Source organism: Canis lupus, chromosome 12, assembly GCF_011100685.1.
Source record: "Canis lupus familiaris isolate Mischka breed German Shepherd chromosome 12, alternate assembly UU_Cfam_GSD_1.0, whole genome shotgun sequence".
Classification (NCBI taxonomy): domain Eukaryota; kingdom Metazoa; phylum Chordata; class Mammalia; order Carnivora; family Canidae; genus Canis; species Canis lupus.
This window is the reverse complement of record NC_049233.1, coordinates 38,269,632-38,341,720: the sequence shown is the minus strand read 5'-3', so window position 1 is coordinate 38,341,720 and position 72,089 is coordinate 38,269,632. Positions and strand designations below refer to the sequence as shown.

The 72,089-nt window shown below is 36.3% G+C and overlaps 1 pseudogene; it reads right to left on the bottom strand.

The window, feature by feature from the left end:
- Positions 1-46,600: 46,600 nt before the first annotated feature.
- On the bottom strand, positions 46,601-47,680 carry LOC100685005 (annotated as a pseudogene).
- Between the last annotated feature and the right edge of the window lie 24,409 nt (positions 47,681-72,089).

Genomic DNA, 72,089 nt, shown 5'->3' with positions numbered 1-72,089 from the left:
CATGGAGCCTGCTTCTCCCTCTGCCTGTGTCTCTGCCTCTCTCTCTCTCTGTGACTATCATAAATAAATACAAATTAAAAAAAAAAAAAGAGCTCCCTAAAAAAGAAAAGCAGGCATAAAAACACTCATACACCTAGTTCCTGTCAGCTTGATGAAGTCCCAGTTACATGTTTTCTTAGATTAAGCAACCACTTTTTGCATAAAAGGTTTCTTCTCTCCCAACAATATTTTAGAAGCAGGACTCAGGCTAATATTTGACACATCCGATCAAAATATTCTAACCCATGCCTACGTTAGGATTATGCCTTGAATGGCATTCTGAAAAATGAGAAGTGAAAAGTTTCCCTGACTCTATTATCCTATATAAGCAGTGTGGAAAGTCTAAAATAGTTTACCAATTCGTAGATGTGGAATACAACCCAATTAATACTGAATTTATAGGCATACCCATTATGCTTATCAAGAAGCCACAAAATTCACACCTGAAAATTCCCTTCTAACATCCATTTGCAAAGCCTCCCTCACAATGTTGATCAGAAATAATAATGGCTGAAATACTCAGAGCTGCCTTTTGAGTAAATGTTACCACCCCTCATGTGTATAGTGTTTGCTGTTAGGAAAACTAACTGCCTCTCAATGACATTGAACTAATACATACTGTGTTTTAGTATGAACTATGGTGAAAGGTTTTAAAGCATACCTCCAGTGTTATAACCCTTGCCAAAGTTTATCTCCAACCAGCATCTATAAACTCTAGACTCATAGCATCAGTGGCCTACTAAACATAAGCATTAGCCTCCTAATTGGTTCCTGCCACTGCCTGCTGCTCCCTGTAATCTAGTACAAATTTGACAGAGTGATCCTGGTTTCTTTTGGTAATTGAGAACTGTTCAAAGAAAGGAACAGACCTTATTTTCTCTGTTCTCGAAATCCTTCAGGGACTTCTCATCTCCTAGGGAGAGGGAATGAACATCACCAAATCCTCAAGTCATCTGACCTCTCTGGTCTCATCTCCCACTACTCTTGCCCTGCTCACTGCTCTTGAGCCTCAGAGGTTGCCATAATATTTCTTCGATCATAGCAGGCATGCTACTCTCTCAAGGCTGGTGGACATGAAGTTTCTCTCTGCCAGGAGTTCTCAGTACCCAGATACATGCATGGCTTGTTCTATTACCTCCTTTAGCAATGTGTGCTAATGTCATTGTAGTAGTGTCCTATGGCTGCTATAACAAATTGCCACAAGCTTTGTGCTTCTAACAACAGAAATTGATTCTCTTCCAGTTCTGGAGGACAGAAGTCCAAACTCATGAGGCCCAAATCAAGGTGTCAACAAGGCCATACTTCTTTAAAAGGCTCTGAGGAGAATCCTTTCCTTACACCTTCCAGCTTGTCATGGAAGCTGGGTTTGTGACTGTGTCAAATCTTGGCTTCTGTGGTCACATTGTACTCTCTTCTGTCTATATGAAATCTTCTCTGTCTCCCTCATACAAAGACATCTGTTATAACATTTAGGGCCCACCAGGATAATCCAGTATAACCTCTCCTGCTCTAGATCCTTAACTTAATCACATCAGGAAAGACTTTGCCATACAACACAACATTTACAAGTCCTAGGGATTCAAACATGAGATTTTTTTGGAGAAGCCATTTGTCAGCTTTCTCAAAGAGGCCTGCTCAAACTACCATACTTAAAATTTCCACCCTCCTTTCCCACAGTATGTCCTCTACCCTTTCCTTCTTTATTCTTTTTCCTATAGTATTTATCACCTAATGGCACTCTATGTATTTACTCACGCATTCTATATATATATTTGGCTCCTTCAGCTAAAATGTAAGCACCATGAAGACAGAGTTATCTGTTCTATTCATTGTTCTTTCCTCAGCACATTGACCAACTTCTGCCACATGGCAGACCTTTCATAAATATTTAGAGTAAAGGGATAGATGAAGGAAGGAAGAAAGGAAAAAAGAGGTTCAAGGTATTTCAGGTGAATGGAAAATGTGCTTAGTGGCTTAAAAGTTGCCCCCTTTCAAAAGATTTGTATATGTTCTAATACTCAGGGCCTATGAATATTACCTTATACAGAAAAAGAATGAATAGTACATTATACTACCAATGATGTGATTAAGTTAAAGATCTGAAGAGGAGGAGCTTATTATGGACAATCTAGGTGAATCCTAAATCAATCACAAGTAACCTTTCAAAAGAGAGACAGAGGGAGAACAAAAGAGAACACAGAGGGGAAGACATACAGAAGAGCAAGCAACCTCACTATGAAGGTACACATGGAGTAATGTAGCTATGAGTTGAGACATGCTGGGAGCCACACTGGAAGTGGCAAGGAATGTATTCATCTTCAGAGGGAGTATGGCCCTACCAACACTGTGATCAATACTTGTGGTCTCCAGAACAATGAGAGAATGTATTTCTGTTGTTTTAGGTCACCAGTTTATGCAAATGTGTTACAACAGCCACAGCAAATTAATACAATGTGGGTGTCCTAATGGCTTGTAATAATACACTCAGTTGTTAAAGGAAGAAAGAATGTAAATAGTTATATATATATATATACCATTTTTATCATAAAGAAAGTAATTCTTATCTTGAAATATACCTAGAATTGTTATCTGGATTCCTGCTACCCAATGAAGAACACAAACTCTGAAGTCATATTTCCTGTTTCAATTGTGCTCTCACTTCTGAGGAACTTGGGGAAAATCTGATCTTTTTGTCTGTTTTCTCATATTAAAATAAGAATAAACCAATGCTTACATTAAAGGTAGGCCTGAGAATTAAGAGTTAAGAATTATAAAGAGCCGAAACACACTTATGCCTACTACACAGTAACCATTGTGTCATTTTTTGCTATTACTTTATTATATAATAAAAAATAGAGTTTATTAGGAGTATCCTTGCTCTGAGATAACATCTTTATACATAAGATTGACAAAGGTCAATGTTAAAGGGGTCAATGTTAAAGGTGTTCAGATAGGCATTGACACAAACTGATGAAAGGAGTACAACTGCTACAATCTCAATGGAAGGCAATTTGATGCTATAAAAAATATAAATTAAAAAAATTAAAAAAATTTAAAAATATATATATATAAATTCACTTATGTTTGTGAAGTAACTTGGGTAGATATAGCAGCACTGTTTTAATATCAGAAGACTAGAAACCTAAATTTCATCAACATAGTATTGGTCAACTTAAGGAACATCATTCAACTGACTATTGTGAAGCAGTTAAACAAATAAGGCATATTTTAAATAGCCACACTACCCAAAGTGATCTACAGATTCAGTGCAATCCCCATCAAAATCTCAATGACAATTTTTATAGAAATAGAAAAGAAAAATCTAAAACTGGTATGGAATGGGGCATGTGGGTAGCTCAGTAGGTTAACCATCCAACCTTGATTCTGGTTCAGGTTATAATCTCAGAGTTGTGAGATTGAGCCCCACCTTAAGCTCCACACTGGGTGTGAAGCCTGGTTGAGGTTCTCTCTCCCTTGCCCTCTGCTCCTCTGTTCCTGCTCATGATCTCTCCCTCTCTCTCTCTTTCTTATTCTCTCTCTCATTCTCTCTCTTTCTCTCTCTCTCTCAAAAATAATAAAATAAAATAATAAAATAAAATAAAATAAAATAAAATAAAATAAAATAAAATACAACCTGATATGGAACCATTAAGGATTCTGTATAGCCAAAACAATCTTGAGGAAAAAAGAACAAAGCTAGAGGTTGCATACTGTCTATTTTAGAAACATATTATAAAGCTATAGGAATTAAAACAGTTCAATAGTAACATAAATACAGACAAATAGACTAATATAAGAGAATACAAAGCCCAGAAATAAATTCACCATATATGGTCAAAGTCAACTGATCTTTGACAAGTGTACCAAGAATACACATTGGGAAAGGATAGTTTCTTCAACAAATGATGCTGGAAAAACTGAATTGCCACATGCAAACCTGAACTATTATCTTAAGCCATACACAAAAATCAACTCAAAATTTATTAAAGATTTGTAGACTCGAAACTTTAAGTTTCCTAAAAGAAAACATTGTGGAAAAGCTTCATCACATTGGTGGGGTTTAACATCCAGAATTCCTATAACTTAACAAGTAATCCAATGAAAGAATACTATACCTGAATTTAAGAACTAAGTTTATAAAATTTAAGAATTAAGTTGATGGAGGATTAGAGATATTAGAAGATAGAATTAGCAAATCAAAAGATGGGTAACAAGAGCTCAGATACAGAGAACAGATGGGTGGACTTATTCTATCACAAGAAAAAAATTGCAATAATGTATGGTGATAGATATTAACTAGACTTATTCTGATGAACAGAGAACAGATTCATGGTTGCCAGAGGCTGGGAGGTGGGATGCAAAATGGGTGAGAGTGGTCAAAAGATACAACTTCCAGTTCTAAAGTCAGTCCTGAGGATATACAGCATGATGATTATAGTTAATAAATACTGTATTGTGTTTTTAAAAGTAGCTAAGAAAATAAATCTTAAAAGTTCTCATCACAAGAAAAAAATTTGCAACAATGTATGGTGATAGATATTAACTAGGCTTATTCTGGTGATCATTTCATAATATACACAAATACTGAATCATTAGATTGTGCACCTGAAACTAATATAATGTTATATGACGATTATACTTCAATTTTTTTTAAAAAAAATTGGGTAACAAGGGGTGTCTCGGTGGCTGAGTTAAGTATCCAACTCTTGATTTTGGCTCAGGTCATGATCTCAGAGTCATAGATCAAGCCCTATGTCCTGCTCGCTCTGCTAAGTGTGGAGCCTGCTTAAGATTCTCTCTCTCTCCATCTCCCTCTGTCCCTCCCTCCCCACTCCTGCTCTCTCTCTCTCTCTCTCTCTCAAAAAAAAAAAGAAAAAAAGAAAAAGAAAAAGAAAAAGAAAAAGAAAAAATACAGAGTAAACTATAAGAATGAATGGGACATAGGAACATTCTAACATATGTGCTACTGAAGAGCTAGGAAAAAGGAGAGAATGGCAACTTTAGAAGAGATACTAGCTCAAAATATTCCAAAACTAATGTAAAGCATCAAAATCACAGATTTAAGATGTTCTAAAAAATTTTATGCAACACAAACACATAGAAAATCAAACCAGAAACATCTGCTAAAAACCAAAGGAAAAAAGAATACTCTAAAAATTTTTAGAGAAAGCTCCTCTAAAGGAAACAAAATATTGACAACTGTCTTTTTAACAGAAATGATGGAAGCCAGACACATAGGAATAAATTTCTTAAAGTTCAAAAAGAAAGTAACTGCCAACCTAGAACTCTGTAACTATTGAAAGTTTCCTTCTAAAAATAGTTAAAATTAATGTAATCTGTTAAAATCAAGAACTAGAAATGAAAAAATGTAGGCAAATATCACAGTTTTAGTAAAACGGAAATTGAGAGACTATTTCACCAGAAGAATCACACTAAAAATAATGATAAAAGTAGAAAAAATAATAAAGGTAGAAATTCTCCAACAGAAGAAAATTCATTCCAGTTGAAATCATGGTAATGCAGACAGGTATGAAGAATACCATAAGGGTTAAATATATCTAGCCTAAATCTAATTTTGTACTGATTGTGTAAAGCAATAATAAGAATGTCCTAGGGGCATCTGAGTGGCTCAGTTGGTTGACCATATGTCTTTGGCTCAGGTCAAGATCCCAGAATCCCAGGACTGAGCCCAGCAACATCAGCTTTGTTGGGTTGTTGGGCTTCTTTCTCCCTCTGCTTTCCCCACCCCCACCTCTCATGCTCTCTCTCTCTCTTGCTCTCTCTCTCTCTCTCTCAAATAAATGAGTAAAATCTTAAAAAAAAATGTTTTCTGAAGTTTAAAATATGTAGAGAATAAAACTTAGAACAATCATAAAGTGAATGTAGTCAAAGAGTTCTCAAATACTTGCATTTTCTGGAATTAGCAGAATGTCAACATAAAAAGAACTATAATAGGTTAAGGATGTATATTGTGTATCATAAGTTCTAGGATAGAGGTAAAATAAGAAATAAGAGACACAACTAACAAATTGTAACGTGGGAGAAAGAAATATTGTAATGGTTTTAAAAATCTTAATTTTAAAATATTGTAATGGTTTTAAAAATCTTAATTCGGGCAGCCCAGGGGGCTCAGCGGTTTAGCGCTGCCTTCAGTCCAGGGCCTGATTCTGGAGTCACCGGATCGAATCCCACGTCAGGCTCCCTACATGGAGCCTGCTTCTCCCTCTGCCTGTGTCTCTGGCTCTCTCTCTCTCTCTGTCTCTCATGAATAAATGAATAAAATCTTTAAAAAAATTTTTTAAATAATTCAAGAGAATGTCAGTAAGGGGAGAAAAAGCAACATGGAACAAAAAAAATAAATTATAAGACAATTTATTATATATTTCAATTTAAAGATTAAATAAGTCATTAAATAGGAAAGAAATAAAATATTTATTAAAAGGAAAAGGTTTTTTAAACCTAACTATATGTTGCTTACATTAAATATATTAAATATAAGTAGAAAAGGGACAAAAAAAAAGAAAAGAAAAAAATATGCCATGCAGTTACTATTAAAAAAAAAAAAAAGTTAGCATCAGACAAAGTCAACTTTAAGGCAAAAATTGGGTCTTCTTCCTAATTGGGTTGCTTGTTTTCTTTCTGTTGCCTTTAAAAGCTTATTATATATTCCTAATATAAGTTTTTCTTCAAATATGTGACCTGGAAACACTTTCTCCCAATTGGAGCTTGCATTTTCATTCTGTTTTTTGCAGACATAGACCAAAAGTCCAATTTATTATTATTTTTTAAAATATATAGGTAGTTTTGCTATTGTCATGTCTAAGAACTTTTGGCCTGATTTCAGGTCACAAAGATTTTTTTCCTATATTTGTTTCTTAAAATTTTATAGTTTTATATTTTACACTTAGATCTATGAGCTCTTTTGAGTTTGGATAGGGAATTTTTAGTGAGAGTATAGCTTGGCACTTGGTATCTTGATACCATACATATGGAGATTAGCTGTTACAACTGGGTTTAAAATAATATAATCTAGTTACACAAGAAAAATACTCTTCATTTCAGCCATGCATTATTATCATTGGGGAAGGCTGTCTTCATCTTGGTTTTAGAACTGTCAATCAACAAAGCCTGTCCTTTCTCTTAAAATTTGAGAGATTCCAATTGAGAGCCTTGATGATATACACTCACTTCCTCAGCTAATGGTAAATGAGTTTGTCTCCATCACCTTCCTTAGTTTTTCTGTAATACTGGAGAACAAGTCCATGTCTTCAATTAGACTAAGCCATCCTTTCAGGAGGGAACCATGAGTTTATACTACTGTCCCCAGATTTCAACACAATGCATTACACTCAACAAAATGCACTAAGTAAACGTTTGATATCCATCCCTCTCCCACTATCCTTCCCTTCCTGGCCCACTAGACTTTCTTTCTCTTGATATCTTTTAGTTAAAAAAGTTGGGGGGGGGGTTGCTGTTCCTGGCATAGAGCAAAAATATTCTAAGGAAATTTCTACTTCACATTTAAATAAGCAGTTCATTGTAGAACATGCAGAAATTAAACAGAAATATTGTTGGGGAAATATAATTAAAAACAAAATCCCCCAACTGCAAAATCCTCTTCAGGAAGGTAGTAGAGAATGAGAAGCAGTTTGATTATTGAATAAGAAATAAACCTGAATGTAATGCACATCACAGACTGTAACGATAGAAAAAAAATCTCACTCTTTCTGTCCTTGGCTAAAAAAAAAATAAGTCAGTTTTCAAGATAAATGATCGCTAGTCCTCAAGTAAGACTTGACAATTCTATTTGTCCCACATAGTTAATCTTAACATTACCTGTTAACTGGAGTAACCCAAGTTGAAAAACATACTCTATCTCTATGACATAAGGTAATTTCGTGTCTTGGAGCATGCACCTATCAAAGTTAGGCTCCTCTCTTCCCAGAGACACTGGAAGATGAGGGTGCTCTCTTTTGATGCTTGCCTTTCAAAGAGATGGCTCCACATTCTTGACAAAGGCCTTTCTGGGTCATAAAGCTGACAAAGGGCCTTTCTAGTCTTCAAAAACTTTGTATACTTCTCAAAGAGATGAGAAAGTACTTAGAATTACATGTTTTCTAAGGAAAATATTTTAAGAAAAGAGAGGAGAGGGAAATATCTTCTTCCCATTTCAACAGGGATAAGGAAGCCTTTTATTTTCAATTTATATTGCCCTTACAATATGTAAAGTACATATTATTTGTGACTCATGGATTGCCTTACATATTTGAAACTTTCTATGAATCTTAATGTTAATGGTGACTTCCATTTTGGGAAAAAGAATTAAAAAGTGATTTTTCAATGACTGACTTTACTCTTAGGATTTTTTTTTTTCAGCTAGAAGCTCTAACCTCCAAGATTTCAGTATGATGATTGAAATGACTGATACACCTAGTTTGGTGCAGACTCTATTCTTTGCATTGATTTTTTTAAAAAGTAGTATCTATTCCTTAAGGAGTCCACAATCTATCCAGGAAATGAATGTAGCTCACCAAATTGCTATGCATTATTATATTTGCTTTAATAATAGGAGTGTAAGTTGCTATAGGAACCCAGAGGTGGGAGTGGTTAAGAAGACCTGGTAAGTACAGGATAGACACCACAAAGGAGTTTAAAAGCAAGGTCTAGGCAAAGGAAGAATCATGAGCTAAGGAGAGGTTTTACAAAAAGGTCTGAAGTATTTGAGCAATAGATTACAAATTCTAGTGGAGTTGTATCAGAATTACCCAGGGAGTTTCTTAAGGATATGGATCCTTAGGTCTACACCTTCAGAATATCTGCAAAGTGGCCCCAGGAATCTTTACATTAATGTGCATTTGCAATATTGTGATTTTGTTTTAATATTTTATTTATTTGACAGAGAGAGAGGGAGAGAGAGAGAGAGCACAAGCTGGGGCAGTGGCAGGCAGAGGGAGAGGGAAAATCAGACATTCTGATGAGTAGGGAGCCAGATGCTGGATTAATCCCAGGACTCTGGGATCATGCCCTGAGTTGAAGGCAGATGCTTAACCAACTGAGCCTGGAGTCCCTGCAATATTGTGATTTATAGGAAGTACATTTTTGGTCATTCAGATGACCAAGACATTTCTCATATATATTTAGTCTTTGTCCACAGTTCCTGGCTTACAGCTCCCAAATCTCCTGGAATTTCCTAAGCAGTAAGAGCAATGGGTACATCTTTTGTTATAATATATTTGGTATCTTGTCCTCAGTTCCAGAAATTGTGTCAGAGCCATTAAGATGAAATGAGTCTTGTTATTCACAAGTCCCTCTCTACCACACCTGGGTATATGCTATTGAAGTGACTTTGGAAAGCACCTAAAGATGGGGGAACCTACCATCAATAGAGAGTTGGATCTTTCAGTCCCACCCCCTGACTTTTGGGGAGGAGAGAGGGACTAGAGGTTGAACCAATCAACAATGGCCAACGATTTAATAAATCCTGCCTATGTAATAAAGCCTCCATAAAAACTTAAAGGATGAGATTCAGAGAGCTTCCAGATTATAGAACTAGAACACTTCCATGTGTCACCATCCTGGGCTTCAAACTTCACAAGGACAGAAGGTCCTTTGCTCAGGACCTCACCCTATGTATCTCTTCATCTGGCTGTTGATTCATGTCCTTTATAATAAACAAGTAATCTAGTGAATAAATGGGTCTCCCAAATTCTGTGAGCTCCTCTAGCAAATTAATCAAATCCAAGAAGGTCATGAGAACCCCCAATTTATAGCTAGTCTGCCATAAGTACAGGTAACAACCTGGGCTTGGGTTGGCATTTGAAAGTGGAAAGCAGACTTGTAGGATAAACTTTTAACCTGTAGAATCTGATGCTATCTCTGGGAAGATACTGTAAAGACAGTTGAACTGCAGGACACCCAGTTGACATCTGAGAATTGCTTGGTTGTATGGAGAAACCCCACTCCCTCCCCAATCATGTTGGAATTGGGTGCATAAGCATCACCATCCATTTTGATTTTAATGCCCACTCAGGTTAGGAAATCACTGTTTTAGGGATTGTGTTTGGAGCTCAGTGCAGATGAGATGTAAGGGAGACAAGAAGAGGCCAGATAATGGAAAGCTTTGTCTATAAAGAGGCTGAATTTTATCCTGATAGTTTCTAACCAGGACTTGAAATTAATTTCCAGCCAAACAGAACATTAGAAGCTGGGAGAGATGGGAGGCAGAAAGAAAATAAGAGGAGGAAAGAGTTGGGATTGAGAAGGAGTATTAATTTATGCTCTCTTCCCCCCACCAGCCACGACCAAGCTGTTTCTGCTACTTTAACTGTTTTCTGCCCTGTTGAGAATGTAGCAAAATTTATTAGGAAAGATTTCTGAGGGATGCCTGGGTGGCTCAGCAGTTGAGCATCTCCCTTTGGCTCAGAGCGTGATCCCAGAATCGCGGGATTGAGTCCCACATTGTGCTCCTTGTGTGGAGCTTGCTTCTCCCTCTGCCTGTGTCTCTCCCTCTCTGTCTCTGTCTGTCATGAATAAATAAATAAAATCTTAAAAAAAAAAAAAGACTTCTGCAAGTAGAGCATTTGCTTCCAGCTATAAATCTGACTGCTGTTTGCCATTAGGGAAATACAAATCAAAACCACAATGAGATACCACCTCACACCAGTGAGAATGGGGAAAATTAACAAGGCAGGAAACAACAAATGTTGGAGAGGGTGTGGAGAAAGGGAACCCTCTTACACTGTTGGTGGGAATGTGAACTGGTGCAGCCACTCTGGAAAACTGTGTGGAGGTTCCTCAAAGAGTTAAAAATAGATCTGCCCTATGACCCAGCAATTGCACTGTTGGGGATTTACCCCAAAGATACAGATGCAATGAAACGCCGGGACACCTGCACCCCGATGTTTCTAGCAGCAATGGCCACGATAGCCAAACTGTGGAAGGAGCCTCGGTGTCCAACGAAAGATGAATGGATAAAGAAGATGTGGTCTATGTATACAATGGAATATTACTCAGCTATTAGAAATGACAAATATCCACCATTTGCTTCAACGTGGATGGAACTGGAGGGTATTATGCTGAGTGAAGTAAGTCAATCGGAGAAGGACAAACATTATATGTTCTCATTCATTTGGGGAATATAAATAATAGTGAAAGGGAATATAAGGGAAGGGAGAAGAAATGTGTGGGAAATATCAGAAAGGGAGACAGAACGTAAAGACTCCTAACTCTGGGAAACGAACTAGGGGTGGTAGAAGGGGAGGAGGGCGGGGGGTGGGAGTGAATGGGTGACGGGCACTGGGGGTTATTCTGTATGTTGGTAAATTGAACACCAATAAAAAATAAATTAAAAAAAATCTGACTGCTGTTCTTTGAGTCACACAGAAGCCTCTGCAAGTAGAGATGGTTGCTATTCCAAGAAAGAAAATAAGAGTCTATGTTTTGTAAATTATAGGGGAAGAACATCTTCCAGGACACCTGAGTGGCTCAGTAGTTGAGCGTCTGCCTTTGGCTCAGGGCGTGATCCTGGAGTCCCGGGATTGAGTCCCGCGTTGGGCTCCTTGCATGGAGCCTGCTTCTCCTGTCTCTGCCTCCCTCTCTGCCTCTCTCTGTGTCTGTCATGAATAAATAAATAAAATCTAAAAAAAAAAAAAAAAAGAACATCTTTCTTCTCTCAACCTGTGGAACAAATTATGTAAGTAGGAAAATATTATGTGTAAATGGGTTGTTTAATAGAGGCAAATTCACATCTTACTTTTCCCCATATCGGTTATGACAGAAAGTAAAGAAATCATTATGTATAAGCACAATGTATGTTTAATAATGTGCAAAATATTTGAGGAAGACAGCAACATTCCAACAGCTATTGAGAATATTTAAGATTATCTAAAATACGTCTTGAAATAAAATGATATTAGAACCTGCTAAAGCACTAATGCTTACACAGGACTGCTTATATTATGATTTCTCAACATCAACATTACTGACATTTGGCGATGGAGAACTTGTGGTGACTGTCTTGTGTATTATAGGATGTTCATTAGCATCCCTATCCTCTACTTATTAGATGTCAGTAGCACCCTCCCCCAGTTGTGACAACTAAAAATGTCTCCAGACATTGCCAAATGTTCCTTGGGAAGAAGGGGGACAAAATCATCCCTAGTTGGTAATCAATAGCTTATTGGTAACATGTGAAGATGAAATACTTCCTGCAATTTCAGTAATTAAACCCCCACAAGTAGTGTGTCCAAGCCTAATCCAGATCCAATTAGATGATTGATGTTCATGGGGCTCCTGGGTGGCTCAGTGGGTTAAGCATCTGACTCTTGATTTCAGCTCAGATCATGATCTTGGGGTTGTTAGATTGAGTCCCTCATCAGGGACTGCACGTAGCAGGGAGTCTGCTTAAGATTCTTTCCTTCTCTCTGTGCCCCTCCCCTTGATCTCGTTCTCCCCCTCTCTCTCTCAAATAAATAAATAAATATTTTTAAAAATTTGACATTCACTAAACCCCACCAAATCCAATCATATGAAGGCACAGATAAATAATCCTGACAATAAATAGCCTGGAGTCAAGATCAGGGAGTTGAGGCTTGAAGATAGACTTTCATAAAAAGATTAATAACACACATACTACTGATTCTTTCCCCAAGCATTAAGTTGTGTTTCAGTATTGTTAAGAGTTAACTTTTCAAAAACCATCAGTGATGCATTCCTTTCTAGGCCCAATGACCTGACTCACAGTAAAAGCTTGTGACCTCCAGAGATAGGATGGAGGAATATAAGGCAACATCCTTCATATATAATCTCTATGCATTCCGCAGACTCACACAAAACTTAGCGGTCAGGATCTCTGAACTCCAAATGTTGCTGATTCACAGTGTCTCCTCTAACTATGACCCTGCCTTATCTTTGCAAAATTTGAAATTCATTTTCTCTAAAATGAACACCCTTGAAATTTGGTTCCATAAAAAAAAAAAAAAAAAAGTCAGGGAATTGACTAACCTCTAACCATTCTGAGTTTGACTTCTATAGATCTCATTTCAATTTTTTGCCTCTAAAGAGCCTTAAATCTAACATACTTATTTAAATCTGACAGTAAATACTGGCACCTTCCCCAGTGTTCATAACTCCATTTCTAAATGTATTTTCAGTGACATATTGCTTGGGTAAAATTTATATATCCTATATTTATGGAAACAACTTAATTCTCTAACAATAAGGAGATGGTTAAATAAATTACTTTATGTCCATATATAGCCATTTAAAAACCATAGGTGAGAAGAATAATTAATGACACATGTGGATATAAAGCGGGAGTTACAAAAGCAAAATAGGAAACTATATTCATTTGATCTTGATTTTATAATTAAGTACATATATGGCTGAGAAACATTTTTACCTATCAAAGTGACAAATATTCCAATTCACCTTCCCTCTGCTATCCTCAAGGTCTTCATGCTAGGAATGAAGAAGGAAGCTGCATGTCCAGAGCAAGACAGGCCTCCTGCTCCCTCTACACCAACTGCAGCATCCCAGTTCATGGGGTATCTCTAAAATCTTCTTGTTTTCAGTCCCAAGAAGTGCTGGACATCTTTTACCTTCAGTAGATTCTAATCTCCATCTGGCTCTATCTTCTTTTATGGCTAATGCCTGAACTCTTTCATAACTCACTTGAGGACTCAAGCTCCTTCATAAGTAAAAGCCTACTTATTCTCAGCCCCTTCTGTAGACATTTCCTTTTGCTCTGATGAGAATCTGGCTCTCTTGCCTGTGATGTCATTCCTTGAAATCCAGTCAAGTAGAAATTGAGTTGATCTCTCTATCCCTTGCACTTTTCAGTTTTGAGCTGGGCTAAGTGTCCTGTTTATCCTACATTGTCACACACAAACCACTGTGCTCTCCTTCCCCCTAAAACTTGCTGTTCCCTTAAAGCATGTGCCTTCCAAATATTCCACCCACTTACAATCCCAACTGAATGCCTTCCAATGATAACATTCCTCAGTTCCTAGATTTGATGCTTGTGTCAGCCATTTTGATCATTCTTAACAAATCCATTCCTTTCTACCATTACTAGTCTCAACCACAACTTTAGTCAAATCCAACTCTCTCACATACAATTGGAATATTGGCTCAAGGTGTGAATCCACTGTATTGAAAGAAGGAAATACATTTTCAGTCGGGATTGCAAGTGTTGTGTCAAGGAATTTAGGGTCAGTATTGTTTAGAGTAGCTAAAAGTAGAAACCCCAAATTTCCCTCAACAAAGGAATTATAAGCAATCCAAAACAAATAAGGAAACAACGTCAGACTTTCTAGTTGTCTGACCCAAATTGAGGTGATACAAGAACACAGCAGTGCACAAACAAATGGTGCAGAGGACATGCATGGACCAGAAGGCAAGAGCAGCTCTCCTCACAGTCCTAAAACAAACCCCCTCTTCCTGTCAGTGCTTTTACAGTGAGAAGAGCCACATACAGTGGTGTGAGCAGTAAGTAAGGGTGGGGCTAGTCATAATCTACTGAGGTCCATCTTGGGAGACAGTCTGAATAGGAGTTCAAAAATGGTTGGAGTAGATAGAAAATGATAACTTTTCAAGGGGATGATCTGAGGCAGTAAGTAAAAATTGATTTTGTTGACAATATGAGTGCAGATATTTATCTGGTCGGCTGACCTACTGAGTCATCCACTGATGTGATCATGGCCAGTGAAAACACACCAAATGCTTACGAATCCACTGTCAGCTGTGTTTCACTTGGTGACAATGCTTACTCAAAGGAGGTTCTATGCTGGAAGACTGTTGAGGTCATTCTCCTCTTGACCTAGCTATGGCTAATTCAGTATCCCAAGCAACTATATTGCTATTCCTGATCCTTTCTGTCACTGATAAACTATTAATTATCATGAACTTCACTGATCTTTTAGTAAGTTTCAGGTACTGTCCTCAGTGTTTCATATGCACCATCTCCTTAATTCTCACAACTCAGGTAGAAACTACTATCACCTTTGCAGATGAGAAAACACATACAGATGTTAAATAATTTGTCTTGTCACACAATTAGCAGGTAGAGATGAGATTTCATCCAGGCAGAAGGGCTCTAGAGCCCAGGCTTTTACTCATTATGTGACACACTAAGAAAGATTAAGACTACTCAGGGGGAGAAAAAAAATGGAATTATCTCAAATGCCACCTTTTTCTCAGTATTTTAAATTTTTCTCTGTTCATGTAGAATACATATTCAGGAAAAAATTCCATTATTCTATAATTTTATTTCTACTAATCATAGATTTTTTTTTCACAGATCGTGTGAAATGGATTTCGAGAGTCAGAACTATAAGTGATAGAAGTAACATTTAAGCAGATGTTCAGATTAAGGTTAAAAGAGAGACAACATAGTATCACTGGGTAATTCAGCCCCAGGTACAAGTGGGAAGATGAGTACAGGTGAGAAGGGAATGAAGCTCTTTGGGGGTGTCATGTACCCCAACTGGCTTTAAAAGTCCTATGTAGTACACCACAGGGGACCTCTCCATTCTTAATAATTGCTCCCACAGTACTACAATCTTATCTTGACCTCACCATTCTCGGGTCTATTAATTACATCTAATATGGGTACACTCTTGCCCACCATAGTTGCTTCTATGGAAAAAAAAAAGGGATTCTATGAGGTTTTGTTTTGGCTGGTAAGTACCTCCAGTTGTCCAGTTTGATCTTTCCCATAAACACAAAGAACCAGATACATTAGAGTAGGCATGTCTCACTTTTCTCCTTAGCTAATCTATGATCTCCAATCACAATTAATGCATACTCAAACTACCATTTGCTTATGGTTTTTGCTAACCTAAAAAAAAATCTAGTCTCTTCTCTACTATTATTTTGGTGTATTCTCCTACCAAATAGACTCTAAAGTATTCTAAAGTTAACTATGTCTTGCACTATGTTTATATCCAAAACCTAGGATAGTTTTAAACTAAGATTGACTTATTATTCTGTTAAATAATTATTTGTATTTAACTCTTTTCTCCATTAACACTTCAAAGAAGGGAGGAAATCCCTCCACCTTTTTATAATGTAGAATGCTCAGCAGTCACAAGTTCATAGTTGACTTTTAACCAAGGAGTCTAACACTGAGTGCTAGTTATAGCCCAAGCACTAACAAACTGGGTAACGTTGGGGCAGCTCCTTAGTTTCTCTCACTCTCAGTTTCTTCCTCTTAATGGTCTGAACAAAATAAGAAATGATTACTGAATAACTGTATCTCATATTCAACAAGCAATTGTTGAATATCAAATTTGTGCCAGGGACTATGCAAAGAGTATCAACACTCTATAGTGACTTATTGATTCATTCCTTGGAAAATGTCCCTGTGTTTCATAAGGTTTATTCTCATTATATTTAACACCAATAAAAAATAAATTTATTTTAAAAAGAGAGAGAGAGAGAAAAAAAAGAAATAACACCATCAATAAATGTTTCCTCACTATTCTGATCACATATCCACATTTTATTTTCCAAAGGAAGTTATGTGAGTATACCTAATCTACAGATAAATGTAATCCACCCGCATATTCAGAAATATGGAAGGATCAGATATTAGTGAAGAGAAGCAACTACTACAGTATGACATGATGATTAACTATCACCAGAAATTAAAAGCAATAAGCATAATGAGTAGGTTTAAACATGTCTTTCTATATAAGAATGCAAATAAATACAAAACACAGTAAAAGGACCCCCAAAATCCCAGTGTAAAATCCATATGAGCCTTCAGAATCATCTAATCACTCATTTAGCGTTCATTTAACATTTATTTTTTTGAGTGCCCACAGTATGCCACAGTTCCAGGAATAAAGATAACCTTCACTTAACAGATTTGATTCATTCTTGAAAACCCTACTGCCAAGTAAAATATCATTAAATAAAAAATATATTTCCATTAATTTTAGTGGAAACAATTAAGGTGCATTCCATCCCAGCTCAAAGTATCCAAACAATTTTCACAAATAGAAAAATATGTCAACTTAACAATAAAAAGTTTAAACGGGTAATACACAATTTGAAAGCAAAAAATTACAGTTTGCACATAAATGGAGAGGAGAGCGCTTGTCATGATTATGAAACCAAAATAAGAGATAACTAGGAAGGGAGGCAGGAACCATTTTATATATAGTATATATGTGAGATGATCATTTAATTTATCATCTGAACTAGGACAGTTTTGAGAAGTGAAGTCAATGCTATCTATAAATATACTCGGGCAATAACACAAACCAGACCATCCTGGGAAAACTGGGAAATATGCCCATCTTACTCAAATGCAATTTTGTTTATGAGCAATCATGGGTGAATGTTAAAGCTGGTCTTTCAGAATGCACCCCCCTGACACACATGTATTACAAATGAAGTTTACACAGCTTAGCACACATTAAATCTGACAAGAGTGAGATAGCACAGAAGGAATAGTCAGCAGCCATTATTAGTTTCACCAACTGATGTTCCTCTATTCCTCAGAAACATGCTAGCAGACCAAGGAAACTACCTGAGGCTGATTTCATTGCAACTCTGAGTAGCACTCATCCCCAGCCACAGGATCTTTTTTTCAGGTAGGCCACTCTTAGCTATAAGAAGTCCAGCTGATACTTATCTCAAACCTACCTAAGACGCAACTTAAATATAACTTGCTAATGTCTTTTGAAGACTACTTTAATAGAAACTATATTCTTGAATCTCACCTGAATCTCACCCGCTACATAGAATGATGCAAGGAGGTGAAATGATTCTACCTGACATGAATCCCTATTTTGTCACTGACAATTTGCTTGGATGTGAACAAATTAGTTAGTCTACCTAAGCCTCAGTTTTTTTCATCTGTATAGTGAAATTAACAATGCCTATATTTCAAAGTTATTGAAAGAATTAAATGAATCAAGATGTGTAAAGTGCCTGGTATATTATTCATCATTTTTATCCCTTCTAAAAGTATAAAAACACCGGAGCATCTGGGTGGCTCAGTGGTTGAGTGTCTGTCTTTGGCTCAAGTCATGATCCCGGGGTCCTGGGATCAAGTCTAGCACCAGCCTTCTTATGCTTATGTCTCTGCCTTTCTGTGTCTCTCATGAATAAATAAATAAAATCTTAAAAGAATAAAAGTATAAAAACACCAATGCAGGAACCAATATGATGACAAGGGAGGTTCTTGAGTTTCTCTCCTTCTGCGGACATCAAAAATATAGCAACATATGAAACAATTCCCTCTGAGAGAAATCCATAAATTAGCCAAGTGATTCCAACACACAGTTTCATCAGACAACTAAGAAAATTAGTTAAACCCTTAGCAAGACTAAGAAAACAAATACTCAAATAAATAAAATCAGAAATTAAAGAGACTACAACTAATAACATAGAAATACTAAGAATTGTAAGACACTACCATGAACAATTATATGCCAACAAATTAGATAAACTAGAAGAAATTGTGGCATTTGTAGAGTCATATTATCTACCAAGACTGAATCATAAAGAAATAGTAAGTCTGAACACCAATTGCCAGTAGGGATATTGAGTCAGTAATAAAAAATCTCCCAATAAAGAAAAGTCCAGGTTGTATCACTGGCGAATTCTACCAAACATTTTTTTTTTATTTTTTTTTAATTTTATTTATTTATGATAGTCACATAGAGAGAGAGAGAGAGGCAGAGACATAGGCAGAGGGAGAAGCAGGCTCCATGCACCGGGAGCCTGACGTGGGATTCGATCCCGGGTCTCCAGGATCGCGCCCTGGGCCAAAGGCAGGTGCCAAACCGCTGTGCCACCCAGGGATCCCTCTACCAAACATTTAAAGAAGAATTAGTAACAATCTTTCTCAAACTCTTCCAAAAAATAGAAGAGGAGGAAACACTTCCAAATTCATTTACAAGGTAAGCACTATTTTGATACCAAAGCCAGACAAGGACATAACAAGAAAAGAAAATTACAGGCCAATAATTCTAATAAGCATGGATACAGAAATACTTAACAAAATATTAGCAAGCTGAATTTTTAAGAATATTTTATTTATTTATTCATGAGGGACACAGAAAGAGAAGAGAGAGAGAAGCAGGCTCCATGCAGGGAGCCCAACGTGGGACTGGATCCCTGGTCTCCAGGATCACACCCTGGGCTGAAGGCGGCACTAAACCGCTGAGCCACCCAGGCTGCCCAAGAAGCTGAATTTAATGGCACACTAAAAGGATCATACATCATGATCAAGTGGAATATATTCCTGGGATTGAAGGATGGTTCAACATATGCAAATCCATAAATGTGATGTACCACATCAACAAATGAAGAGGAAAAATCATATGATCATCTTAATATATGCAGAAAAATTATTTGACAAAATTGAACATTCTTTCATGATAGAATCCCTCACAAATTGGATATAGAAGTGTACCTAACCATAATAAGAAACCCACAGCTAATATATAATGATAAAAAGCTGAAAGCTTTCCCTCTAAAATCAGGAACAAGATTGTCCATTCTTGTCAGTTTTATCCAACGTAGTACTAGAAATCCTAGACAAAGCAAATAGGGGGTGGGAAGGAAGGCATTCAAATCAGAAAGAAGCAAAATGGACCCTTTTTGTAGATGATATGATATTACTTCTAGAAAACCTAAAGACCCCATCAAAAATCTGTTAGAATCAGTAAACAAATTCAATGGTTTCAGGATTCAAATCAATATATAAAGTCTGAGTTTCTATACACTAACAATGAACTATTGGAAAGAGAAATTAAGAAAATAACCCCATCCATTTACAATAGCATCAAAAACAATAAAATAATTTGGAATAAAATGAATCAAGAAAATGAAAGATCTGCACACTGAAAACTATAAAACATTAACTTAAAAAGTCAAGGATGACCCAAATAAATGGAATTATATTCCATATTCATGGATTGTAAGAATTAGTACTGTTAAAATAGTACACAAAGCAAGCTACAGATTCAGTGAAATACCTATCAAAATTCCAATGACATTCTATGGAAACACAAAAGACCCCAAATAGCTAAAGCAATCCTGAGAAAGAAAAAATACCAAGGCATTACACAGCTTGATTTCAAACTATATCACAAGGTTATAGTCATCAAAACAGTATGGTATTGGCATAAAGTCAGACGCATACATCAATGGAATAAAATACAGAGCCCAAAAGTAATCCATACATGTATGGTCAATTAAATTTCAACAATGGAGACAAAAATATACAATATGGAAAGGATAGTCTCTTCAGTAAATGATGTTAGGCAAACTGGATAGCCACATGCAAAAGACCACTATCTTACACCATATACTAACTGAAAACGAGTTAAAGGTTTGAATGTAAGACTTGAAACCATAAAACTCCTAGGAGAAAATATAGAGGGTAAGCTCTTGGATTGGCCTTGGCAATGATTTCTTGCATTTGACACCAATAGCAATGACAAGAAAAGCAAAAATAAATAAGTGGGATGATATTAAACTAGAGGCTTCTGCACAGCAAAGGAAACTATCAATAAAATGAAAAGACAACATATGGAATGGGAAAAGATATTTGCATACTGCATATTCAATAAGGAATTAATATCCAAAATATGTAAAGAATGCATACAACTCAATAGCAAAAAAAAAAAAAAAAGCCCAGTTATAAAATGGCCAAAGAACCTGCTGAACAGAAACTTTCCCAAAGGCCTACAAATGGACAAAAGGTACTATGAAAAGATGCTCAACATCATTAACCATCAGAAATATATAAATCAAATATATAGTATATATCATAAATATATCAAATTTATAAATCAAAGCCATAATGAAATATCATCTCTCATCTGTTAGGCTGTCTATTACCAAAAAGACAAGTGATAACAAATGCTGATAAGGGTATTAGGAAAGGGGATCCCTTTGTATGCTGTTGGTGGGAACATAAACCGGTACAGCCACTGTGAAAAAGCTGTAAGGACATTCCTTAAGAAATTAAAAACAGAACTAGCATATGATCCAACAATCATACTTTTGGGTATATATACCCAAGGAAATTAAACCATTACTTCAAAGAGATATCTGTACTCTATGTTCATTGCAACATTATCCACAATAGTCAAAGTATGAAAGCTACATATATGTCCATGAACAGACGAATGGATAAAGAAAATATGAGATATATACATACATAAAATGTGAATATTATTCAGCAGAAAAAAAATAGGAAAACCTACAATTTGCAACAACTTGGGTGAACTGGAAGGTTAAATGATATAAGCCAGACAAAAAGACAAATACCACATGGCATCATTTATATGTCAAATTAAAAAAAAGTTGAACTAATAGAAACAGAGTAGAATGGTGATTGTAAGCAACTGGGAGAATGAGGAAAACAGAGAGGCTTATAAAAGGTTATAAACTCTCCAGTTTATAAGACAGGAGAGTCCAGTTATAAGACAAATAAGGTCTGAAGATCTAATGTATAACATGGTGACTATAGTTGATTACACAGTATTATATATTAAAATCTGTTAAGAGAGCAAAATTTAAGTGTTCTAGGAAAGAAGACAGACAGAAAGAAAGAACAAAAGAAAGAAAGAAAGAGAGAGAAAGAAAGAAAGAGAAAGAAAGAAAGAAAGAAAGAAAGAAAGAAAGAGGAAAGAAAGAAAGAAAGAAAGAAAGAAAGAAAGAAGAAAGAAAGAAGAAAGAAAGAAAGAAAGAAAGAGAAAGAAAAAGAAAGAAAGAGAAAGAAAGAAAGAAAGAAAGAAAGAAAGAAAGAAAGAAAGAAAGAAGAAAGAAAGAAAGAAAGAAGAAAGAAAGAAAGAAGAAAGAAGAAAGAAAGAAAAAGAAAGAAAGAAAGAAGAAAAGAAAGAAAGAAAGAAAGAAAGAAAGAAAGAAAGAAAGAAAGAAAGAAAGAAAGAAAGAAAGAAAGAAAGAAAGGAAGGGAGGTTAGGGAAGAGAGGGAGGAAAGAGGGAAGGAAGTAGTAAACATGTGAAGTGATGCATGTGTTAATTAACTGGGTGATGGGAATCTTTTCACAATGTATATGTTATCAAGTCATTACATTTGACCCTTTTTACAATTTTATTTGTCAATTATACCTCAATACAAGGAAAACCAAAGACAAAACCAAGAAAACACCAAAACTAATTATATGCCGCATGTTATTCTATGTACTTTATTCATGTTAATCCATTTAACATTCCTAATAATCCATGAAATAAATATCATCATTGTTTATACATAATAAAACTAAGACTTGATGGAGGAGAAAGCCATAACTAACCCAACGCCTCCATCATCACAAAGAGGTAGAATTTGAATCCAGGCAACCAGACTCCAGAGTCTGTACCTATAGCCAGCACACTGTAATACCTCCTTTTGTGGTCCTTGACACTGTATTTCATTTTTTACCCCTAATTATATGAACTCCATTGCTTGCTTTATTGCCTTTTTTATTCTCTCTGACATCAGAGGACAGGTTATCTCTAAGCTCTCAGGGTCAGGCAAATTTTCATGAAAGTTATAATACTTAAGCCATAAATCATTCTCAGGTCCAATTTTTGAGCCATCTCAGACTGTCACCTATTACCTGGTGTGTGCTTCAAAATCTCAATGATTTTTCAACATCAAATTTATTTCTTATGAGTCAACCAATATATTATACTCTGGTTGTGATTAGTATTAAAACAACTATCACCACCATAACAAACTTGTATCTCAACTGCAAAATGATTAGATATACCTGAATTAGATATTGAATAAAGGCTTTAGCCTGAATGAAGACTAATATTTGATTATTACAAACATTTGTGTCATGGTCCTTTCTCAAAACAAGAGATTAAACAACTGGCAAAGACAGAAGTCAGTGGTAAAATAGATTTGGTGAAAATCTCCTCAAAATGACAAATTTTGGTAAATATTCCACACATCAAGTTACAAAATATACATTTACTGAGAAGATATTTAGGAGATCTCATGTTGTCCATTTTTTATAATGAAGATCATAAACTAATATCTTAAATTTATAGCACTTTCCAGAAAAACACTCCGAGGAAAACTAAGGAAACATCAAAATTCAAACTCAATTCAAGAAAATTTTCTTTCCTTTTTTTTTCTTTCCTTGTCAACTAAGCACACTTTTTTCCAGCTGCCCAGCTTTAAATTGAGTTTAAATTTTCTTCTTTCTTTCTTTCTTTCTTTCTTTCTTTCTTTCTTTCTTTCTTTCTTTCTTTCTTTCTTTCTTCTTTCTTTCTCTTTCTTCTTTCTTTCTTTCTTCTTTCTTTCTTTCTTTTTTCTTTCTTCTTTCTTTCTTTCTTCTTTCTTTCTTTCTTTTTCTTTCTTTCTTTCTTTCTTTCTTTCTTTCTTTCTTTCTTTCTTTCTTTCTTTCTTTCTTTCTTTTTTTTCTTTCTTTTTTGTCTACTCTTCTCATATTGAACAATCCCCAGCAAATGGACTACCTAGAAAAAAGAAATGCCAAGGGCAGCCCGGGTGGCTCAGCAGTTTAGTGCCACCCTCAGCCCGGGGCGTGATCCTGGAGACCCAGGATCAAGTCCCACATCAGGCTCTCTGCATGGAGCCTGCTTCTCCCTCTGCCTGGGTCTCTGCCTCTTTCTGTGTCTTTCATGAATAAATAAGTAAAATCTTTAAAGAAAAAAAAAAGGAAATGCCTGCTTTTCTCCTCCAGTGTCTGCTTTCTCACTGTGCTGATCTTAAGCCAATCAATTGACTGGCAGTAGGCCACAGTCTCTAACAGAAACTTCAGGATGTATAGAATGCATATTTGTTGTTGTTGTTGTTTACTTAAGTTTTAAGCTTTACATGGTAAATCAAATAGACACATAATAACTTAAAATCTCAGATCTTTTTCAGGAAGCCAGAGAATGACATAGAACTTAATTTATAGGAAAGAAATTGAACCTTTTCTAATGAGTTTAATTATCCTATTTGTTTAAAATATTCAATTTTTTTATTAGAAATGGTCCTCTCTATTCCCATATTAGAAGCTAGTGGTGCTGTGATATGCTACACAAATCCCCCTTCAGAGTAGACTTACTATCTCAGCTACACTAAGAGTGCTACCAACAGACAGCTCCAAGCTAGGACCAAATATATAATTTGTAGGATCCAGCGCAAAATGAAAATGTGGGGCCTGGCCTCTTGTTCAAATAAATTACTAAGAATTTGAAGCTGGTGGCAGTAGAAAATTAAACCAAATATAGGGCTTTTCTGTGCATGGGGTCTGCACAGGTTGTACACCCATGAAGCCCACCCACCCTTACCTTCCAGGCAACTGTAATCATAGTCTCAGTAGAAGACAGCTGCCTCAACCAAAGATGTATCCTTCCCAGAGTGGACAAAATTCAGTAGTTGGATTGACACAGGGATGCAAAGTCCTGGCCACCTTCACCTCAACTTGCAACAAATCTGTAGGGGTATCTCAGCTTCAAAGCTGCCAGTAGCATCAGCTAAAGACAGGTGTGAGACTGCCTCACACCTCAACTTCTCCAAATACATGATGTGGTTTCACTCCCTTCCCTTTTCTTCCCTCCTGCTCCCCTCCCTTTCCTTCTCTTATTTTCCTTTCCCTTCCTTTCCTTTCCACAAATATTGATAGAAAGAGCATTCTCTAATAAAACTCTTAAATGCTATTGTCTCCAAGAGTCTGCTTTTCAGGGAACCCAACCTGAAGTGAAACCACACTTTCAGAAACCCCTTGCACTTACAAATACAATAAACATCAGCATAGCAGGCTTTCCCATGCCTGTTATCTTGCTGTATATCAATATTCAGATGGCAGTGAGCTGTAGCATGGTGGAGTCTACTGCATAAGAGCACAGAGCCTATAGGAGGATAAGGGTCTGTAGTGTTTCTATTCAGCATCCATGTTTGATTTGGCCATGGGTAAGATTCATTGAGTACTTAATGTGGTAAGTATTTTATATAAATTAGATTATTTGATCCTCACAATAAATCTTTGAGGTAAATATTCCAGTTTATCCCCATTCTACATATAAGAAATAAAAGTAGTGATAGAGAAGTTAAATAACTTCCACTGTCAAAGATGAAAGTGACACAGTCAAGCAGTTAAATCAAACCTAAAGCCCTTGACACCTACCCTATAATGCCTGTCTAATGCTATTTTTTCTTCTTTGGCTTGTCTTGCTGAACAGAGACACCTTCAAGTCAGAAGTCCCAGTGTGAATACCCAGTGGGCAGGAAAGGATTAACTGAGCAAAGCTGAGTTTCTCAAATCCTTATATTTCTAAGAAAGTCTTGTTTTCAAGACTAGCCCTTGACCAACTCCAGGGAACTGCACTCTGAGCTTTGAAACGTTCTGCCTAATAAGTATGCTTATATGCCTGAGGCTTGGGCCACACTACACAGGTTTGACCAAATAGTATATGTTAATTGGATGACTTATGGTGATACCTGTCTTGCACTGGAGGTTAGAGTCTGAAAAACTGAGTGTTGCAGCCCATGTGACTGACCTCTTATAAAAACCCTGAACATCAAGATTTGGGTGAGCTATCCTGGTTGGCAACACTTTGCATTTGCTGTCCCACATGATCAGTGGGAGAATTAAGTACATTCTGTACAACTCCACTGAGATGGAATATCTGACAGCTTTGTTTCTTTGAACTTTACCCCGTGAGACTTTCCCTTTGCTGATTATAATCTGTATTCTCTCACTGTAACAAATGATAACCATGAATATAATAGTGCCTGATTCTGGTAAGTCCTCCTAGTGAATCATCCAGTCTGAGAGTGGTCTTGGAGACTCTGACCCACATGGCAATGGTTCTTTCTAAACAGAGCAAGATGGACAAATAGTTCCTTCTTGTTGTCTTTGTTGTTTTCCAGCTCAGAACCTCTATGAGGGCTATGCAGCAGCTGAATGTATCAACTTTCCAGAAAAAGAATCATAAGTAGGACATTAAAGCCATTATTCTCTCACTTGCATATGCATCTAAATTGGAGAAATTTGCAATTCCTTAATAGACATTATTGCTGTATAGGGAGAGCTAGGCTCCATTTGAGAAAGTATTTTAACCATGGTAGAAAAAAAGTCTAGAGCCTGGGAATCAGATGACACTGAGGTTTTATCAAAAAGAAAGAAGTTACAGTATAGGGTTCAGAGGAAAGAAAAGAAGGGACGGAAGTTGAGAGGAATTGGGATGGAAAAAAAGCTAGCAGGAAAGAGAGGTCAGATGGCTGGGGATCAAACTATTAATCACTGATCATAAATTATTGTATGTATTATTGTAACTGGCAAGCTTTTCCTCAAGGACAAAGAAGCACCAGATGCAATGTCTAAAGGTATGGGAAATGAGAGGATTTTCCCTCACCACAGCACTTGGCAGCCACTTTAGGGTGGGGTTGTAGTGCTGCTACTGTTCCGTTTCTGCTGGTGCCAGCATATTGTACAGAATTATCTCCTTCTTCAGTCAGCTGTCAAAGGGTACACTCCATGAAGCCATAAGTGCAGAATAAGAGGGAAGAGTGCTGGGAGGAACTTTATGTCCCACAAATTATTTGAGCCCATTGGATCTGTTAATTCATGGCTCAAGTGGCAGAGAAGCTTGTATAGCAGCCTGGACCCCTTGCATGACCTTTTACTTTTTCTGGGCCCCATTCACAACTGGCAGTTTTTTTTTTTTGTTTGTTTTTTTTGTTTTTACTAGGTAACTAGTCAGAGTAATATGCTCAAATGTGATACACGTTTCCTAAAAAAGCACACCAAGTTTTATGCCTCTTTCTTAGTGGTAGGAGGAATCAGATGCAGCAACTGTCCTCCACCTTGGCAGAGATAAGTTGGCATGGCTGAGTTCACTGAGCAAGGGTTGGTACACTATGGCCTATGAGTTAATGTGGCCTTCGGCCTCCTTCTTTGCAGTCCACAAGCTAAGAATATGTACATATTTTTACATTTTCAAAGGATTAGGGAGGAGGAGGAGAAGAAGAAAAAGAGGAGGGAGGAAGAGGAAGGAAGAGGAGGAGGAAGAGGAAGAAGGAGGAGGGGAGAGGGAAGGGTGAGGGAAGGGTGAGGGAAGGAGAAAGAAAAAGGAAGGACAAGAGCAGGAGGAAGCAGAGAGGGGGAGGAGAAGGAAGAAGAGAAGGAGGAACAGAGAGGGGAGGAGAGGAGGGGGATTAGGGGAGAAGGACAGAAGAAAAAGAAGAAGGAGAAGAAGGGAAAGAGGAAGAAAAAAAGAGGAGAAGAGGAAGGAGGAGGAGCAGTGGGAAGTCGAGGAGGAGGTGGGGAAGGACAAAAGAAAAATAGGAAGAGGAGGAGAAGAAGAAGGGAAAGAGGAAGAAGAAGGAGAAGGGGAGGAGGAGCAAGAAAGAGAAAGAGGAGAAAAGAACCAGAGTCTATGTGTGACCCACAAAGCCTAACATATTTGCTAATTTATGGACCCTTTACAAAAAAAGTTTGCCAACTAGAGAATTGTCATGGTTTGTACATGTCTTTCCTTGTACATATTGGCTTTCATCCACAGACCAGAAAAACAATATGAAGATTCAGACCCCTGACAGCATGTTCAATTCTAATAACAAATTCCAAATTGGGGTAATACCACCAAGGTTAATTCAAAACCATTAAGCCCACAAAAGTCCACTGATCTCCTGACATCCATAAGCCCCTATTTTGACTGATGGACACAGTAGCATTTTGGGTGATTAGGAATTAATTCCAATTCAGAGCCATTGTCCAATAATTCCTAAAATGTCTGATTATCTCCCTTCTGCAATACATATTCATCCTGGAAAATGGATTCAGGTTTTTTTTTGTTTTTTTGTTTGTTTGTTTGTTTGTTTGTTTGTTTTAGGGAAGGTGAGGAGGAAGATTTATAGTGCAATTTTTGTCTGAGAGCAGGGTACTATTTCAAGGAGACCTAGCCTCCCCCTCATTCGGGGGTCTCTGGATGCTATTGGCTCAAGTTTGGAAATTTGTCAAGAGGCTGTTACTTCTCACCAGTTCTTGAGCTTTTTGGCTTACAGAAATAATGTAAGACTTTAGTAGGCTGTCCATCTATTCTACTTCTAGAAGCATCACAACTAACCAAAGCCAAAGATCTTTATTAGTCAGGTCATTCAGATTACTGCTGCAGACCTCTTAACTATTATAGTTACCATGTTGACATTGTCTTTCAATATTAGGTGATACCACTTGGCTTCTGCAACTCTAGAATGTTATCATATCCACTGAATTCTGAGAGTCCATCCTTCTATCATCCTGGCCTACAGAGAATACCTACTCCAGAGCTCTTCAAGAATTCTAGGACTCTTTTCTTCAATGTATTTCTCACACATTTAGTGAAGAAAATGTACTCTTCTAGAGAATTTTTAAGGCCAGGGAGAGGACAAGCATATCCTACATGATAAATCCACACTAGCATCCCAATGATTCCTTTGGATTCTTTCCTATTCAGTAATAGCAAGGAATTCTGGCCTTTCAACCTCTTTTAGTGTAGGCCACCCATAAGTCCAGATTTGAAACAAGCAACTATTTAAGCTGTTAGATCCATACATAGCCACTTAAGCTAATACAAGCATTGAAAAATTCTGCTTAGTAAATAAATTTCAATACATTTGGCTGGACCAAATTTTATATTCCTTCAACCCTGGTCTCATACCACTAGGATCCATTCCCACATTGTCCTTCAGGCTTCTGTGGAAATAAATTGGCAAATTGTGTGAAGTGTTGTTTTGTTTTGTTTTGTTTTTAGTGTATATCATACCTTCTTACTAATCACACTCTGTGCCTCATTAATTCTCCTGGGATTTGAGTCTGGTTAATAGGTTTCAAGCAATGAAACTTAATGAAGGTAGGTCATGAGGAAGATTAGTACTGTCTTATGAGGCAGCTACCTAAGGAAAATCCATTTGAGTGTTTTTAGATAAAGGGAAACAAATATCCTCATATAGGAGAGGAAGAGTTGCTTCTACTGAAAAAGAAGACTCAAAATACGTGAATTCAAGGATTGCAGCTTCATCAAATGCAACGATATGATCCCTTTACAGTAGCAAGATCCTACTCCTTTTCAATCATCTAACTTTAGCATGAGACATATATATGCATTTGATTACAAATGCCTAAAGATGATAATTTAAATAAGTATTTTTTTCCATTGCATGCCATGGAACACTAGTGTCACCAGTGTTACCTTTACCCCAGAAAAGGTCATTAATGCATTTAAGAGAGAACAAATTCTAGCTATCTCAGAATCCATCCAGAGAATTCATACTTAAGATTAGATTCCTCTGGAATCTCTTCTAATACCTACTCATGTATCAGTCAAGTTTTGATTTAAGAGGGAAGACTGGTATAAATGATATAAAAAATAATGGATCTGTTATAGAAATTGACCTTACAGTATTATACGAACTTACTCATATTTTATACATGCTTGTTGCTTCTGAATCTGAGCTAGAGCCTAGGGTCACTAGGACAGACCATTGAGAAACACAGATGGGTGTAAGGACAGATGGATGTAAAGTGTATGGTGGGGCAGGGATGAAGAAGGTGGGAGTGTAGTGAGAACAAAAAGGAATCTGTGAGAATGAGCTGGGAACCTCAAGAACAGGCTGGAACCTGCCTCGGTCTCTCACCTCTTCCAAGTCTTGGATATGTGGGTGACATGCAGAGGAATGTGATGCCCTTTATGGTGGAACTAAATGAGGAGATCTGGAGAATGCTGCAGGAGCTGTGGGCTTGGCTGTTGTCTTGCAGGAACAAGATGAGCCAGCAGATCCACACAATGGATAAGCTGCAATAGCACCTGGCTGAAGGCTGACCTTCCATGCACAATCATAGCTCTGGCTTCATTCCCAACTTCCCAACCTCACTGAGACTAAACTAGCTCAGAACAACCTAGGGAAGAAAGTTTCAGCTTAGGTAAGCTGACACAGGACAAAGTTGCCAAAGATGAAATGCTAAGTAAGAATAAGTAACTAAGGGGATCCCTGGATGGCTCAGCGGTTTAGTGCCTGCCTTCCACACAGGGAGTGATCCTGGAGTCCCTGGATCAAGTCCCACATCGGGCTGCTTCTCTCTCTGCCTGTGTCTCTGTCTCTGTCTCTCTCTCTTTCGGTGTGTGTGTCTCTCATGAATAAATAAATAAAATCTTAAAAAAAAGAGTAAGTAACTGAACTGATATATTAAGTGCACTTGGATTTCCTGTGAAGTAGAATAAATATTTTACATTCAAGTTGGTGTGGAGCAGCAATAACGAGCCCATGGTGTATGGAGTGGTTGGGCAATGGCAGGCAGGCAGACCTCAATTAGATGCCTGGGGACTGTAAAGGAACTAAAGAATAGGACCTTCATAAAAATGGGGAATTGGGTGTTGGCATTCAGGTGCAAGTTCCTAAGGAGAGGAGTCCTGAGCCTGTCCAGGTGCATTGTTATCATCCCAACAGATGATGAATTAGGGAGGCAAAATCATAGAAATACATTTGGCTAAAACCTACTTAAGAAATGTTTTTTTTCCCCCAAGTCTCTACATAGAGCATTGACCTATGAATGGTAGCTCTCACACTGAAGACTATGACTTCGTGAAGAGCCAGCCGTTGACTCAGAATCTGAGGGAGAGAAAGAACAAGAGACTTTCTCATGAACTTTGGCAGCTCCCTAAATAGAGAGTGAGAAACAGCACAGGGAGGGGAGATGAAGGAAGTAGAAGCCCTGTGTCAGCTGAAGTGGAGGCAGCAGGAACAGGAGCCACCCATCTGTTGATGGTACACATAACAGCAGCCACCACAGTGATGAGGTAAGCACCAACAGTAGAGCACAGCCTGAGACATGTGCAGGGAGCACACAGCTCTTGAAAGCCCAGAAGTTCCCAGGCGACCGCGTTCAACAGACACGGCAGGACCACTCCTGCAGCCCAAAGCTGATATTCCCTGTCCAGCACAAAGCATAAGAGAGAGGGAGAGTACTTGCCTGCATTATGATCTATAGAGTAATCATAAGCCCAGGACCAAAATAAGTCATTTGGGGAAATGGGGAGCCAAGAGACAGGCCTCTATAGAGGTAGGGCACATGCCTCTGATAAAAGAAGTAAGGAGTGATTAACTGCATTTTTGGCGATTGTCATTCAGGAGCAATTCTAATGAGCATTCAGGGAAACCAGCTTTCTCAAACTTCGATTATATGTCATTTTTAACGATGTCAATGTGCTTTGATTTTTAGCTCAATTTATATCACATAAACGTTAAGATGAAATCCTGTAGCTGATTTATAATTCAGAGATTTAGCTTTTTGTTTATGTAATTCCTAAAAAACTATCCACATTTTCAAATGATTCTCAGTTGTCTTTTTTAATAGAAAAGAATATGTTTATTTTTTTTGCTCCTTGGACTTAATTAGAATATAGCTATAAATTCTTTGAAAGGGTAAATATTTTGCTACTTTATTCTATGAAATACACATTACACTCAGTAATAGGTATTGTTTCCACATCACAGAAATCACTATCCAAAACAAGTTAAGTAGTAACTGAATATACTGAAGGTTAAATAGTAACTGAATATATTGATTATAAAATTATTGCATTTGAAAAGAGCAGAGAAGTTCTAGGCTGCTAAAGTATTGCTGATTAAACATAAATATGGGAAGTATGAGGAATTTGAAATTTTTGAGTTTGTCTTCTATGACTGCATGAACATCTGCATACATGAACATTTTGCATATATTTGTGGTTGAGATAGTCTAAATTTACACTTGCAAAGTGTTAAATTTCTTTCTTTTTTTTAGACACACAAAAACAAAAAATGTTCCTTTTTCTGAAACAGGGTGAGAACATACATGTGAAACTGAAGGATAAAAAAACAATACTTAATGCTATTTCTCTAAACAGTGGTTTATTTAGCCTGAGAAAATAAAAGGGAAATTTCTCTACTACTGCCACCTTGTGGTTTAATATGTCTGAACAGACTGGAAATGATCCTTAGCCACGATATTTTGAGTATTTTCATCTGCGTTTTTGTTTTGTTTTAATAAAGAAGAGCTGTCTAGGAACTGTATGACTGGTAATTTGGAAATAAATAATTCGCTATAACATAGATACATTACCTCATTTCTTAACTATGTACACTAAGTAGAATGTGTTACATAGCATAGATGCATAGAAATTTTACCTTGAAGAAATCTTAGGTATATAATTTAATAAATCATTAAATTTTACAAGTGTGAAAAATCAAATAGTTTGCTTTCTACTATATCATGATTGAGTGTATAGAAAAAAACAAGTAATATGAGGTTCTTTAAACTACATAGGACAAATAATTTTGGGAAAGAAACTTTTGTTTTAGAATACTTAGAAGTTATATTATAATAAATAAAATTTAAAGGTGGTTAAATTAAATTTTAGTGCCTGCCATGTATAAAGCAATTTTTGAGATAATTTTTCTTCTCTCTGATAGCAGAATCCCTACTTTTTAGTTGGTCTCTTTCCCCAGCTTCTCTCAAAGTCAGCTAGCTCTGTAACTAAGTACTGACCAATGGTGTATAAGACCAAGTGATGTGGGCAGTTTTTAGGTTACTTCCCTACAGGGTAGGCTGCTTTCTTTGTCTTGAATGCTGACACAGAGCTATTGTGGACCATGTTGATGGGGAAAAACCCCAAAGATGGCAGAGCAAAATGCTAGAAAGAATTTGGGGCCCTGACATGATAGAGTAACCATACCAGCTCTGAACTTAGACATTTTAAAAAATGTATTTATTTGAGACAGAGCGTGAGAAAGAGAGGATAGGAATGAGGGGAGGGGCAGAAGGAGAGGGAGAAGCAGATTCCCTGTTGAGCAGGAAGCCCCACATGGAGCTCCATCCTGGGACTCCAGGATCATGACCTGAGCCGAAGGCAGACACTTAACTAAGCCACCCATGCACCCCTGAACTTAGACTTTTGAGTGTAAAAAAAGTAAACTTCTATCTCATCTCTATAATTTTGGGAACTCTTTTATTCTAGCTAAATTTATGTCTAATAAAATGTGACAGTTTTTTAAATGGGTAGTTGACAATTTCAGATGCTGCAGAAAAACAAAGTAAGACAAGAGGTATGTATTAGTTTGCTAGAGCTGCCAACACAAAATTTCAGGGAATGGATTGCTTAAATAATAAAAGTGTTTTGTTTTCATAGTTTTGGAGGCTAGAAGTCTAAGATCAAGATGTCAGCAGAGTAGGTATCTTCAGAGTCTTTGCCCCTTGGCTTTCAGATGGCTGCCTTCTCACTGTGCCCTCACATGATCTTTCCTTGTGTGTGCCCTAATCTCTTCTTCCTATATAGGCACCAGTCATACTGGATTAGAGTCTTCCCTAATGATCTAATATTAATGTAATTACCTCTTTAAAGATCTTATCTCCAAATGCAGTCACACTTTGAGGCACTAGGGATTAGGACCTCAACATATGGACTTTGAGGATACACAATTCATCTCCATGAAACACCACAATCTGACATGGGACCCTTGCACTAGCTCCTACCTTCTACTCCTGCCTCCTACAGTTCATTTTCAAATCAGCACCCTAGTCATTTTTTTTTTAATTTTGGTAAGAGTTTATTTACTTATTTGATAGAGAGAAAGAATGAAAGCACAAGCAGGGAAAGTGGCAGGCAGAGGGAGAGGGAGAAGCAGGTTCCCCACTGAGCAGAAAGCCCCAACCCAAGGCAGGGCTTGATCTCAGGACCCTAAGATCATGACCTGAGCCTAAGGCAGGCACTTAACTGACTGAGCCACCCAGGTGCCCCAAGTCAACTTTTTAAAACATAAATCAAATCTTGTCACTGTCTTACCTTAAACTCATGAATGGCTTTCCACTGCACAAGAAGTAACATCTAAATCTCTCACTATAGCCGTGTGGTGCCCAACTCTGATCACTCTCTGCAACTGCCTCTCATGATGAGACTTCATCTCATGCCATTCTCTCCCTTGCTCAAGTACTTCTCCATGGTGATCTCCCTCCTCTCTTCTGAATGCCTAAGTTTATTGACTATTTGAAGTCTTTTGACCTATTTTCTCTACTTGGAATTCTCTTCTTCTGAAATGTCATTCAGGTTTCTGCTCCAGTGTTACCTTTCAGCAAGGCCTTTCCTGACTACCCAGTGTAAATATCAATCCCAGCACTCTTATAACATCACTCTATTTAATTTTTTGAATACTTCCCACTACCTGAATTTGCTATCCTGAATTTCCCACTTGCTGAATTCAACTTATTTGTTACTTTAGGAATAGTTTATCTTCTCCACTGTAACATCAAGTATCTGAACATAGGGACCTTATCTGCTTTGTTTATGACATTACCCATAACACCTAAAACAGGGTCTGGTAATAAATATTTTTGAATAAATGACAAATTAATGTCATGAGCTGATTTGTGGAATGTATATTATAATCTATGATGATAAGCCAGAAGCTGGGTGACAGGAACTTGGGAGAAGACAATGCAATGTTCATGTTCAAGGCAAAACTCACATTTCCTCTTTAAGTGAGATTTAAGATATCTAAGTGTTCTCTTGAGGGGCAGGAGTATTCTTCACATTCATCTCTATCTTAAAGTACTGAAATTCTTATCTCTTGAACTAACCATTTCCCTGAAGTCCAGACATAATTAATGAACTATTTCTTAAACATCATCTGTAAATCTCACTCAAGTACTTCAAACTCATCATGTCCAAAACAATAGTGCTTTGTTTCTTCCTTTTCCTTTCTGTAAATAAAAAAGATCTGCAAATTTTTGTTTGGTTCTAATTCCACTAGTAGATGTATGATGTTGAGCTATTTTGCCTCTCTGAGTCTGCTTCACCATTAAAATGAAGGGTACATCTAGGTGACCTCAATTGTTTCTTATAATTTCATCTTTCTATGATGTAATAACTGAGTAATATTAAGCCATTTTCCCTCCAAATCATTGTATCTGAGTAGCCACAAAAATCATCAAGCAACTAATTGTCCCAATGGACCCAGAGTGGACATAGTCAAATGAACACTGAATGTAAAATCATTTGCTGAGAGGCCCATCATTCCAAGTAAACTCTCTGTAACTCAAGAACATTCTTAAAAATAGGCATACCTTGCAGTGCCTGGGTGGCTCAGTCAGTTAAGTGTCTGATTCTTGATTTCAGTTCAGGTCATGATTCCCAGGGTACTGGGATGGAGCCTCATGATCATTTAAGTCTCTCTCTCTCTCTCTCTCTCTCTCTCTCTGCCCTGCCTCCCACTTGTGTGCTCTCTCACTCTCTCTCAAATAAATAAATAAATCTTCAAAAAATAATAGACTTACCTCTGAGGATCACACTCTCCATTTGTTATTTATGTACCAGGTAATTTGTAATTTAGACCCAAAATAGACCCACACCTTACTCTATAGTACTTCATTTATGAGTTCTGTTTATGTTTAAAATTTTGTCTAAGATTTTTCTCTTCTTTGAAAAGATTCTAGAATACTTGTACCTCTCTCTTACGACCTTTAACATTCACTTGTCAATTAATGTCTTTTTCTAAGTCACTATATGTGGTCTCTCACAGAGTTTATTTTTCCTCTTGTATCTAGTATTATACCTTGCATATGATGAGTGATTGATAAATATCTGGGAATAGGGATTGTGATCATCCTGAAACTGACCCCTAGCTCTACAGGAAAACATTGTTACAGTGTTGGTGGGAATGCAAACTTTTGCAGCCACTCTGGAAAATAGTATGAAGGTTACTCAAAAAGTTAAAAATAGAACTACCCTACAACTCAGCAATTGCACTACTAGATATTTATCCAAAGTATACAAACATAATGATTCGAAGGGGCACCTGCACCCCAATGTTTATAGCAGCAATGTCCACAACAGCCAAACCATGGAAAGAACCCAGATGCCCATTGATGAATGAATCAATAAAGATGTAGTGTAAACAGACAAACACACACACACACACACACACACACACAGAGACACAGGAATATTACTCAACCATCAAAAAGAATTAAATTTTGCCATTTGCAACCATGTGGATGAATCTAGAGGATATTATGCTAAGCAAAATAAGTCAGTCAGAGAAAGACAAATGCCATATGATTTTACTCATATGCAGAATTTAAGAAACAAAACAGATGAACATACAGGAAGAGAAGGAAAAATAAAAGAGGATAAAAACAGAGAAGGAGACAAATCATAAGAGACTCTTAACTATAGAGAACAAACAGGGTTGCTGGAGGGGAGGGGAGTAGGGGGATGGGCTTTAAGGAGGGCACTAGAGGTACTGAGAACTGGGTGTTAAATATGCACTGATAAATCACTAAATTCTACTCCAAAATTAATAATATGCTATATGTTAACTAACTTGAATTTAAATAAAACAAAAAAAAAAAGACCAATTGGGATGTCATAGATTAAAAAATCTATTGTCCATACATGTAGATGGCAGGCAGCACAGCAACAGATAAAGAAATACCTCAAGCTCAGCTCATAAGAGAATACATTCACAAAAATTTTATAGATTACCCTTTTATATTTCACATTAACTTTTCCAACCCTTCTGAGTCCCTTCCATCACTACAGCAATTTACAACCAGTATGAAATGGTTAGGATTATAATCAAAGAAAGCAAAAAAGGTAATTTGGATATCTCTCCATAGAAGTAAATCCATATTCTTATCTTGTTTATGCAGAATACTACCTTACTATGTAGTACCTACTATGCCTACTAGCTAATCCTGTAAATACTTCCCATGCATGTATCCAAGCACAATAATTCAATGGCTATAGAGATGTATTTACCATGGAGTCAAGGAAACTGACTCTTCAGGGCCCTGACCTCACAATCCCTTTTAGAGATTTGAATTATGTATTGATAATTTTTTATTCTTTTTCTTAAAGTGAGCTACCCAAATTGTATAGCTTTGGATCCTATAAAACCTGGATCTACTCTTATGTACCTGGTATACCACTTAAATCCATATTTGTCTTCTCATAATGTCCAGGATCCATCCCTGAAGATACACCAAAATGACATAAAATTCTACAGAAGTAAAACATGAAAGTCAGGGAAGTGGTTCATAGATTCATTTATCACAAGGGTCTTTAAAATCCCTTAGGCAGTTGGAACGGAATGTCAAGCATGTACAAATCCACTACTTCTTTGATTATGAAAATGCAGTATGCTAAATAAAAAGGTTGTTATTAATAATATAGTTACCAAGCATGGTTTAGATCATGAAATTCACTTCATAGAAGGTGTCATTAATCAGAAAGTTTTCTGAGTAGAAGAAAAAAAAAATGGTGTGGTAGGCCAAGAAACTGGAACCAAGGGAAGCCAAAGAGGGAAAGTGAAAAGGATGTCCTTTCTTTAAGTGTAATCTAGTACAACTGCCCATATGGTAATGAGGACTACTCTTTAGGACATTCCATGAATGATGAGTTTGTAATTAAAATATCAGGATTATACTCTTCCTCATGAGATAGGGAAAAATCTTAGAGCCACTCAGAGAAACATAAATAAAACCTAGCATTATAAGTCCCACTTACAGCACCATGGATGGGCTGGAGAACTGAAGATACTATATCACCAGTAACAATATAATAAACACATAAAAAAGGCAGTTCATTTACATTTAAGCCAAATTTGCAACCTAGAATACAAAGGGCAAAAATGATACTGTATCTATTGGAGGGGGAGGGAAGGCTTTCAATTCTCAGAGGCCAAGCCTACACATATAATAATAATAATAATAATAATAATAATAATAATAAAGATGATATGTCAGGTGAGTTTGTGAGAAAGCAGAAAAAGGGAATGGCACCAATATTTTTTCCTTTGTTGAGCAAACAGTGAAGAGGAGAGGCAACAATGAGGAAGAAACCCCCCTATGTTATTTCCTTTATAGGATTCAAGAGAGATCTTATGTGAGTTTTCCCCCCTGGGGCACCTCACAATTCGAAAGTAGCAAACAATCAGACTGAAGGTCAGGAAACTGCAAGAGGATGGCCACTGCTTATAGGTCAGAAGAGAAAAGATCCGGGGGCACGGGAGGGGAGAGTGGCAGCTAGCACAAAGACAACGGGTAATCTAAAATTTAATTGTGATAATCTTACCAAATTTAGAGATCTGAATGAATAGGACAGTATTCAGCGAGAGATGCTTAAGGACCCAAACATTACAGGTGACGATTTCGGCAGCTATTAAAAGCATCTCCTTTATTACTTTGTTTTTATTGACAAGGAAAAGATTTTTTTTTCTTTTGTTTTTTTTTTTTTTTTTTCAAACACTATGGCAGAACACTTCCTTAAGAAAATCAGTGTCACAAGTAGGATGCATCTAAAATTTTAAAGATGTTTTAGTGTTTGGTCAGGAGATCACCTCAGATCTGCCCACTGAGTTGGGAGTGGAGGGGGAAAGAGGAGCATCTGGGGACCTCAGAGGGCAGCGCAGGCCGACGAAGGGACTGGGTTATTATTTAGACCGCTCTACAGAGATGGCAGCCCCAGAAGTTGCAAGACCTTACTCCAGTACAAGAATTTATTTCCAGTTAACCTTTGCACCATTGTTTCTATTTAATGCTGGAGTTCACTGAAAAAGATTGACAAAATCTGTATTGCAGTGCTTAATTGGTATATATTAAGTTATAATATGGTTAATTAGAAATTGATCAAAGTTCCTTCTTCCATAAAGGAGGGCACAGTTTAGTTTGACTCTTTCCTCAGTGCTCTAACTTTCTGATGTGGTTTGAAGATGAAAATAAATCAATAACCTGCTGAGTGAAGTAAGAGGGAAGTAACTTTCCAAGCAAAGAAGCTTCAATTTTTGTTTACTGTCACTTCATTCCTACAACAGCTTTTAGTTCCATGAAGCACAGCTTTGAATTATTAGGATACAATAAAAATAGATTATTTGAAAAGAATACTGCCCCATCTGACTTGCATTATTTATATGAAATCTATTCAAAATTTGATGGGTAGACTAGATAACCTCTGATAACAGAGGACCGTGATGATTTGGCATGATGTTTTTAATTTTTTATTATTTTTTTAAGCATGGAGCCAAGTGTGTGGCTTCAACTCACAGCCTTGAGGTCGAGATCTGAGCTGAGATCAAGACCTGAGCTGATATCAAGAATTAGATGCTTAACGAACTGAGCCGCCCAGGTACCCCTTGCATTATGTCTTGAAAAAGGATAATCATATCTAAGAAAGCTCTGATAATTCTAGAGGACATATTGAAATACACCCCTAGATGCTAATGGGAAGTGTATAATTGGTATAAACATTTCTGGAACAAGTCAACAAATTCTTTTAGAAGACATTGTATCGGGCATCCTGGGTGGCTCAGTGGTTTAGTACTGCCTTCAGCCTGGGGTGTGATCCTGGACACCTGGGATCGAGTCCCATGTCGGGCTCCCTGCATGGAGCCTGCTTCTCCCTCTGCCTATGTCTCTGCCTCTGTGTGTGTGTGTGTCTCTCATGAATTAAAAAAAAAAAAAAAAGACATTGTATCATTATACTTCTTATGAATAATTTTCCTTCTAAGAGTATATCCTAAGGAAACAGAAATGCAATCAAAGATCAATATGAAATCATGACTATCATACAATTATTTGTAATACTGAATTAGTGGGATCAACTTTAAAGATTAACGAGAGGGAATCATTTAAGTAAAGGACCCCAGATCCAAATTGAAAAAGTATCCAGAAACATCCTTAATCATGAAGTCTAGAAAAATATTAAAGACAGAAAAAAGTGCTTACATTATAATATCAAGTTAAAAGAATATGACTAATTCATAATATGACTATAGCTAGAGGTACAGCTAGATAGACAAATACACTGAAGAAAGGATAGTAGAAATACCTTAGAATTATCTGACATTTTTATTTCTATATTTTCTACAATGATCATGCATCACTAATGTAAACATAAATACTGAAGATGTGAATCTTTCCTCTACTTAACATTTGAAGATACTGAATAGGTCTATTCCTCATAAATGCTAAAATTATTCGTATGAACCAGAAATGAGACATGATCATGCTGTTAATTGTCTTCTTTGATCAAAATAATTTTCATCTGAGCAATCCTAAATATATAGTCTGAACTTTTAAGGAGGCCTTATTAAAACTAGGATGGGAGGAATTCATGAATATTATTAAAAGAATGACCACAGAATTTTTAATATGAAAAATGAAAGGAAAGAGAGGGAGGGAGGGCAGAAGGAACAAAATTAAGGAAAGAGGAGAAATAGTATACAAAAGAAGAGCAAACAAAAATAGCCACTTTAATCTCCAGCGAGGGTGGGAGTAGAGTGGGGGAGGATCATGAAGCCCTTTAATGTAACCTATGGGTTTGTCTAACACTTTGATGTAATCAGACCTAGGCTTAAAGTTTCTGGGACACTAAAATTGATAGGTATCCCCTTTCTACGATTTCCAGTTCTTTGTTTTCTCCGAAGATGAAAAAATATTCTGGGACTTAGACTAAACTATGAGAAACTACTGGTATTTGTAAACCACTAACTGGAAAAACAATATTAATATGTTAACTAATTGAACATCCTATGCAGATTGACAGCATGCCTTTTTTATATTAATAGGGTAGTATTAAATGATCATCAAATATGAAGTAGAGACTTTGAGAGATGATGACTTTGTTTTTACTATTTATTTAATTTTTTAAAATATTTTATTTATTTATTCATGAGAGACACACAGAGAGAGGCAGAGACATAGGCAGAGGGAGAAGCAGGCTCCATACAGGGAGCGCCATGTGGGACTCAATCCCGGGACTCCAGGATATTTGTCTAAATAATAATTTGTTATTATTATATGATATATAATCTATATGCAGTGGCCATCCTCTCGCAGTTTCCTGACCTTCAGTCTGATTGTTTGCTACTTTCGAATTGTGAGGTGCCCCAGGGGGGAAAACTCACATAAGATCTCTCTTGAATCCTATAAAGGAAATAACATAGGGGGGTTTCTTCCTCATTGTTGCCTCTCCTCTTCACTGTTTGCTCAACAAGGGAAAATATATTGCCAGGATAGATATGTTTCTCCAGATATCCAAGGCTATTCGGTATAGATCAGGATGCAATGATACTTACAAATAAGTTCAGAACATCAAGACTCCCGTTGGTAACTTCTTGGAGCTCTCCAAATTCTCTCATTGCTCGCAATTGTACAACATATACCCAAATATGACTGGATCATACCAGGAGACACTGTGGCTGTCACACAAGCATTCATGAAAATAGCTAATGGGAAATACAAAGCTAAAAATAACAATACTGACTCTAACCATATGGACCATCTGCCAATCAACCAAAGCCCACTAAGCTGATGTAGAGCAGATGGTGAGTCTGGTTGTTTTTATGGGTATTGGCTACTTGGTAAAAAAAAAAACAGAACACCTATTGAAAACCTTTTTTGAGGGACGCCTAGGCGGCTCAGCGGTTGAGCATCTGCCTTCAGCTCAGGGCGTGATCCTGGAGACCCAGGATCAAGTCCCACATCAGGGTCTGCATGGAGCCTGCTTCTCCCTCTGCCTATGTCTCTGCTTCTCTGTGTGTCTCTCATGAATAAATAAAATTAAAAAAATAAATAAAGAATAAAACCTTTTTTGATATAAAAGTTTTGATGATATGGGACTGGACCTCATGGTTACACTCAGAACCAAAAATATATCTGGTCAGTTTTGAGTAAATAAAATAGATATGGATAGTGTTTAAGGGCCATACATTTTTTTCCATGAAGGTACTTTTTCCCTTTTCTATGGTATTTTTTTCTTATGAATTTTGACTTTTTCTATGAGAAAAAATGAATGTTTCTTATTTACTTAAAGGGCAGCAATAAATTCAGTGTTTTTCTTTCTGTTTTGTATTCACTCCAAACAAAAAAGGTAAACCCTGAAGCTAGTTCCCTAAGCATGTTTGGCAATCTATTGATTGTTGAGGGGGTTTTACTACCACGTCTCAGGCAGAGTTAAGTGAGAAAAATCACAGATTAACACAGAGGAGAGAAAAAGTGGCCAAAAATCTGCTTATCCCGTCACCAGAGGTAAAGCCTGGGGCAGAAGGATAATCCATCTAGAATGACCAGCTCTGACCTGGTACAGAAAACATCAGTCTTTGTTAGTATTGAGAAGCAGTCTGTAAACTGGGCGCAGCAACTAGAAATCCAAAAAAGTAGGAACATTTGCAGTGCTGGTGGGAGGCAGATACAGTTCTAGGAGAGATGATTATGTGAACTATGGCAGCTGTCACCAGAACAGTAACAGTATCCCGGTAGGGTATTGAAGCTCCTACCAAATGGTTTTGGATCAGGACAAGTCCCCTGCATGGGAGGCAGAGCATTAAAGACACTAAGTACCTGGCAAAATGATAAATGAAAACCAAGCAGGAGCCCTGGAGGATGCTAATACTGCTCATAAGGGAACCAAGATGTGAGGGAAAAGTTAGGAAGGTTTTAATTTTGGAATCATATATTAGTGCCTGGGTTTTTTAATTGCCACGCAGATTTTAGAAAGGTTGAAAGCAGAGACTCAAGCAATGATGAAAAGGGTGAGCAGTGGGCAGCATAACTACATACTTGTTAGGAATGACAGAGGCCCAAGTCTTCTAGAGGATAGTATTCCAGCACAATCTGCGAAGAACTGAGAAAGGTAGAGGCAGAGAAATTCAATTAAGTCCTGACCAAGTCTCACAGTGGAACATAAGTTTTATTCAGATAAAGTATTCCAGTGTTATAATTTATCTGAGCCAACATTTCACAGGTGAAATGCTGTTGGACCCCAGGACAACTAGGTAGAAGGTGGGTATAGCTCTGGTTCATATGTTTATATCACCATTTCTGGACATAAGCAATGCAAAGATTATATCCTGTCACTTATGGGACATTGTATGAATTAAAAAGCATATATTTATTTAACACACTAATGTTATTAACAAGACATATAAAAAATATCTACTTGCTGAACTATAATCCTCAATATTGATTTATACAAGGAATGCATTGATAGATCAAGAAGTGAATTTCAAGGGCTCCTTGGTGGCTCAGTGGTTAAGCGTCTGCCTTTAGCTCAGGTCATGATACTGGGATCCTAGGATTGAGTCCTGCATCAGGCTCCCCAAAGGGAGCCTGCTTCTCCCTCTGCCTGTCTCTGCCTCTCTGTGTGTCTGTCTCTCATGAATAAGTAAATAAGTAGATCTTTTTAAAAAGCTGAATTTGATATGAATTTTATCACCATATGAGACAAGAAAAATAATTCTTTAATAATTAAAATCTTACCCCAAGTAGCTTTATATAAATATGTATATTAGGTACCAAACAGAAATAGGCATGGGCATGGAAATGAAATTAAAAACAAAGACATCAGCCTAAGTGTCCATTGATAGATGAATTGGTAAAGAAGATGTGATATATATATATATATATATATATATATATATATATATATATATATCCATACACCATGGAATGTTACTCAGCTATAAAAAAATGAGATCCTGACATTTGCAACAATATAGACAGACCTAGAAAATATTATACTAGGTGAAATAAGTCAGACAGAGAAAGACAAATGCCATATGATTTCATTTATATGTGGAACTTAAAAAAAAAAAAACAAATGAACCACAAAAAAAGCAGAAAGAAATCCATTAATACAGAGAAAAAAAAATGGTATTTGAGGGTGGGATGAGTGAAGCAGGTAAAAGGGAGTGGGTGGTACAGGCCTCCAGTTATGGAGTGAATAAGTTATAAGGATAAAAGATACAACACAGGATGACAGATGGTAGCTACAAGTTTGATGAACATAGCATAACATTATAGTTGTAAAATCACTATGTTGTACACCTGAAACTAATGTAACATTGTGTTAAGATAAATAAAATGATAAATAAAATATTTATTAAGATAAAATTAAAATCTTCAACTTGACAATAAAAATTTTAAAAATTTAAATTAAAAATAGAAAGTAGGGGATCCCTGGGTGGCTCAGTAGTTTAGAACCTGCCTTCGGCCCAGGGCGTGATCCTGGAGTCCCGGGATTGAGTCCTACATGGGGCTCCCTGTATGGAGCCTGCTTCTCCCTCTGCCTATGTCTCTGCCTCTCTCTGTATATGTCTCTATATCTCTCATGAATAAATAAATAAAATCTTTAAAAAAATTAAATAAATAAATAGTAAAAACAAAGACATCATCTCTTAAAGTCTCTACTTCATATTTGATGATCATTTAATATTACCCTATTAATATAAAAAAAGGCATGCTGTCAATCTGCATAGGATGTTCAATTAGTTAACATATTAATATTGTTTTTCCAGTTAGTGGTTTACAAATACCAGTAGTTTTTCATAGTTGCTATCATTTTCATCAATTTAACTAATTTTTCATATATTATTTCAGGATCTTAGAATATATGCATGTCATCATGAAGAAAAAAAGAAAATTATGTACTGCATTAACTTTTTATAATAGACTTCATTTTGGGGGGGTGGTTTTGGATTCATGACAAAATTGAGAGGAAGGTACACAGATTTCCCATATATGCCCTGCTGTGATTTATGTATAGCCTCCTACATTATCAGTGTCCCCCATCAAAGTGATACATTTGTTAAGATTGGTTAACCTACACTGACACATCATCATTCTTAGAATTCATAGTTTACATAAGGGTTCACTTTTGGTGTTGTATATTCTGTGGGTTTGGACAACTGTATGATGACATGTGTCCATCATTACAGCACCATACAGAGTAGTTTTCACTGCCCTACAAATCCTTTGTGCTCTACCTATTCATCCTTCTCTCCCCCTAAACTCCGGAGAACCGGAATTTCCAGTTATCTTGTTACTGAAACCATAGTTTTGCCTGTTCTAGAATATCATAGAGTTGGAATCATAAGTATGCAATCTTTTCAGGTTGACTTCTTTTACTTAGTAATATATATTTAAGTTTCTTCTACATCTTTAATAGCTCTTTTCTTTTAGGTGTTACATAATACTCCATTGTCTGGATGTACCACAGGTCATCCATTCACCTCCAGAAGAACATCTTGATTGCTTTCAAGTTTGGTAATTATGAATAATATTGCTAAAAACATGCATATACAGATTTTTGTGTGGACATAAGTTATCAACTTCTTTGGGAACTATCAAGGAGCACATTCCCAACAGCAATGAATGAGAATTTATGTTGTTCCATATCCTTGCCATCATTTGATGATCTCAGTTGTGGATGTTGGCTAGTGTAATAGATGTGTGGTGGTATCCTGCTTTAATTTTCATTTCCCAGATGACATAAAACATAGAGCATCTTTTCAAATGTTTATTTGCCATCTGTATATCTTCCTTGATGAGGAGTCTATTAAGATTTTTGGCCCATTTTTTAATTGGATTGTTTGTTTTCTTATTGTTGAGTTTAAGAGTTCTTTGAATACTTTGGATAACAGCTCTTCATCAAATATGTCTTTGTAAATATTTTCTCTTGGCTTGTGGCTTATCTTTACATTCTCTTGACAGTGTCTTTTGCTGAGTAGACTTTTTAAAATTTGAATGAAGTTCAGCTTAACAATTATTTACTTTATAAATAATTTCTTTGTAAATGTCATTGCCATACTCAAGGTCATCTAGGTTTTCTCCTATGTAATCTTCTAGGAGGTTTATAGTTTTACACTTTACATGTATGTCTGTGATTTATTTAAGTTATTTTTGTGAAGAGTATAAAGTCTACATCAAGAATCTCTCTCCCATGTTCCATTACCATTAGTTGAAAATACTATTTTCCTCCATTTTATTGCCTTTGCTCTTTGGTCAAAGATCAGCAGACTATATTTGTGTAGGTCTATTTCTGGGTTCTCTATTCTGTTCCATTTATCTATTCATCTATTATTTCACCAACATCACAGTGTCTTGATTACTATAGCTTTTTATTAAGTCTTAGAGTCAAGTGGTGTTTCTCCTCCAACTTTGTTCTTCTTCAAAATTGTATTGGCTATTCTGAGTCTTTTGCTTCTTCATTTAAATATTAAAATCAGTTTATCAATACCCACAAAACAATTTGCTGGGATTTTGATAGGGATTGCATTGAATCTATAGATCAACTTGAAAAAAAATCTGACACCTTGACAATATTGAGTCTTCTTATCCATGAGTAAAGAACCTCTCTTCATTTATTTAAATATTCTTTGAAATCTTCATTGGAGTTGTGTAGTTTTCCTTATATCTTATACATATTTTGTTATGTTTATACCTAAGTATTTCATTTTGGAGGAGTGCTAATAGAAACTGTATTTTTTTACATTTAAAATCCCACTTTTTCATTACTAATATACAGGGAAATGACTGACATATTAGCCTAGTATCCTGCAATCCTGCCTGTAATCACTTATTATTTTCAGGAATTTTTTGTCTATTCTTTCAGAATTTCTACATAAATGATCATGTCATCTGCAAATACAGTTTTATTTCTTCCTTTCCAACCTGCATACCCCTTATTTCCCTTTCTTGTATTGCATTAGTTACAACTTCCAGCACAATGATGAAAAGCAGTAGTGAGAAGGAACAATTTTGCTTTGTTCTTGATCTTAGTGAGAAAGTTTCAAGTTTCTTTTTTTTTTTTTTTTTAAGAGAAGTAAGCCTTTATTTCCTTGTTTCACAAAAACTTGGCTGAATTGGTTGCTTTTTGGTGATTAGTCAAGGAGACCAAATTCCATGTCCTCGTCCAATTCCTCCTACTCTACCTTTGCTTCAACCTTGGCTGGGGCTGCAGCAGCAGCAGGTGCAGCAGTGGTGGCAGCCGCCACAGGAGCAGCAGCCACAAATGCAGATGGACCAGCCAAGAAGGCCTTGACCTTTTCAGCAAGTGGGAAGGTGTAACCAGTTTCCACAGACAAAGCCAGGACCCGCTTGTATCCATTGATGGTAGAATGGGGCACTGATGCAACAGTCGGGTAACCTATCATGCAGACATACGCTGGCAACGTTGCGGACACCCTCCAGGAAGCGAGAATGCAGAGTTTCCTCTGTGATGTCAAGCACTTCAGGGTTCTAGATGCTGCCATTGTCAAACACCTGCTGGATGATCAGCCCAAAGGAGAAGGGGGAGATGTTCAGCATGTTCAGCAGTGTGGCTTCGCTGGCTCCCACTTTGTCTCCGGTCTTAATCAGCTGCACATCGCTCAGGATTTCAATGCTGCCCCTAGAGATCTTAGTGGTAATGCCTAAAGCCTGGAAGAAAGAGGTCTTCTCGGGCCCCAGACCTGTGTTCTGGGCTGACCCAGTGACTTCACTTGGAGCTATGGCACCAGCATGGGCAGCAGCAGGCACCTTATTGGCCAGCAGCATGTCCCTGATCTCAGTGAGGTCCTCCTTGGTGAACACAAAGCCCACATTCCCCGGATATGAGGCAACAGTTTCTCCAGGGCTGGGTTGTTCTCCAGATGCCCTTGGATGGCCTTGCATATCATGGTGTTCCTGCCCATCAGCACGACAGCCTTGCCACGGAGGGACATGCGGATCTGCTGCATCTGCTTTGAACCCACATTGTCTGCTCCCACTGTGAAGCATTTTGGATAATCATCCAAAAGTTGGATGATCTTAAGGAAGTAGTTGGATTTCCAGGTCGCCCTGGCTTCCTTGGGCATCACGGTGGTGCGTCAGGGATTGCCACTCAGGGTTTAAAGAGGATGTTACTCCCACAAGGACGCCTGGAGAGAGGAAAGTTTCAAGTTTCTTACCTTTAAGTATTATATTAGCTATACGTTTTTTGTGTAGATGTTCTTTAACAACTTTAACAAGTTCTAAAACAAGAATAATGTTTTTTCCCTGATAAAAACAAGTTGAGGAAATTTTCCTATCTTCTTTGTTTACTTAGAGTTTTTATTATGACTGGAATGTTGAATTTTGTCAAATGCTTTTTCTGTATCTATTGATTTTGGTGTATTGTTTTCTTATAATGTCTCTGTCTAGTTTTTAGGGTAATACTGGCTTCATTGAATTATTTAGAATATATTATCCCTGTTTCCATATCCTAAGAGAAATTGTAGAGAACTGGTACAATTTCTTTCTGATATATTTGGTACAATTCACCAGTGGACCCATCTGGCCCTGCTTCCTCTTATTTTTGAAGTTTATAAATAATGTATCTAATTTCTTTAATAGCCATAGGCGTATTCAGATCACTGCATTAACTTTTGAAAGTCGGATAAGAGGGGATTAAGAAGAGTCATAGAAACTTTAATCCTACACATGGCCCAAATTAAACTAAATGTGGATAGTTACATATCTTCATGTGAAGAATAGTACAAGAGTCATCCCTGAATTCTCTATGTGCTAAGACTTTCCATGTCATGGATTAGTTTTACCCATCCTTCTATAACAAGAACTGATAAAAGTTATGGCACCCAATTTAAGTAGAGTATAATTTACTAACTCACCACCTACAATGCAAGTAAAGTCTACCGTCAAAGAGTTCAAAATTTTCTGGGGCAAGTAACTGCATGGAATTAAGTATTTTTAAACAGCACATTTATATTTAATAAAAGTATATTTCCTATAATGCAAGAGAGGGAGAGATAATAATAGCTAACACTTATTTGGCACTACCTGTGTGTGGGACATTCTTCTGAGCAGTAGGATATATCTTGGAGAAGAATTCACTTTGATTAGGTCATAAAGATGAAAATTTCAACAATTTGATAAAAAGTATTGAAAGATATTCTAGACAAAGAAAAACAGCATGAAGAGAAAAGTAGCAGATAGGAGAATAGAGAATATGATTAATGGAGGCTAATCTGGCATGGCTACTGTATAAGTAGGAAGAAAGTAAGAGATAAATATGGACATGTCGGCAAGACCCATGGGATAGAAGCCTTGGATGCATTTACCCTGGAATTGTTTTGAGCAGAGAAATGACCAGCCATTCCCCTCCAAAACTGCATTTTAGAAACTACTGGTTGGTTTGGAAAAAACAAGATGGAATAATGAGGTCAAGATTAAAAAATACCTATGTGTTTCATAGGGTACCACGGAAACAAACCAGCTCAATAAAAATAATTAAACAAACCAGATAGCTAATATATTGATTAGAAACTGTGTTCTGCTACCTATCATATACAAATAATGGCTTAAATAATTACAGGATTTTTTATCCCTTGTTTATTTTTTTATCGCTCACCAGAAATCCAAGGCTGGTTGGGAGGCTCAGTGGTGTCTTCCGAGACTCATCCTGCTCCTCCTATTCTGTTATCTTTAGTGTGGGATTCCAATCTCATGTTTGTAAGCTGGCTGTGCACCTCAAGTCAAGCATCTGTATCTGAGCAGAATTAGGGAACAAAGACAAAAAGGAAGGGCAAAGGACAAAAACCTTGCAGTGTTTTGCCTTCTTATTCAAAATAGGAAGTCCTCCCCAGACACTTAGGCTCAGATCTCTTTGCCAGAAATGTATCTCATGGCCATCCATAGCAATAAGATAGTGGAGTTTTACTTTCTAGTGTCTATAATATTAGGAGGATAGAGAAGGAAATTGCAATGAGAGAGAAATAGAAGGAAGCTTCTATATTTGCCAAAGCAGTAGATTCAGTACAACAAACATGACAGAAGTACTGTGTCTAGCAGATTCCTTTGTTTGCCAACTCAACAGTGATCTCCCCCAGGATCCTTTCACTGGTTTTGTCCAGAGATCTAGAGTTTTCTGCTTAGGCTCCAATTCCAGCCCCAAGAAAATAATAATTCATTTCAGCCTATTATAAAACCCCTAAGCCTCTTTGTGGGTGATTAGATTAAGAATGATCATATGACCCTGTTTTAGCCAATAAGCCACTTTTCTAGTAGAAAAGTCTACTAGAAGCTTAGAGAATAATGTTTTTTTCCCTGATAAAAAGATAAGCAACCTGTCCTCCCCAAGCTGCTGTTGCCATCTGTGATAAGGAGAAAATCTATCACTCACAAGCAGAGTGGAAAAATTAAAAACATATGAGTCCCTGATGACTTCTTTGAGGTACTCAACCAACCCTGGAACCATCTTCACCTGGATTTCTTATCATTTAAGATAATAATTGCTTAAGCCTCCATTAATTCCAGAGTTTGTACTTACACCTTAAAGCATATTAACTGTCTTAATATGAGTGCAACATTCAAATCAAGATTCTGGAAATCTAGAGGAGAAATGAGGGATCTAATGTAGGTCACAAATTATGGTCCAGGACTGAAGTTCATAGATACAACTGTAGCAGAAAATAGAAGTAAATAGAAATGAGAAAGGTTCACTATAAAGTAACTTTATGTTTTGAATACAATTTACTCATGCAAAATAAAATTTTGGAAATCTAAATAAAAGTTTAGCTCTCATGTTTGCCAAAACAGAATGTGATAATTTTATGGACTTACTGTCTATGCAAAAAGCAATGCATTATTATTATGCACTGGTTCTTGAAGTAGCTTAAGAGACAGCTCTGGAAATGGCTGTGATGGGAATCAGACACTAATCAAGACTTGAGCAAGTGTCCAGAGATTTGGCATAGCCCATCTGGCAAAAAAGCAGTAAGTGTGTCAGGGATTGACATGAGAAAATTCTGACATTAAAAGCTTTTCTGAGTAGTAGCTTTTATCCATGCCATCATTCCACTTTTATAAAATATAAACTTTTATTAAGTGGAACAAAATTCAACACAGAAATAAAATGATGGTAAATAACATATCATGAGGCTATTTCATTGTGAAATATATTTTCAGGAGGCACAGAGAAAGAAAAAGTAATATAGCCAATGATAGATATTTTGTGATAATACCTATTTATAATTAGGGTCATTTCTAGGCTAGACTGGGGTGTGTGATTGGTAGGACAAATCATAGTGTAAGCTGTTTCTCCCATGTTCAATATTTTTACCCAGTTAAAATGTGTTCAGAATAAATCTCAAGAGCACCCTTGAAGAAGGAAAGAAGTGGGAAAGGTTATAACACTCAGTCTCTGGAGAAATGAAGGAATAGTCAGTCCCTCCAGCTCTTCTTTGATATAGTGGAGAGGTTTATAGTCTGGTTAAATGTGTTAGAATTTCATCTGACTTTGCTAGAGCTATCACAGTTTACAAAAAACTTGAACATAGAAAATCTCACTTAAAACTTGAAGCACTCGTAAGTATCAGGCACTAATAATTCTCCTCTGGTGATCTGTGTGAATGTCTCCCATAACATTCATTCCCCGCCTTTCTCTTCAGTTTTCTGTGACCCAAGGGGATGAATGCTACAGATTCTGTTATCTGAGCTGCTTCACCCTCTGGCCTCAAATGGGAGGCATGACTAGGAGATAAGAAAGCAGAAGGAGGGGTACTTTCTTCCCCAGCTCCCTCCTTACCTCAATGCCATAGTTTCTCAGCTACTCATCCTTCAATGGCCTCTACTACTGATGAAATGCCATGGTTCCCATTCTCACAAGGCTCCAATAATACTTTTTCCCTTGGCCTCTTCAAACCCAGTGTGAAAACAGCTTCTCATGCTATTTTGGTCCTCAGGATAGCAACATCTACATTGGTTCCCACATCTAAATAATCCATTCGAGTGTGACTTCTGTCCCTAAGAGTCACTTACCAATCTTCTGTTCTTAGTCCACAATTTTTCCCTTCTGCTGTATTATCTTTATGTGTGTCCATTCCAAATAACTGCTTTTCTCTCTCTATTCCTACCAATCAGCAGAGAAACTCAAGATATCAATATTCAAGACCTAGAAGAAGACCCAATTTGGCATAATTTAAAGAAGTGTTTTGATCAGTGTTCATTTTAGAAAAGTATTTGAAATATAAGTTTATTGAAACATATTTTCCCAAGACTCTTATAAAAATTCTTCTTCTGAGCAAGATTGAAACACTGTGTGAAGGAATGGCTTATTAAAAAGTAAGCAGGGGATCCCTGGGTGGCGCAGCGTTTTGGCGCCTGCCTTTGGCCCAGGGCGCGATCCTGGAGACCCGGGATCGAATCCCATGTCGGGCTCCCAGTGCATGGAGCCTGCTTCTCCCTCTGCCTGTGTCTCTGGCTCTCTCTCTCTCTCTCTCTCTCTCTCTCTCTCTGACTATCATAAATAAAAATTAAAAAAAAAGAAAATTAAAAAAAATAAAAAATTTAAAAAATAAAAAGTAAGCAGATCGGGGCAATACAACTATGTGTCCTAATTTTTTTAAATATATGATTAAAACATGATATGATGTGTTTATGATATGTACCAAAATAACCATTTGATTTTTCACTCAGATCAGTACGGCTTCGGAGGTACATAATATTTAGGGGAACATTTAGTTGATTTGAGCCATGAAAACAGCTACAGAGAAGGATCAAGAAGTAAAGACACATTCTCTGTTTCAGTTTTGTCCTTTTCTGTTTTCTATGGTCAGTTTAAAGTACATAAATAAATTCCTTCATAGAAATAATTTTGAAACAAATTATGGCAACAACTCTCCATTCTACTTTGCTCTTTTTTTTAAAAGATTTATTTATTTATTTATTTACTTATTTATTTATTTATTTATTTATGATAGACGTGGAGAGAGACAGAGAGAGAGAGGGAGAGAGAGAGAGGCAGAGACACAGGAGGAGGAAGAAGCAGTTTCCATTAAAGGATCCCAACGTGGGACTTGATCCTGGTACTCCAGGATCGTGCCCTGGGCCAAAGGCAGGCGCTAAACTGCTGAACCACCCAGGGATCCCCTACTTTGCTCTTTTTGAAAGCATGATAATCTTAGCTATATGTAGAATGATAGTATTGAAAAGTGTTGCAAAAGTATGAACTAAGAACTAGATCTTGTATTTTATTTGATAGCTTTTCCTTAGATGACTTTTTATTTTGAGAATCAAATTTTTTAGGTTGAGCATTAACCAAATTATTGTAATTTTAATTATTTGATTATGTGAGTGTTATTCTTAGACTAGAAGTTCTTTAAGAGCAGGTACCAGTTTTAACAGTTTCTGTACTCTCAGATCTATCCTGGCATATGGTAGGTTCTTACTAAATGTATATTGAGTTAATTGTGGTGTGTTTAGTAAAACACTCACAGGACCACATAAGTCAACAGATATTTTGTGGAGAAGAAGTAAGTTTGTAAGAGGATACATTTTACACACACACACACAGCATTTATCTGCATAACTGCTCTAATTTTTAAATATTTATTTATTTGTAATTTTAAAATATTTAAATAGCAGTCGTGTAAGAACTGATATGAACCCCTGATATCAAGGAGGTAGGGAAGTGCAATTTTCAGTAAGAAGAGAAGCCATAATAGTTGATGATTCATGATACAATGTGTCCATACCCTTCTTCCCCCTTTCTTGTATTCTTTTGATTTGACTGAGATTTGTTCTGATTCCATTTTTTTTCTCTCTACTAATTTTAAAGTTATTTTTAAGGTTTGCTATAAAATCTTAAATGCCCACTCTACTCTTCAAAGACTAAAGTTATTTTCATCCTCCCAAACAATGGAATTTAACTCTAATATTTCAACACTGACCTACAGGCTATTGTTTTGCAGAGTTTAGTCTTTTTTCTTACTCAAAAATCATACATTATTACTTTTTGGTCTTACAGACAGCTTTTGATATTTATCCATTTTTACCAAATACTTCTTCCTTAATCACATATTTTCCTCATAGGACAATTTTCTAGCCTTGCAAAGTAATTACTTTAGAATATTTCTAGTAAGAGGTTATTAATGATAAAACTCTGTCAGTCTGGATACATCTGAAAATGTTTTTTATCCCCCTTTTCTTCTTTATATTATTAGTTAATGTTATTGTAACTTAAGATTTATTTTCACATAGTACTTTGACGATATTATTCCATTGTCTCCTTGGCCAGCATTACTGAGGATGAGAAATAGTCTGTTGACCAAAATGTTGTGTCCTGTATTTAATATATCTTTTTTCCTCTGGATACTTCAAAGATTTTGTTTCTTTGATGATTTTCAGTTTCAGTATTATGGGTTGGGGTTTGACCACAAATTCTCTCAAGGGTCAATATTTACTTAGATTTCTCAAGAGAGATTTTATCTTTCTCCCTCCATCCAGAACCTCTACAGATGGCATGTAATTTGTATTCACTCTTTCACAGAAGATGCAACTTTCTTGATCTGGCTTTATCTGGAAGGTCTCCTATTAGATTTCTGACATGCAACATGATATAGCTTTGTGACATCAAAATAAAGGTCATGGAACTAGCCATGTATAACTGGATGTCCCTAGAGAAACCAGTGATTTGATGCTTGATCATTTAACTCTCTGCATTCATGTTCTTCACCAAATTTTTGCCTTCTGAGGATTTCTCTTAATATTTTTCTGGCTCACTAATGCATTTATAGATGTATTTGTACATGATTTTCAGAAGGGGTGGGCTAGGAAGCTAGTGTGAAAAACACTGCAAATAGAAGTTCCTAATGATCAATACACTATGAGCCCTGAGAAATTACTGACAGAGAGACTAAGTACTTCCTGTACTCTGTTACTCTTTGTGATCTGGTAATTCATGAACCTCAGCTTTTTCTACTAGATCATATATTGGCTTTCCTTTCCAGCACTCATTGCTTTCTGATTTATGGGATATCTTCACAGCAGGGTCTAGCTCTGGTCCTATGGATCTCACTGTGTTTCACTGCCCTACTCAACCTAATTTAGGTATTCAGCTAAAATAATCCATTCACATTCTTGCCCCAAACTCCACTTCTTGGCTCTAAAAGGTTGCCAATCTGATCCCATTCTCATGCAGCCCTAGACATAATTTTATATACTACTTAAACACTGAATGCTATCGACTTCTGTCCACCATCTGGAAACCCACCAGATTTCCAAAAAGATTCTTCTTCAAGTCCTCCATGGTATTAACAAGGAAAAACTAGAAAGAACTACTTCTAAAATTTGAATAGGTTCTAAATTAATTATATAACCCAGGTTAGGAATAATACTCTTCTATCATCACTTACTGTCTATAAAAGAGGCTTTTAAAATGGATGAAACAAAAAGTAGTTGAAAATCCTACACATTTCTTAAATGAGTTTAGTTTTCCCAAGATTGATCAGTATCAGAAACAGGTAGTGCATATTAGTGCAGAGATCACGGGATCTGAAGTGTGCCAGCTGGGAAGACCCTCCACCTGTGGCCACTGTCCTAAATTCTAAAATTGGTATTCTATTTTGGAATAATTTACAGACATTTGATCTCACATTAAAATAAAATCTTCCCTACTTCCATGTCCCTCCCATGGGTACCACCCTCATTTATTCTAGTAACATTTTCTGGCTAATCAGTTTTAAGAAATTATTTTAAATCGTGACATCTAAGGTAAAAGACCTTTTAATAGGACATCAAGTGTTGCTTAGGATTGGACCTGTAATGTGGTCAAATTTTTGAATTTTGAAAACATTGATCATCCTATTTTGCTGTCATAGACCAAAAGAGAGTCTTACTTGGACTACCAATATAATTCTTAAAAAATATTTTAATATTCCCACATAATTAGTTAAGCTATGAGAATCATTCTCCTGTAAAGAAAAAAATAAATATATTTCTTCAATATACTTTAGAAAGTAATGTTAAAATAAAAGTCATAAAACAACAGAGTCATTCACTTGAAGTTTATATTATTTCTTCCCAGCTGTAGTCTCAAAGCCCCTCTAAAGGTTTTTTGCAACTTATGAAGTATGAGTGAAACATAATGAAATCACACTAATGAAAACTCTGTTTAAGACTAAATGTTTAATTACCAGAAAGTATAAATTGAGCTAGGTTATGCAATATCAGTTATCCTCTATCGTGAGTAGATGAATAGAATATGGAAGACAAGACCATACTAAACACATTTGTGATTTTATTTTCTCCCTCAGGAAACAAAACAGAATGCTCAATTGTTAAGCAATGAGACAGATTGGTAATTTTATAATGATGGCTCCCAAGATTAAGTAGCAATCATTCTCTTTGGTTGCATAACTGCTAATTCAAAACCACCCAAAAAAGAAAAATCATTTAACATAAAAATAATGGGACTGGGATAGCTAAATGAAACATCTTGCTTAGATTTGCAAATTCCAGGGTATACCACACTGAAAAATTAAGCTTTGGCTTGAGAATTAATTGCAGGAAGAAATTTATTTCAAATTCAAAGAAGTATTCTAGGTGTCTCGCCCTAATACGCTCTCTAACACAGAAGTATTCTGTCCAATATTCAGAATTTAATATTCTAGTTATATCCATAATGGTTCCTTGAAAATTCTTTAAAAAAAGATCAAGGGCAGCCTCTCCTTGGGGCACCCAGTCTCTCCTAGGTGGCTCATTTGGTTGAGTGTCCAACTCTTGATCTCAGCTAGGTCTTGATCTCAGGGTCATGAGTTCAAGCCATATGTTGGGCTCCACACTGGGCATGGAGCCTATTTTAAAAAGGGAGGGAGCAGCCTCTCCTAATTCATTGCCATATGCAAAGTGATTATATCCCACACTTAGTATTTTATTACATGTAAAATTAGTTATTCTCTTTATAGGTTTTACAGTGAAAAAATAAAACTTAATTAGTTGACACTTAACAAAAGAATAGGAGCAATTTTAACAAAAAGGGAACTCTGTAAAATAGAAATTTTACACATTAAGCAAAGATAACATTGTGGTTATGAATTACATCAGTCTTCAGAGCTCACCTGGCCCTGCTTTTTTCTTCTCAATGGCCCAAAGTCATTTGGCTTTTGGAATATAATCAAGGATAGTACTTAAGGTTTAATGCTATCAGAGAGGCATGATAGTCATAAGATCCTGATTCCAATGTCTCTTATCACTGATTTTTTTTTTTTTTTTTTTGGTTTGGCTTGCTGAGAATGTTCAGGAGAATACGTATTAATAATTTATGTAGAATTGGGAAACTATTACTCAGAATGGAATCTTTCAAATGTTATGTATATATGGCTGATAAACATCTATGTATATATCATTAGAAATAAGGCTTATGGTTTGGGGCACCTGGGTGGTTCAGTCAGTTAAGCATCCAACTCTTGATTTTGGCTCAAGTTATGGTCTCAGGGTCCTGAATCAAGCTCCATGTTGGGCTATGCTGGGCATGGAGCCTGCTTAAGTATCTCTTGACCTCTCTCCCTCAGCCACTTCTTCCCCCACCCCCACCCTGCTTGCATCCTCGCACACACACTCTCTCTCTCTCTCAAAAAAAAAAATAAAAAAGGTTTATGGATCAAGACAAAGAAATACAAACATAAAATCAATGGACTTAAAACTTGTAACCCAAGGAAATAATCAGTATGAACTTAAGATGCATTTTTTATTAAATAAAAACAAATAGTGGTGAAAATCCAAACCATTGACAACAAGATCAAATGCTAGCAAGGATGTAGATCAATAAGGGTTCTCACTCATTGGCTGGTGGGAATGGAAAGTAGTACAGTCACTTTTGAAGACACATTGGCAGTTTCTTACAAAAGTAAACATACTCTTATCATAGAATCCAGCATTCATGCTCCTTGGTATTTACCCAAATGAGTTGAAAACATGTCCACACAAAAATCTATACACAGATGTTTATAGCACCTTTATTTATAATTGTCAGAACTTAAAAACAACCAAGATGTCCTTCAGTAGGTGAATGGGTAAATAAACATGGTATATCTGAACAATGGAATATTACTCAGCACTAAAAACAAAGGAGCTATCAAACCATGAAAACACATGGAGGAAAAGGTGGCAGTCTGAAAAGAATATATTCCATATGATTACAACAATATGACATTACAAAAAAGGCAAAAGTATAAAGACCATAAAAAGATCATTGGTTGCCAGGTGTTGCAGTAGAAGGGATGAATAAGAGAATATAGAGGATTTTTAGGACACTGAAACTATTCGGTAAGGTACTATAATGATGGTTACATGTCATTATACATTTATCAAAATGATAGAAAAGGGGATCCCTGGGTGGGTCAGTGGTTTAGCCCCTGCCTTTGGCCCAGGGTGTGATCCTGGAGACCCTGGATCGAGTCCCACATCGGGATCCCTGCATGGAGCCTGCTTCTCCCTCTGCCTGTGTCTCTGTTTCCCTCTCTCTCTCTCTCTCTTTCTCTCTCTGTCTCTCATGAATAAATAAATAAAATATTTTAAAAATTATAGAATGTACAGCATTCAAAAATGACCCTAATATAAACTACGTACTTTGGATAATAATGATGTGTCAATAGTTTCAAAATTGGTGACAAATGTACAGTCTGTTAGAAGATGTTGATACTAGGAGAGGCTGTGCATGTGTAGGGGCAGATAGGAACTCTTTGTACTTTATTTTTTTTTTAATTTTATTTATTTATTTATTTATGATAGTCACACAGAAAGAGAGAGAGGCAGAGACACAGGCAGAGGGAGAAGCAGGCTCCATGCACCCACCGGGAGCCTGATGTGGGACTCGATCCCGGGTTTCCAGGATCACGCCCTGGGCCAAAGGCAGGCGCCAAACCGCTGCGCCACCCAGGGATCCCCTCTTTGTACTTTATATTCAATATTGCTATTATCCTTAAGCTGTTCTAAAAAATAAAGTCTATTTTCAAAAAGGTACATTTCCCTAACTCTGTCCACTGAAAAGTCCTAGGGAAAGAAGAAAATCACCCTGGCCGTAATAAGCAGCCCTAGCACCTACATTGTAGTATCTAATGTATTTCCCCAATAAAAATAAACCAGAGCTCCATAAAGAAATAGGTGATTACATGCCTGGCAAAGAAAATGTACAAGATGTGTCTGGGGTATCTTATAATAGTAATAAAACTATTAAAATATATTGCCATGTCATAGTACTCAGTAGTCAACTTGAAGAGCCTTCTTCTACTGGGCAAAGGTGCGGTGATTTGCATTTCAGAAAGAATAATAACTGCAGTGGAGTGAAATAAGTCAAATGATTTCAGAAGTATATTTTAAAAATAAATGTAGTGGTATCCTTAGAAGAATGTTAGGAAGTTAATTAATTCTGTTAAAAACTAGTACACTAAGCTAAATAATCAAGCATTTATTCCTTTCTTTGTGAACAAAATTTTGGAGTAACCAATTCAAATAGCTGATTTTTTACAGCCATATTCCAGCTTTTAAAAAAGGAAGAAGAAATAATAAAATTAAAATATTCCAATTTTGTAAATACATAATGAAAAAAATTAATCTAAGCAATGATTATGATGTTTGTTAATACCATAAAATGAAGGGCAACCAGAGATTAGTTACCTTCTGATGAAAGTACACAGTAACACTCAAAAATAATTCTGGCAAAATAAAATAAAAAATCAAACATGAATCTGACCAGACCTCTAGATTTAACTATCTGCTTACAAGAAATTCAGGGAGCAGAAGAATATGGCAAACAATAGCAAAAAGATGCAAAAAAAATTGGGGGGAAAAGGTAACCAATTGGGAAATTTTGAATACTGACTGGATTTTTAATTAATTTAAGGAATTACCACGTATTTCTAAATAGAATAATGGTATAAGGATTGTGATTTTAGAAGGGTCTTTATCTTTTAGTGAAATATTCAAAGATGAAAGATGTTATGCCTAGAATTTGCTTCAAAATAATCCAGTGTGGCTGAGTAGGTACAGACAAAACTGAAACAAGTTTGTCCATGAGTGATCATTGTTGTGATTCACGATGGATATATAGAGGATTTATTACGCTATTTTTCTTGATGTTTGTACTTGTTTGAAATTTTCCATAATAGAAAATGTTTTATAATGGTAATATTACAACAGGATAAAAATATTCCTACCATATATTTCTCCAATATTTAATATAAAAGCAGCAAATACTCCAACAAATATTCAAACTGCAATTTGAATGACTGAATTCTAATGTAGAGAGGAATTAAGAGATCTAATTTATTCATTTGTTTAGGTAACAAATTTAGGCTTACCTTAATTTCTAACTGTTCTCTCATTTTGAGTCATAGACTAAAAGAAGTTTTGGTAAAAATATCTGCAAACAATATTTATCTGAAAAAGATAGGTAGATAAAATGATCTTAGGCAAACTAGTTTCCTCATAGAAACTTAAGCAGAAGAAAGTTTTTAATTACTTTTAAACATAGTGAGGCTTGGAGAACTAAGAAATATTTCTGACTTTTGTAAGGAGGCAAATGTCATGATAACAACTGTCAATTCAAAAAAATAGTGCTACTAAATATAAGCTTTCTATGATTTAGTGAAATAAAAAGAATTTATATGGTTAATAATGCAATGAAAACAAATAAAATAAACCATGAGACAATATGGGTGGCTCTAACTTCAGAAGAAGGTTAAGAAAGAATACAGAGATGAGAATGTTTTGGTCGCCCTCACTGTATTTGTAGAGAATAATAACCATGGAGATCATCTGAGCTCACAAGAAGATAAAGAAAGTCTAAGAACTTAATGATTTTGGAGAAGTTCTGTTAATACCCTACTACAGAATAAATTATTTTGACAATAATATTTATATGGTATATATATACTAATATATTTAGATATATTATAAAACCCTATTACAGATGAACAGATTGATGACCAAGATAAATACAAATGAAATGTATGTCTGAGACATGAGGCTTTAGCTAAGCCCACTTGGAATTGTTATGACTGATAATGCCTGTCTGAAGATGCACGGTTGACAAATTTTGGAAGTGAAGAAAGTATAGCAATATAATATGGACAAACCTTGCATCAACTAAATAGCTTTTCTCTTAAAGGAATTCATGGTTCCAGGATTGGATTTAGTTAGAAATGCCAAAATGTTGGCTACTGCTTCATCAATGAAAAATCAGGTCCATAGGTTTCTATGCATGTTTCTGAATATTGAGGATATATTGGTGTAAGCTGAGTAGCAAGGAGAATTCCAGGCCCTTGAAATAATCATGTGCATTTCTTTTGGAAACCATAGATACAGCAAGTACACTCTGATTAAACATATATAGAACTATAGATTATAATACACTGAATTATCAAAGGATAACTGATTATAATAGAAAGACAAACATTCCATGGTATTTGATAAATGTTGAGTCTTACATTTCTGGATATTAGACCAACTTTAGGCTAGTTCATAATAAGGATAATCGTACTATTAGCCATATATTCAAGCCAGATTATTTCATTAGAACCCTTGAGTAGAGCAGTGTCTCATGCAGATTATGTTTTTATAACCCATTTATTTGATTATAACATTCAGAAGTATTATTTAACAGGTACAGAATTTTAGTTTTGCAAGATAAAAAGAAATCTGGAGATGGCTGTGGTGATAGTTGCACAACAATATGAATGTACTTAATAGTACTGAACTATACATTTAAAAATGGCTGATAGTAAGTTTTATGTTATGTTTATTCTAACATAATAAACAAATTGGAAAAACAAAAACAAAACAAAAACCCTTATATGTTACACTAGTGATATTAAAAAACTCATGCATCTAGAAATAAATTTATGCATAAATACATAGTCTGATAATATCAAAACACTTTAATTATCATATCTATGTATATGAAATATTTACATATATTACTACGAATTTTCATGTCTTATATTCATTTTTGTACCTTGTGCATGAAAGAATAATTTTATATATCTGATACACTCTCTTGAGAAACAATTCTCCATGGGCTTTCATGTTTCTGCTTAACTAGATTATCTTTTTAAAGATGTTTATATTGAGAACAGCCTTGGAAGATACAGATACTATTTCCTTTTAGATACAATTTCCCTTAGAACAAGAATAAGTTAGCTTACAAACTTGAAAGATTTCTTTCTTGAGAAAAAGACAGGCATGTATACTTCCCATTATAAGAGATTCAAGTTCCCTAAACTCAAGGTTCCTCTCCTTTCATGCAATTCACTGCACACACAAATATCATATTGCTTTCTTCATGTCATTCCATGGGAATTGAAGCTTGGAAAAATGGCCCAAAAATGTGGATACTACAAAAATGTGGATACATAGCTACTACTATAGCTATGAGGAATACATGGCCCTTTGTCTCTTACCCAGGAATCTCCTGTCTTCAATCAACATCCACAAAACTGTGGCACATTAATTTGTTGACTGGTAATTGGGTAAAATCTCAGACCCTTGTCACTCTATTATATGTGTTTTAATGTACTGAGTAATGTTTAATTCTCAAAATATAAAAAGGAACTGAAAAAAACATTTTATCCCTAAATCTCTGGAAAATCTAATTCTATTTTAGTTTTTCCTCCAAACATTATGAATGAAGTATCACAGATACTTTACTTGAGTTTCTTCAGTTCTGCTCTTACTTTTACTTTCTTGATTTTTATTCATTTCCCCCCAAAAGAATTATATCCCTGCTTGACAAAGTTACTGAAGTTTAACCAATCCAACTTCATATACCTACATGTGATCCAATCATATAAGGCTGAGTATGAGAAGAGAGGATACTGCATAATACACATATGGCTTTCTAAAGCTGCCACCATGAACAGGACTCAAGTATGGGCAGATTCCTTTTTTTTTTTTTTTTTTTAAGATTTTATTTATTCTTGAGAGACACACACACACAGAGAAAGAGAGAGAGATGCAGAGACACAAGCAGAGGAAGAAGCAGGCTCCATGGAGGGAGCCCGATGTGGAACTCGATTCCGGGTCTCCAGGATCACGCCCTGGGCTGAAGGCAGCGCTAAACTGCTGAGCCACCAGGCTGCATACGGGCAGATTCTATTCAAAAGTTCCTTTAGTATACCAGGCACCAAGACTGGCATATCTCTTAGTAATTCATCCTGTTTAAATGACCTCAGTGCAGTTATCACATGTCAATTTCTCTATGCCTTAATTTCTTTGTAACAAAAAAAAAGTAATAACAATCCAATAGTCAAATTACAAGTATGTTCTGAAAACTAAATGAATATGGTTCAGTTCTTTAGATAAAAACGCATTATAGATTGAAATTATTATTTGATTTCAACACTTCTCCCAAGGAATTACCTTTGATTCTCTCTAAAAAAAATATAATTTGTTCCCAGTAGGGAAGCATCTTTCCTGTTCAGTACTTGATGGTACAGGATGAGTACCACACCTCAAATTATATTTTCTCTCACTTTTGACAATTAAGAATTTTATAAGTCAATGCCTTAACTAATTTCTCAGCAGATATAAATTTTGTAGTTCACCAAATTCTACTTAGATTCCCTCTCTCCCTGCTGTTTAATTTTCTTTAAAACAAATTCTTAAAATCATTTTACTAATTTGAGTTCAATATGTATATGAAGATTACTCAATATCCACTAATACAACTCTTTGTTGTTAATTTTCTTGAGGACTTTATAAAAATATCATGCAAAAAATAAGCTTCATGGATTTTTTGTTTTGTCATTTTTTTTTCAATTTGGTACAAGTGCCATGTGGAGGGAAAATGGTAAAATTAAGAAAATTTGAGGCTAAAATAATAAACTACACGTAGTTTTCAATTTTGCCTTGAGCTAGACAAAAATGAAGCCAAACAACAATCCTCTCTAATACTATATAAAAATACAAAAACTACAAAAAGGGGTCATATTCAAGAGTTATCTCCTTGCTCTTGCCTAGAGCCATTATTTTTCTACTGAAAAGCTCTCATGTCCAAACTCCTGTTTTGAAGGATTCCCTTTATACTGAAGACTAGAATCATTATACCTTAAAACAAAAATTTATAGAGTGCATTCCTCATGAAATGAACCTTAAAAAAATCCAGATTAATTTATTTCATTTAATCAATTAAATTTTTATTATTAATAATTTTTTTCTTCTACCATCAGAAAACATAATACCAAATTTAATGTACCCATTGAAATAAATAACTACCTCAAGGGCTTTCTCTTTTTATTTTATTATTTTTTAAGATTTTATTTATTTATTCATGATAGTCACAGAGAGAGAGAGAGAGGCAGAGACACAGGCAGAGGGAGAAGCAGGCTCCATGCACCGGGAGCCCGATGTGGGATTCGATCCTGGGTCTCCAGGATCGCGCCCTGGGCCAAAGGCAGGCGCCAAACCGCTGCGCCACCCAGGGATCCCTCAAGGGCTTTCTCTAATCTTTTATCCTTCAAAATAGTTTTTGTATCCTTATCTCTTTCTGCATTATCATATTTTATTAACTTAAAAAATGTATTTAAGGCATTTTTCCCATTTGAATATCTCTGAATCAAGTGTCTTATATTCAGTGGCATCCTGGTTGTCCTTCAACATCTACTTTCCTTCCACTCATCAGAGTGCTCTCTGCCTTGACATCCATCCAGGTTGTTCTAGATCATCTTTGCTCTCTTGTCCTCTGGATTATGGTAGGGTTCTTGAATGGGATGCTCCAGCAGTATACCAGAGAAAATAAGAGAATGCATTCCTCCACTTCCTATTAACAAGATTTGGTATAGCAATAACTATATTCCTCTACCTAAGACTATAGCTCTTACCTGGCTGATACTCTCCTAGGGCATGGGTTCTCATAGTAGCTTTCCTCCAGCCCTTCAAACTAAAGTTTGCTAATGGCTTCCAGCTGTTGCTAGATCCTGGTTGCTTTGCAGTCTCTTGTTCATTTACTTAACCTTCCCACACTCTTATTTAATTCTTTTCCCTTTTTGAGTGTGCTGTTTCTTTTTTAAGATCCTGATTAATATAATACTTTTTGCCAGAAGTGACCTGAGGAAACACAAATGTTGAAATGGAATTCTGGGATTTGGTTGCACGTGTCATCAATGAGTACATTTGCTGGGGAAATGAGACACTGGTAATTCATGAATGCACTGGCATCGGAATTGCTCAATTTGTCACTAGTCATGGTAGGGAAGGGAAATAAGGAGAAGGTAAGGCACTGAAGATTAAGAGGCTGAAATATGACCACTATTGTGACAATGGTGGTTACAACATTGTTGGGTGAGATGGCTTCTCTGATTACCCTTGAGAAAGTATACAAAGTTTTGTTGAAAGCCATGAAAATTAAAATTAAAGGCACAAGTAGAAAATTAAAAAAAAAAACCTATATCAGCTTTAAAGGAATATACTATACTGTTGCCTATAATAGCAAATCACTTGTGAATGAAAATCAAGTTCAGTTATTAATAAATAGAGCTGCAGAGTTGCAGCATCAATTTTCAATGCCCTTATGCTAAAGAAACATCCTTATTAGTGGAAGCATTCCCCTCCCCCTTCTGAAAGAAAATCATACACTGATTTCAACTGGACAATTTGTCTTATAAAGTCATAAAAATTCTCCTTAAGAGCCTCCCTTTCCACATTCTTGCCTTTATGCCCACAAATATAATTAGAACCCAGAACAGGCCAAATATAGACAAGATGTGTTCTTTGAAGACAAAATGTGTCCTTTATAAACCAAAATTGGTGGGATCTTTTCAATTTGTAAGTGTAGGTGTTCAGAGAACATGTATGGCAGCAAATTTCTAACATGTTAAAGTATAGTTTAAAATACTATACTGGGATAAATTAATTTAGGTGAGTACAGCTATCTAGGATTCAGGTACCTTGAGCCAACACATTAGTAGTGTCAACAGTCTATTGGGCTTGTTTACGGAAACCTGGACTCAACAGTGTCTATACTGGATTGAGATGACAGTACTCTCCTGTCATACTAGGAAGGAAGGAGTTCTAGAGCTCAGGGAGGTGGCACAATTATGGATCCATTATATACAATCTAATAAATCATTTCCTAAATGTGTTATGTAGAGAAGGACCCATAGGACACTTACAACCCTGAGACATGAAGAAATGTATTATTGAAAGGCTACCATCATCCCTGAAAACTCTGCAGACTAGAGATGTGGGCAGGTGAAGAGTGAAAATGATTTCCCTAATATAAATGAGAATAATAGGATTCCAGAGCTGATAAATGCCAGATAAGCAATAGTCACCATTGGAATAAAAGGGGTTGTTTGAGGCCATAGGGAAAGAGTGGTAATCAGAGCAATTTGAACATAGGGTTCTGTGGCAATGGTTGCTTGATCATGATGTCCCTAAGGATAAATGAATGACTAGACTACCAAGTCTATAAAGATATTTCTCAATGAAAATTAGTGGAAAAATTTTAGATTTGGTAAATGAAAATCTAAGTTACAATACAGTAGTGGGAACTCGTGCGCTCTTCTTCATTTTACAAATCTAAACCCTTTCCTATGAAAGGGAGGATATGTCTATATGATGAAGGACTCTGCTGTATAGATTCTTTGACTCTTCTTAGAGGCTTTCTCTAGACAGACAATCAACTATTTGTTAAGGTATCTATGCATTAAAGGAAGTGAAATACTCAGATTTTCTAAGGGATATTAGATATTGGTTCTGAACTGATACCAATATCCACAACCAACCAAAAGCTATCATGGGCAATTGATCAGAGTGGGGGTTTATGGCACTTAGGTGCTGGAGCCTTGGCCTCGATTCATCTAATCTCTCCAGTTATTTCACCAACCCAAAGTCCATAGTGATGACTCTTTTTTTTTTTTTTTTTATGGGAAGGTCCAGAAAGATGTCCTTAGAACTATCTTTTACCAAAATCACTGACAAAAGACTAAAACAACAATGCATTCCTGAGAGTATTGTAAAAATAAGACTCACAGGATGTAGAGGTGTTGATGGATCTCATTTCCCTGTTAACATATATTTTGATCACTGAAAAATGGAGATGGGTTCAGTTTATAAACAGTAACTGTGAATTATTATAATCTTAATCAGGTGTTGATACCATTTTAAGCTGCAATTTTGGGACAAAAATTTAAAAAGCAAATCAGCTTAGGCCCTGTAGCTAACAGGCAGCTTTTAATCTAGGAAATTCTTATTTTGTATCCCACTTGGTAAAGATAATCAAAAGCACTTGTCTTCTTATGTCAGTGATAGTATATCCTCCATTTCATATCTCAAGGCAATAGCAACTCTCTTGCTCCCTGTCATTATAGAGTCTACTAGAAAAAAAATAACCTTCTTTTTAACCCATAGACTATCACAGTGGCTCATTACAAAGACATAAATTAGGAGAGAATCCTATAATTATCCAGAGTATCTACTGAAGTAAAGAGTCACTATAGGAGACTGCCAAGTTGCAAAAAATTTAGGAATTCAATGGTCAGAGATTTTTCTAGTCTTTTTACTAGGTAGCCAAAAAATTCCACCTTTGAGGAGGAACATCAAGAAAAATAAGGCTTTTCCAGTAGGTCTAGACTCACAGGGCAAGCTGCCCTAACTCCTGGACCTTCTAACCCAACAGATCCAATAGTATAGGCAACATCTGAAAGATTCTAAGGAACCTCTTACAAACCTCAATAGGGGACTCAATGAGTAAATCTCTAGAGTTTTAGAATGAGGGCACACCATATTCTGCTCACAATTATTCCCTACTTGAAAAGCAGTTTCTGGTGGCAATTCAGTGTTGGATCATGGCACATCAAATACCTATGCTACCTAAACTCCCCATCTGGACTGGTGATACTGATCCATCAAATCACATTTAATGTGCAAAGCAGCATCCCATTTTATGGCACCTGGCCCCAGCTGCTCCAGAATGCAAAATTAAACTTAATGAGTACTTATGGTCACATGGAGAGTTTCCTGGAACAGACGAAGGAAAATGCAAGCCAAGAATATAGATGAGTCTGCATGATAACATGGAATCAGCTGGAAGTGAGTAGTTGCTGCATTACCTCCCCAGTTAGGGTGGCTATGAAATATGGCAATAAAAGAGTGTTCTCCTGGTTGGAAAAATTTCACATAGGTATTTGATTGTTTATTTGACAGATAAGAGGAAATGGCCTGAGATATGAATCTACACTTATTCAGAGGCAGTTCTTAACTTACATCGAAATATATTTGAAGATAAATGTGATAGCACAGAGAGTTGATTGTCAAATCAGATTCATACAAATCATAAATATTACTTAATATTTACACTTACATGTAGTTCAAAGGATATCGGGGGGGCAGCGAAGGACAGAAGTTCTTCATGGATTTAACAAGTTTGGTTTAAATACTACAAGTGTCAAAGCTGACAAATGCAAGGAAAATTGATAAATTTATGTTATGACATAATTCCAGGTCAAAGTCAACCAGATACTTTGAAGTATGTTGATTACATTGATCATCTTTCACAACAAAGAAAGCCTTAATTTGTCTTCATGGGAAGAGATACATATTACATATTTATACCCACCTTCTCTACCTACGAAGTTTTTAACATGATTAGCATTTTCAGATTTACACAGTTCTATGAGATACTACACCAAATAGCCTCTCACCAAGGAATTTATTTTACAGTAAAGAAGGTATGCAATGAGCTTATGACTAGAGTATTCACTAGTCTTATATGTGTACCAATATCAGAAGCAGCTGAATTGATTTAAAAAAAATAGAATGGCCTACTGGAGTCTCTAGGATTTGTCATCTAGGAGACAACATCGAGAAGTTGAGGTATTATCAATAGATAATGGAAAATGCATTAAGCCAGCAATCAATAGATGGCACTGTTCTTCCAAAGCCAAAATGTGTGGATCTGGAAATCAATAGGTGGAGGTCAAAATGGCCCATCCCATTAAAGGAATTTTTTATTTCTTCCTTTAGTACCTTGAGGTCAGGGCATTTGTAGTACTTACTCCTTAAGAGCACAATGCTTCCATCAGGAAACACAATTATGGGTCCATTTAATTGGAACTGAAAATGCATGTATTAGTTTTTTGTTGCTGTCATAACAAATCACTAAATTTAGTGTCTTAAAATAATACAAATTAATTATCTTACAAGTTCCATAGGTTAGAAGTCCAACATGGATCTCATGGTGCTAGAATCAAGAGGCCAACAGGGTTGCACTCCTTTAAAGAGGCTCTAAAGAAGAATTCCTTTCCTTGACTTTTACCATTTCTAGAGGCTACATACATTCCTTCACTCATGGTTCCATTCCTCCATCTTCAAAGCTAACAATTCTGTATATCTCTAGCCATTCTTCCATAGTCACATTTCGCTCTGTCTCTCCTTTTCTGCCTCTTTCCTCCATTTTTAAGAACTCTTGGGATTACACTGGGTTCACACAAAGAATCCAGGATTCTTCCTGGATTTTAGGGTCCTATTTTAGGGTCAGTTTATTAATTCTATTTGCAACCATAATTCCCTTTCACCAAGGTACCTAACATATTCAGATTCTAGGTATTAGGACACAGAGATCTTTGGAGGTGTATTATTTTACCAATCACAATGTTCCTTGGTTATTTAAGGTCCCTCATGCCACTAAATCAATTGGCATAAAACTTTATCAGGAATGGTGATTTGCCCTTATTGTCAAAGGGAAATTACACAAGAAAACTCAAAGTAACTATTTGTGAAATCCATAGCATTCACTAGGCTATCTTGTAGTACTTCCATAATCAATGGATAATGGAGAACTGCAGGAACTAATACAGGATCACTAAGGACTTGGATCCTCTGGCAATAAAAGTTTTAGTCATTTCACTGGATTGAAAATCCACCCAATCAACAAGTGGGTAGAAGGTAAGAGAAACACAAAATGGGTCATGGAAGAAAAAAAAGCTATTTATCAGCCTCTAGTAACCATGTTTCATGAAAATTATTTTCCCTCTTTTTCTTCTAACATATCTGAATGGCAGAGGCAATCTAATATTTTAGTTTAAGTCAAAGGTAAGGTTAAAATGAGAGTGAATAATTCTGAAATGATACACCTGTTTTCCATTGTTCAATAGGACTGGGGCTGGGGGTTGATGGGCAAAAGGGGCTGAGAGTCTCCATTTGTCCTCTATAGCCACTTTCTACTCTTCAACTAATAGTTTGGAGGTGTGACATCCAGGAACTGCCTCACTCAGGCTCTCTTGATTACAGCATCTGTTTGAATTCAAACAATGAGAGACACTAATGGAAGATACGAAGGCAGCAGAAGACACATGACAATATTTACTGCTTCAGTCCTCCCTGATAGTGGCTACTTTCCTCTCGTTATGGCCACTAATTCCAATAAAATTATACAACGTAGTACAACCTGAAATCTGGCATTGTGATGCCCCCAGATATGGATTTCTTTTTTAAAATTCCCCTGGCTATTCGGGGTCTTTTCTGATTCCACACAAATCTTAAAATAATTTGTTCTAACTCTCTGAAGAAAGTCCATGGTATTTTGATAGGGATTGCATTAAATGTGTATATTGCCCTGGGTAACATTGACATTTTCACAATATTAATTCTGCCAATCCATGAGCATGGAATATTTTTCCATCTCTTTGTGTCTTCCTCAATTTCTTTCAGAAGTGTTCTATAGTTTTGAGGGTATAGATCCTTTACCTCTTTGGTTAGGTTTATTCCTAGGTATCTTATGCTTTTGGGTGCAATTGTAAATGGGATTGACTCCTTAATTTCTCTTTCTTCAGTCTCATTGTTAGTGTATAGAAATGCCACTGACTTCTGGGCATTGATTTTGTATCCTGCCACACTGTTGAATTGCTGTATGAGTTCTAGCAATCTTGGGGTGGAGTCTTTTGGGTTTTCTATGTAGAGTATCATGTCATCGGCGAAGAGGGAGAGTTTGACTTCTTCTTTGCCAATTTGAATGCCTTTAATGCCAGATTTCAGGTTAAATAGACCTGCCCTACGACCCAGCAATTGCACTGCTGGGGATTTACCCCAAAGATACAGATGCAATGATACGCCGGGACACCTGCACCCCGATGTTTATAGCAGCAATGTCCACAATAGCCAAACTGTGGAAGGAGCCTCGGTGTCCATCGAAAGATGAATGGATAAAGGAAATGTGGTTTATGTATACAATGGAATATTACTCAGCCATTAGAAATGACAAATACCCACCATTTGCTTCAACGTGGATGGAACTGGAGGGTATTATGCTGAGTGAAGTAAGTCAATCGGAGAAGGACAAACATTATATGTTCTCATTCATTTGGGGAATATAAATAATAGTGAAAGGGAATAGAAGGGAAGGGAGAAGAAATGTGTGGGAAATATCAGAAAGGGAGACAGAACATAAAGACTCCTAACTCAGGGAAATGAACTAGGGGTGGTGGAAGGGGAGGAGGGCGGGGGGTGGGGGTGAATGGGTGACAGGCACTGAGGGGGGCACTTGACGGGATGAGCACTGGGTGTTATTCTGTATGTTGGTAAATTGAACACCAATGAAAAACTAATTTATTAAAAAAATGGATGAGAGTTGTATCAATAAACTAAAGTGCTTTGAAAAAAATATATATAATGCAAAGGGGTATAGCCAAAAGTCAATAAAAAATTAAAATGGAATACTAAAAATTATTCAAAAAATGCAAAAGAAGCCAAAAAAGAAGGGGTAGGTAAACAAAAAAGCAAAGAGTAAATAAATGACAAAACAGAAAACTGAAATCCAACAATATCAATAATTACATTAAATGCAAGTGGCCTGAAATGTCATACAAAAGACAGATTCTTAGAATGGATTAAAAATATATGACCCAGTAATGAGCTGTCTACAATAAATTCACTCCAAATGTAATTATATGGGGAAGTTAAAGGTAGATGGATGGGAAAAGATAAAACATGAAAACCTAGACCAAAAGAAGGCTAGAGAGTAGCTATATAGACATAGGACATGTCAAAACAAGGACAATTGCAAGGGAAAAAAAATAGGACATTATAGAAGGAGAAAAAGATCAATTCACCAGAAAAATACAACAATCATGAATGGGCAGATATATAAAAAATGGTTTAAAAATATATGAAACATAAATTGAGACAACACAAAGAGGAAATAGCTAAATGCAATTATACTAGGGAATTTGAACACTCCTCTTTCAGTAATTAATAGAAAAAGTAGACAAAAAAATCAGCAAGTGTATAGGTCAAGATTTGGATGAGACTCTCAACCAACCTGAACTAATTAGCATTTAAATCTTTAAAACAAATTTATTTAATTGAACATGAAACATTCACAAACATAGACCATTTTCTCCATCATAACACAAACCTTAACATATATAAAAGAACAGTAAATATTCAAGATATGTTCTCTGACCATGGCAGAATTAAACTAGAAATCAAATACAGAAAGATACTGGAAACTTTTCAAGTAGTGAGAAATTAAACAAATAC